Source organism: Chelonus insularis, unplaced genomic scaffold, assembly GCF_013357705.1.
Source record: "Chelonus insularis isolate UGA/USDA-ARS -01 unplaced genomic scaffold, ASM1335770v1 scaffold_277_pilon, whole genome shotgun sequence".
Lineage (NCBI taxonomy): Eukaryota > Metazoa > Arthropoda > Insecta > Hymenoptera > Braconidae > Chelonus > Chelonus insularis.
This window is the reverse complement of record NW_023276791.1, coordinates 1,189,239-1,261,327: the sequence shown is the minus strand read 5'-3', so window position 1 is coordinate 1,261,327 and position 72,089 is coordinate 1,189,239. Positions and strand designations below refer to the sequence as shown.

General features: G+C 29.6%; 4 protein-coding genes across 4 annotated transcripts in view; 2 read left to right on the top strand and 2 right to left on the bottom strand.

Moving 5' to 3' along the window:
- Positions 1 to 27,444: 27,444 nt before the first annotated feature.
- Positions 27,445 to 30,095, top strand: LOC118073304 (homeobox protein Hox-D3-like). Its single transcript, XM_035093720.1, has 2 exons — positions 27,445 to 28,039; positions 29,125 to 30,095. The coding sequence occupies exons 1-2, from the start codon at positions 27,445 to 27,447 to the stop codon at positions 30,093 to 30,095; spliced, it is 1,566 nt and encodes a 521-aa protein (XP_034949611.1).
- A 10,954-nt stretch (positions 30,096 to 41,049) lies between these two features.
- LOC118073331 (uncharacterized) lies at positions 41,050 to 42,831 on the bottom strand. Its single transcript, XM_035093761.1, has 5 exons — positions 42,760 to 42,831; positions 42,578 to 42,662; positions 42,417 to 42,505; positions 41,235 to 41,358; positions 41,050 to 41,156 (listed from the first exon to the last, which is right to left on the bottom strand). Exons 1-5 carry the CDS (start codon positions 42,814 to 42,816, stop codon positions 41,077 to 41,079), a joined length of 435 nt encoding a protein of 144 aa, XP_034949652.1. The 5' UTR covers positions 42,817 to 42,831; the 3' UTR covers positions 41,050 to 41,076.
- A 12,362-nt stretch (positions 42,832 to 55,193) lies between these two features.
- On the bottom strand, positions 55,194 to 56,110 carry LOC118073303 (homeobox protein Hox-B3-like). The gene is made up of 2 exons (XM_035093719.1): positions 55,610 to 56,110; positions 55,194 to 55,223 (listed from the first exon to the last, which is right to left on the bottom strand). The coding sequence occupies exons 1-2, from the start codon at positions 56,108 to 56,110 to the stop codon at positions 55,194 to 55,196; spliced, it is 531 nt and encodes a 176-aa protein (XP_034949610.1).
- Positions 56,111 to 69,986: 13,876 nt separating this feature from the next.
- pb (proboscipedia) overlaps positions 69,987 to 72,089 on the top strand; it is an 11,217-nt gene continuing 9,114 nt past the window's right edge. Inside the window, exon 1 of the mRNA XM_035093611.1 lies at positions 69,987 to 70,629. Coding sequence (XP_034949502.1) covers positions 70,362 to 70,629 — 268 coding nt within the window. The 5' untranslated portion in view covers positions 69,987 to 70,361. The remainder of the gene's footprint in view (positions 70,630 to 72,089) is intronic.

Sequence of the window (72,089 nt, the reverse complement as noted above, 5' to 3'; positions counted from 1 at the left end):
ATTTTTAAAAAAATCTGCCTAACGTTTTAGTGATTAAGATCACTATCTCAAGTAAAATTGTACTCGTGACATTTTTAATATTTTAATTATCAAAATAACTAGTTAGTAATCAGTCGAGATCTTTAGTCACTCTCATGATAATTTGTAATGAAATAAATCTAACAAATTTTATATGATTTGCAGAGGTCATACCAGAAATTAAATGAAAACTTAAATTTCAAAGTCACAATACTGTAAATTTTAGTATTTTATTTTAAAACACTTAAAAACATTTTAAAATCGAGACAATGTTAGTCAAATGGGTGACGTCATATTAAAACACTTTTAATGTTTTAAAATAAAACACTCAAATTTACAGTGAGCCTAGTAAAATAATGACTATAAATTTAATTTAGATAATTATTGTTTTTGTAAATTATTCAAATTACTTGAATTAACAGATTTTTATACAATATATATTCCATTATTGATAGTATTTATTTTATTATTATCAAACAAATGCAATAGTTAAATTTAATTTATTAATTAGGTAAAGAAAAACTCTTTTGTGCTGTATAATTCTTATTAATAATAATTATCATCATTGTATATGATTATGTCAATATTATTGAAGAAAAAATATTTTTGCAATAAAAACATTATCAATAATAACGAGTCATTTAATTATGCAAATGTTTATTTACTTCATCATACACATGTTCTTGATATAAATAGCCATGAGTATGTATTTATATAATAAAAAGTATTGGAAAAAAATCTGATTGATGTAAATAATAGCAAATATATATATAATTAGTATGATTTTTTATCCATTTTATGATTAATGTATTTTATAATTTTATCATTATGTTTAAAAATAGAATATCATATCATTCATCAATGAAAAAAAATGTGTCCTTAAATAAATACTAAGAATAATTATTAGTATTTATTTGTGATTATTCAAAGGATATTTTTTCTCGGAGTTTTCAGTTTGACGTTTTTGTTCTGAGCCGCTTAATAAATTAAAAAATATGTAGTAACGGTATTAATATTGATACGATACCTACACCATCTGATTTTTTGGAAATTTGATTTCGAAAAATGATCACCGCACTAGATTTTATCATTTTAACAGCTTGACGCTTCGACTTCCATTCAAAGAGATATTTTTTAAAAAACATAAATCAATCTTGTATAACGTGTAGTAATCATTTAACTTTTGTTAATCTTTACTATCTAATTACAAGTTTCAATAAAATTCAATCATTGATTATAGTTTTATTCTAAAAGAAGAAAAGTGACTGCAATAAATAACAGATACTCCTTTTATTACATCCCACATAAGAAGTGAACTCATATATTTAAGAAAAACTAAAAAATAAATCTTCATCAATTATAAAATAAATACAAGAAACGGAGATAAATTTTAATGATTTTCAAGTAGCAACAATACATGAAATATCATTAATAAGATAAGAAAATATAAATAATACTCAGTAATAATAATCACCTTGAATTTCAATTTAGATTTGTACATTAGACTTGTACACTTGTTATTGATTATTATCTTAACATATATAGATAATTTTCGAAAAATAATACAATGTATACTGATAATAATATTTTTATTATCATTTGATTTGTTGAGTTTTAAAAAACTCTTAATTGCTTACATTTTTTTGTCTGATGTCTGAAACTCAAAACCTCAATCAAACAGCATTACAGCAATTTCGATATGTAAAGAGTAGTTTTGTTAAAAAAAATCTCGATAGTCTGAGAAAAAAATTGCTTATAAATATAAATAATTTTCTAACCAAACCTAAAGCAGTTCAATTATTTATCAATTCTTAAAATATTTAAACTATGTTTTACTCAATGTTCGAAAATGCTCACTCCACCATTCTATTTAATGTGATAATTGGTTGAATATGTTTTAAATATTTAAATAAATGTATGTTTAATCTAAATTCAACAAAGGTTTAATTTATTACAAAAAAAATTTATTATATTAGCATGTAAGCTACATATGATGTTCAATATATGGAGTAGCTTTCTATGTTGGAACTTTTGCAGTGCATATTGTTGTAACAAGATAATTAATAGTCGTTGAGGAATACTGTGTGTGATATTAATTCCCGTGGTATTAGAAATGCTCTCAGAAGGACTTAGAGGACAAGTACCAGAAGGAAAGTATGAGAGATCATGGTATCAAGAAAAATAGACCACATGCGGATATAAGACAGAAATAGTGTTGCATTCAATCACAATTGACAGAGGAAATTGTTTATATAATTCAAGATAATAAATGATATAGAATATCAGATGGGAAAAAATACAAATAAAGGAAGATTGATCAAGGAATATTTTTTTAAAGGTCAAAGATTTGTCAAATAAGATTTTGATATAAAATGTTGATGTATTTTGATATAGAATTGATTAATTGTGAATTATAAATGTTGCTAATTAAAACAGATGTGGAAGAAAATGTATGATGTTAATATGGAGTGTGAGATAAAACAATAAGATAACACACCCCTAAAAAAGTTCATAAGAAAAGATGACCTATTTAAATATTAATTCCTTTACGCATCTTTTTTATTTATAGATTTTTAAAAATTTTATACCATTTATTGATTCAAATGGGCGTTCTAATATTCTTCAACAATTTTATTCTTATACTGTCAGTTCATTGGTCAGCAGTTATACTCCCCTCTAAATTTATTTTCAATTTTTTTGATGATCCACTCTTGATATTTTAATCAATAAATTCTTTTAATAAATTCCATAAAGCATACTTTTTTTTTGTATCAGAGAAATGAAAAAAACAATGCATTGACCAGTAGCTGACCTAGTATACTTTTTATAAAGTGTGTTTATTAGAGATAAAGTTTTGATATATTTGTTGCATGTTTGATTTGATAAAAACATTCAGTCATGAAAATATGGCAATTTCTTTCTGACACTACTTTACCACTCGTAGATGGTTCTACTTTCTTTCCTTACTCCATTCATATTAACTGTAATTTACTATAAAATGAAAATAATTTTTTTGCATTCAATTTCATAAATAAAAAAGTTTTACTATAATATATTTACAGTTAGATAAAATTATTAATAAATAAGTATTTAAAAAAAATATATCTTGGTCATGTTATTTGGTACTAGCATTTTCAATGAGAACCTCTGCTGCTCTCCGAAGAGAAGCTTCCCCTAAAATTCTCATACCCTTAACAGAGGGAGCAACTTGATGTGCCAAAAATCATTCATAAACATAACATGAATTATTGTTAACTTGAAACCCGTTTCTAATAATTCATTTTTATTTGCAATAATCATTCAATATCAATCAATTAGATCTAATATAAATTAATATGTTAGTTATAATTATTTTTTAAATAAAGAAAAATTGATTGTAAATTTAATTGAACTAAGTTTTAGTAAAATATAATAATTAGTATCAAAAGGATAGAAACAAAAAATATTTAATTGGATTTAGAAAAAATGTGAATTTAAGTATATTGTTGTGAATTAGTACGTTGCTAATTTATTTATTTATAAAATAAATCACAATGTTTGAATTCTTTATAGAGAACTACATTATCTACACATCATAATTTCTACACAATATGATCCTTTGAGTAGCAAAATGAAAGGTTCCTAAATCTTTCTCTACCTACCCACTGGTTCCTACACAAACGATGAATGTTTTGTGTCGGTCGAAGTAGGAATAGATTGTATCGTTTCGGTATTCCTACGTTTACCGACAGAGCTAAGTAGTTTAATTTTTGAATAAAACCCATTTATGTATTGATTTGCAATTCCATAATTTTTTGCATCATAAATTCTAAGATACAGCAAAAAAATAACGGAAGAAATATCCTTAATTCTACTTCCAACTCAAGGAAAAATAAAACTAATAAAGACAAGAAAACTTGTAAAAACTTCTTCATATTTATTATTTAATTAAAACAAAAAGGTCTGGTTCTTTTTTTTCTTTTTATGAATAAATTTATACTGAACAATACAACTAAATCAGTTCTGGTAACATAACATAAAGAAGTTGCAATAAATCAAGTTACATAAATCATTTATTTCTTTATTTTTAATTTGTTAAAAAGAATCAAAACATTTTCTAACTATGTGTACTTCTCATGAAATATCTCTAACTTTATCCTAGGTGTATATACATACATTATTAAACACAGAAGCTCCCAGAACTATTAAACTTAAGTAAAGTTAACGTTGATAGCTGACAATTTATTACTACATTAAATTTTACAAAGATTTACATCAAAAGTTTAATTTAAATATTATTCTGTTTCAAGGTATATGTCATTATTATATCCTCAAGTACTAAAATGTGAATTATATTTAGCTTAATACACCACACTGCACAAATAATTTAACAATCTTTAAATATATGTTTTCTAATTACATAATTCATTACAATGTACATAAACTACATACACTAACATTCAAATTTTTTTTAATTAAAATATTTCAGTATTCCATTAATGTCAGGATATTTTTATCATTAACATAAATCTAAATATTTTTTAATCACATTTATATCTAAATTTATGCCACTTTTTATGATACATTTTTACTCTATTATTTATATGCCTTACACAATATTTTTTTCAAATATTTATCACAGTTGTTAATACATATAAATACCAAAGTAACTGTGACAATCATTATTATGCCTAGAGTAACTAATATACTATAAAAAATCCAGAGATTTTAATCTGATCATTTTTCATTAAATATGCTTTGCGTGTATATGGATTCAAAGAACTGACCATTATTGGCGGATTCACAGTTGCGTGGCATATCATCCGTAAGATACCTGTAGAGACGAGCTTCTGATATCTCCATATCGACAAAAGCCCGGATCTACAGGGTAGATCACGAATGTGCCTATTCTAAGCATTGTCCTTTAGAATCTTCACATCTCTAAAAAATGATCATTTACACAAAACCATACATTTTTTTCATTATTTTTTATCACACGTTCAATCACATCAATTGAAACAGACTAGTAAAATACAAAATAACACAGCTTACATACAATACAATTTTACAATATTGTTCAAAATAAATCATTAAAAAAACTAATAAGTTTAATTTACAAAATTGATAAAAAAGATTATGAGTTAATTAAACAGTAAAAAATATGATTTGAAATCAAATGCTGTAGATAAGTGTTTTATACATAGCAGTAAAGTGGCTTTTACACTGCCAATATAGTTTATGTGGGCATGACTGTCAATAAAGTAATAGATTTAGTACTACAGCAAGTATATCACATAAAATTTGATCGAATAAATTTTGTAATCACATTGAAGTACTAAAGTCCTGCAGTAAGTCAGTTCCGGATATAAAAGCTACGTGACCGTGAGAGTATTCATCGATGGATAAACGTGACCTAGCATCAACATATGGTGAAAGGAAGTCGGGTTCTTAACGTATGGAATCTGACGTGACTACAATTGAAGAAATATAAAAGAGTAAATGCTCATCTATATTTGGTATTACCTGAAAAAATTAACAGTAATATTAAAACTGTAAATTAAATTGATTGAATATTAATTTAGTTTTTATTTATATACAAAGCTTTTGATTTTCAGCCTTTGCGTGTTTTTATTCATTTTAATTCATCTTCAGAGGACCAAAAGTATTTGTATCCACTGTTTATGGTATTATTAATGTAGCTAGAACTATATGATGCAATCTTTTAATTGTAGGTTTTTTTTTTAAGCAGTGCTTTCAGTATTAGTTGAATTTAATTTCAAGCTTTATGAAAAACTTTTCAAATAAAAGTCATAATTATTATACGCTCTATAAACTTTGCACAAAATAAAAAAACAATTCATGTCAACATATATTAGCACGAATAAAAGTTATGATCGAAAAGTTTTAATGAAATTGTTGTTTTAAAATTAGCTTTCTCATTTATTTCAAGTGTGTGACTAAAAAAATTGACGTTATTATTTTTAACATAAACTACTTTCATTAATTAACAACTTTTGAAAATGATTAAAAATATTTTCCAACAATGAAAAAACAAGTGAACAATTTTTTTTTAACTATTTAAATAGCTCGTGCAAAAATTTTTGCTGATTATTTTGTCAATTGCTCTGTTTATAAATAATCATGCTCACATAAAGCAAGTGTAAATATGTTGTTAAATACACAAATAACTAATTTAAACAAAATATGAAAAAAAAAAAATAATTAAAAATAACTTGTTAACATTTAAAGCAATAATTTTGATACAATACGTCTGGAGAAGCAGCAGGTACTCTGAATGATGGCTGTCGGTGATTTGCGATGTAGCGACCTTGATGTGGTGACAAAGTAAACAGTGATCGTAGCTGCCAATTTCCATTATCTCAATGAAGAAGTGAAGATTTATTTAATTTAAAGTGCCACATCATGGATGTTGGTTTTAGCACGCCGACGTCGGCCAACGCCCTTAAACACACGATGTCGCGACTATCCTTTTCACCATGAAAGAGAAGGTGTCCCGACGAACGAGTCGTCGAGGCGCGGGGCGTCTCCACACCAAAGCTGCCCGGGCGAAAGCAGGAGGTTCCCGGATTTTGTGATGATTGGACCACGCGCACCCTCCAACGCCACGCAAACGAAACTTCCACAGGTCCGTGCGTCGTTTCACTGTAAAAGGATGCAAACAAAATTTCATCTTGCATTCTATTATCTTCAATTATCTCATATCAAACATTAATATTAATTATCAAACCCTTCAAATCATCTCTCTTATAATCACCATCTACTTTTTCTTCCAAAATCAACCCTAACATAATATTTGTCTATTTTACCAGCAGAAAACCATTTTAAAATCTACAGAATTTTATTAATTAAATTTTTTTTACAGCTCTAGAATTTAATTTCACATTCCAGGATATCAAATTTACGATAAAAAACCAGAGCATTGTTATTTATTATTCTATTAAATTTTAAAATGCCAAAGAGTTGAAAAATGTAAGAAAAGGGTTGAGAATGATAACAATAGTTTGTTAAAATAATTTTTTTAAATAACTTTTGATGGGAAAAAATGAATTTTCGCGTGTTATTGATATCCAATTAATTAGAATACCAAAGGGTTGAAGTATTTTGGCAAATAATGAGGTGGATGAGGGCACTAGATTCATTTAATACACTACTGTACTCGTTTTGACTCGGAACTAGTCGCATGTCTTCGACAATATTCCAGTTAACCCCCTAAAACGAGAGCTCAGCTACCCTCTCTCTTGACAGTATCATCATCTTTTCGCTTTCAGACGCTGAATATCCGCACTCTTGTATCTACCCTTAAGCGACTTTAGAGGAATATTGGTTCAAGCTATCCTACCTTTCCTCCTAACATAGAGTATTCTAAAAGTGGTTTGGAATCCTCTACGCTCTCACTTGCTCTTGTACTTCATCTTCAAATACACTTGTACGATGTTCTCTGAGGTATTGATCGTACCTAGTCTCAAACTGGAAGCTGAAGAACTCGAGAAATATATACATAGAGGGGCTGATGGCAATAGAACTCTGTTTAAATGAGGGGAATTCGCATCCTGACCATAAAATAAAAATAAACTATGTAGTTTAATTAGAAAACGTATTTTAAATGTTCCTTTCTTTTTTTTTCTTTTTTTAGACTTGATAATTAAATACCAGCTTTGCTTTAAAGTCCAATGAATTAACTTCTCAACACATTATCAATCAAAATGAATTTCATTTAGGACAGCCGGTGGTCATATCATTGATCAAAAGTTTAATGTTCTGTGTCTACATATATGTATGTACGTTGTACCTTTATCAGACTCAATTATTATGATAATACTCTCAACTTTGTCGTGGAATAAAAAATAGAAAAAAGAATTTGAATATTTAAAGTTGTTGAATAAATTTTTTTCCAAGAGATTAACAGAAAAAAACTCATGAATTGGAAGATTAAAAATATAAAGATATCTTGTGTATCTGAGAGATTGAAGCAGCTGTTTTGGAAGTTTTTGAATTATTTCTCAAATATATTTCAAAGCATATTTGTAAGTTTAACTCAAGCTTGAAAAATCTTTCTCACTTTGTAGCTTTGAATGATATAGTAGAGATATGAGTATCAGAAGTTATAGATGATCACATATCAGTTGAGAGAACATATTTTTTAGATTTTATTTATTCTCACCGATTTTTCAATTTGTTATTCTATATTTTTAAAAAATAATTATTTTAATTGAAACACTCGTGTTTGTTTTTTTTTTTCGCATTGAGATACTAGTATTCCGAGCAATCGATAACTTTATTCGAGAGACGAATTTGCAATTTGTGCGAACGGATTAAAGTCCATAAGCCAACAAAATACTTCAACGGAATGACTTTTTTCCGTAACGTTTGCTATTTTCTCCAATTCAATCTTAATGAAATTTTTTTATTAAAATTTTATTCAATTTCTTTCCTCAAGTGAACGAATTTCTGTGGAGAATATGAATTAATAATAAATTTTAAAATGAAAAGAAAAAAAAAATAAAAACTGAAACTCACTTTAAAAGTTAATCTTCATTAATCACCATAAATCAGATTTAATATTATGAGTATTTATATATGTAATAGAAAGAACAAGTGCAAATTAAATGAAACACAATTACCTGCAGTGAAGTGATAATGTTGCACAGACTTCGGCTGTTTATATGCGACTGAAAAGGATCGCTGACACCAGTTGAGCTGTGTGTCCATTATGCGATAGAATGTTTCTGGAGGAAGAAACGTCCAAATGGTGTGACTTGAATAAATAATGATCCTTTAGTCATCAATTCCTTTTGTCACAGTTATGTAGTTGTGGACGATTGCAACTTTAGGTGAATTACTAAAATTGGCGAATAATCGTGGCATTGTGATTGAATCTCTGTACAAATAATAACACAGTTGTTAAAAAACAATTAATAACAGTAAACCAAGTGACAATGGTTTAATGCATGCTCAGAAAAAATATTTCTAAATTCAAATTTTTTTATTTTCATAAAATAAAAAGTACTAAAATCATCTGATATTTCTTTTTTATTTCATTACAATAAAAACACAAAATAATAAAAAATAATGAGCCCATGGAATTAATTGTTTCAATCAAAAGAGTGTCATATTCTTTAATAATTTCTTTAAAAATAGTTTCCAGCAGTCAAATAAAATTTTTTAAACTTCCAAACGGACTAATTAATAGAGGAGAAGGTAGGATTTATGGTTCAGTCTTTAGTATGGTCCATTTGTTTATTATGCGAGCACCGTGTGTCTTCCATCAGCTAACCCACAAATATATTGAAAAATAACTTCTTGGAAATAGACAGAAACTTCGAAAAGTAACAATTGATGATAATTTAACAGAGCAAAATGTAATTAAATAAAAACAAACAGGGACCTATAATCCTACCTTCTTCTCTAATTAAAGATCTTTCGTTAAAGCTTATTGTTGTGTTGGACAGCGTTAAAATTTTTTTGAGTAAAAAATGATTTTTTTTATCACTTCAAAGGACTGTTAAACAATAGAGTATCGTTGAAATGTGTTGGACTTATAAAACTTTGAGTGGTTTGAAGGGAAACACGTTTCGAGTTTGATTTTATTTGATGATTGTGTTGTCAGAGTACAGAAAGTGGAAACAAATTTAATATAAAACTTAAACTTAAAAAATATCGAGATTGAAAATGTAGATATACAGCTGCATAGGCGGAGACAGAGGGCTGGCCGACAGCTAAAGCGTTGATGGGGGTTGGGTCGTGAAAGGCATGAGAAGGAGGGAATGAAATTCGCGCAATTTCACAACTGCCAGTCTGTCATTTCAATACGTACGATGGTGGCTCTTGCTCTGATCGATCGATACAATTGAAATACAAATTCACCATAGTCATAACTGCTATCATCAGGATGTGCATTATGGAGCATCATTTTTTTTTTTGTTTACAAATCGAATTTTTTATTATCATTTTTTTTTTAATCTCCTAAAACTTGATTGCTTCTATTATTTATTGTTTATGATATTCGTTAACTTATACACGAAAATAGAAATATTACTGTTTTAGAAATTCGACAAAATAATACCTGAGCAAAATAAAAATAAAAATTTTTTGGTCAATTTAGAGGAAAGGTTTTTTTAAGAGAGAAAGAAAATTACACTGTCCTAGAATTATAAACGCATTATCTATTAAATATACTCATTTTGCTGCAATTTCTTTAATAAGTTTCGTGCTCTTTAAATAATATTTTACAAAACACTTCTATTTTTAATTCGTTTTAGCTGCATGTGTATTTTAGATTTCCACGAACTGTTTATGCACAAAAAAAAAAATAAATAAAAAAATTAAACACAGCACAGCGTATACTTTTATTTTTAGTGAAATATTTTTAATTTAATTTGTAAAAAATAGATCGCAGTGATTCAATATAATTTCATAACAATATTTAAACCAATCAACAATGCATTTATTGTTATTGAGTGCATTTTATTCTTGGTCTTAAGTTATTTAATGATTTGATATAAAAAGAAATTTAATTAAAAATTAATTATGCAAAACAACTATGTTTTTGCAAACCGCAGTGTTCTTTGGTTTTACAAAAAATAAATATAAATATCTCCATGTATTGCAAGTAAAAATAAAAAAAGTATCAGAAAACTACTTTAAGGTACAGAGTGCCATCTTCTTGCTCCAAGGAGAACTCTCTCCTTGTGCAAGTTCATCCTTGCTAACCATGATGGCATTGCTGTCACTTCCAGTTTTTTTCGCATTATACGCATAAACATAATTAGCTGTTATTGATTTAAAACAATTCATTACTTACTCTTTTGTCTATTTATTTACATTAATATCAAGATATTTCGTAAAATTATCAACAATATTAATTTAGCACTAAAAATATTGAATATTTATTATTATTATTATTATTTTTTAAATAATAAAAAACAAATATTTGGAACAATCACGTAAAAACGTGCATTAAAAAATAAATGATCAAACAGTTCGACAATAAAGAAGAAAAAAATATTTGGCCCTGAAAGTTTAATTTCTGTTTCTCACCAATGTTTTGATGAATTTTTGGTAAATGGACAGTTACATAAATAAATAAATAAATTATTAATATTTATATAGAAATAATTAGTGACAATAAATAATTCGGATTCTTTTTTACTTTAAATAACTGAAAAGAGTAAGAACAATAATAAAAATGAAAAGAGAATATAATGAAAATTGTACTCACATGTAGCATGGTGATGTGAAGCTCGTAGGTCTGACTTTTGAGTGAGAAACGGGTGGCAGTGAACCCATAGATGATGCTGGTCGCTTGCTGGCCGAACAGGGTAGTGATACACGAAAAGGCCGGAGGGTAGTAATGCGAGGAAATGATTTATGATCACGAGGGAGTTCAGGTAGGGCGCCATTTACGATCGTGTAAAGTTCTACCACACACTGTTCTTCATCTGGTGCTGTTTTCTTTACAGTTCACTTGCAGCATCTTTCACATCATTTTGGTCCATAAAATGATACACCACTCAAACCACGTACTGTGATGGAATTTTTTTATTTTTTATTCAACAAATTAATACGTTAAAATACTTTCATGTTGTATCAACTAGTGAAGTAATGTTGGTGCTTTGAAAGAGAAAATTATTTTTATTTAATATGTCTGTCAGTATGGAGAAACAAATTAATATTACTGACATTTGGCAATATAAAAAGTCGACATTGGATTAAATTTATTAAAAAATTTCGTAGAATTATTATTGCTTGTGATGTGAAATATTTTATTGGTGCAGTGAATGTGGTGATTTTATTATTGTTATTATGAGAAGCACAGTTGTGTCATGCATTTAAGAAAAGAAAAATTTTATTATACTAAAAATAATAAAATATATTGCATTTTATAAATGACGTTTATTAGATTAAATTCATGAAGAATAATAATAGAAAATGTTGTTCTTAGAAAAAAATTATACTGACCAATCATAATCAACGAAAATAAAGGTAATACATTAAAATAATTACTGCACCTTTAAATTTTTTCTGTCCATAAAATAAAATTAATGCTCACATACCTCCTACACTATAATTATCTACTTAATTTTTATTACAAAAAATCATCTATTAATTTAAAATTCCTTCTTTACCAATATATCCGATTAATTTCAAGCATTCAAAAATTTCCATTAGAAGTAACTACGTTGCATGTTTCTTAAGCTGCACATTTCGGTTGTTTTACACCCAACAGAAAATTTTCGTGTTGAGATTTTCAATCAAAGTTTTCTTTTATTCAACTGAACCGGGACGTTGCCTATAAAGAATAGAAAAGTACAAAAAGAAACGAGGAAAAGGCGTACATTTGCTAAAGAAAGATAGCAAGAATGAAGTTAAATGAGAAACGTGGTGCAATGAAGGCAGAGCAGCGGCAGCCTCAAACGATCATCAATCATCAAGGGCGAGACAATCGAATATCGTACCCAACCGGCGAACAGCTGTCGCTTCGTTGCGCTCTGACTGATCCGCGTTACACGATGCCACGAGACACATGAGAGTTATGATGAAACTATTTGAAACCATTTTTTCCAGATGAAAATTTTTGAAGGGCTGATATGTATTCTCGACGAAAAATAACAGTTGTTTGGTTGAAAAAGAGAGAAAAAAAAAACGTTCGGGATAATTATGTAATCAAGTGATTAAATTTTTCTTTATGATTGTCAGGTTTTCTTTTTAAACTTTGACTTAACGATTCTTCTTCTTTGATGAATACTTTTATTAACTGACTGGAAATAATTATTCTTAGTCTTGGAAGCTTGTTAATTATCGACATGAAAAAATGACAGAAGTAATTAATGATGATTTTTTTTTCTTGTTGATCCTACGAAGCTTTGAAGATGAGTAATTATTTTTTAAATAATTGGAAAAATTTTGAATGTCCAGTCGGTACAAAAGATTTCATGAATTTCTTAAACCCCTCTGATAAGAAATGCTAAGATGTTACCTACAGTTTTATTGCAACATTTTCTAATTTATTTTCTATTAAAATTATAGATTGACTTTATGAATTACTAAACGGATAATATGATTGGTAACAGAAAAATAAAATAATTTTATATTGTTTATTTTTTATAGTCATTCATGACTATATTTTTTATTTCAAGAATTTTATAATTAATTTTGGTATTAAATTTTTTTTTTTTTTTATTATTAAAATGGATGTTTCAGATTCTAGTACAATTCATTGTTTGAATAGTTAGTAATTTAAAAAATGTCTGAGATCAGTTGTTGGTAACAAAAATTTCTTTTCTCATTATTCCGTCAAAAGATCAAGTATCGAAAGAAGAAACGTGTTGATTTCATTTCCCCATCAACAGATGTCGCTTTTCTTTTAAAGAAAGAGTTGCGTGAAATAATTTCAAATTGCAAAATTTATCTCCTGATATTTTTAATTATAATTTGATGCATTACCATATTACCAATCAAAAAAAATCATTAAATAAATTAATTTAATTCCCCAAAAAATTTTCCTCAGCTTCAAAATACTGTGTTTCTTCACTTATTTTATTAGAAGTAGTTTTATTTAATCTTATTCCTCATTTTTTTTTTTTTTTTACACATTCTTTAAACATACAAAATCATTAATTAAAAATATTTTGTAAGTCAATATATTAATTTCTGAAGATTATATCCATACATAAAGCAACGTTGTTTTTTTACATATCAAAGATGAAATTTTTACATTTTAAAGTATTGTGATAATTTTACCGTCACTTTACCACACAAAAATGTCCTGTGTCTGATTTGACTCGTGTCAAAGTATAGATCCAGAGCAGAGTCGATCCATTTCAAGCAACCAACTTTCTGACGTCAAAGATAATTTATTCAAAATCCTTGTAATTCTACCTGAGGCGACCTTGTCTTTCATTTCTCAATAATATCCAATAATGTTTTCTTTTTTAATTTACTAATTAGATCTTATGAACACATTTCTTTCAAGTAGTTTTTGGATTGTATTATTTAATCAACTAATAAGTAAATTGCTTAAATCCAACGAAGATGTTTAATAAAAAATCAACTCAAGGGGTGAGTGAGACAGCCAGGGTTAAAAAGAGAATCAAAGCGAACATGTCAAATGAAGAAAAAAAATCTATATTAAATACAGCATCCACCATTATTTCTTGGCTTTTCGAAACAAAAATCTTCTTTACAATGATTTATCTCCAAAAATTCAACTTTTCTATATATAGTTATTTCAATTTATTTTTATTAATATTTTGTTTTAAACTTGTGAAAAATCGCAATCTATGCGTTTGTTTTAATTTAAAAAATTAAGTGGTTTAATTATTGCATCTTAATGAATGGTATTGAATATTTATTACGCATCAACTCCAATTCTTTGATTTTTAAATATAACTCAAGCTGTGACTAGAATACTAATTCCTTAAATTGTTTTATTTGCATTTTCTTCCAACTACTAAATAATTCTTAAAATATTTATTGATGTTTATTCCAAATATTTTCTCTAAAATCTTATTTTTAAAAATATTACCACATAATACATCGTTTCTAAAACACTAAAAGAGACATACAAAGTGTCAAGTTTGATCATAAAATCAGACAAATATATTTTAATGCTTCTGAAAAATAATTCAACTTCAAACAAATGAATTTCACATCCTCTTGAATTAATCAGTGAAAATAAAATTGATAACGATAAAAATCTATTGAAATCTTATCAATCAAATTGGAATTGAATTTCATAGAAGCAAAAATGGAACTCAGATTCCCCAATGATGGTAGGAAAATAAAGTCAAGAAAATGTTTCAATATGTCAAATAATGAATGACAAAAAATATCAATAATAATTGAGTTGAATCAGTGTTAAATAGGAGTGTTGATAGAGTAGTTACTGAGAAAGAAGATTCAAAATTTATTCGTCATTGAAGGGATTATCAATAGAGACATAAAAACGTCGAATCAAAAGTAGCGAGAATCGATATGTGCTCTAAAGGGGATTGAGGGCGGGTTGTCACCCTTGTCTTTCCCAAGCAGCGTGAGAAGCCAGCCATCTTGAATGATGTATGGCGTCGGTTACGAGGTCGGCTGAGCGGCCATCACTCAACGGCGGGCTTCACTGCTTTTGGAGTGGCGCGTCGGAGACTCTCACTGTCTGTTCCTCTGTCTTCTATCACTGTCCTTTTCTTCCTTCCTTTTTCTTTGGTCGAGACAATCCCTTCACCGTGCAACAAGCAACTCGAAACTCCTCAAATTACTTTTACTTTGAGTGGTGACTAACTTAATGACGGATTACGGAGAGATTAGATGGTAAACACGCATGAGACTCATTGGTCTTTTTTGCTAAAATTTAATTAGAAAAATTGCGAATTATATTTAAAATAAGAATAATACCCCTTTATTAATCTTTTTAAGAACTTTGTTTAATTTTTTTCTTACACTTTTGGGCTGTTATTCAATTTTGTTGTTGCAACAGATGTTTAGCAACTGAGATTAAATATTAGAATGGATTTGTTTGTATGGAAGATGAAAATTAATACTTATTAACTCATGATGTAGGGATTAAAATCCTTTACAAAGATAAAATACACTCGGCTTACACGTGCCGTCCATTTGAAAAGGTTAACTTTAGGACTTTAGAGTTCTGTGAATTTCAGTTTACGAAAGATTTTGACGATTACTTTATTTTAAAGTAATATTCATGTATTTTTCACTACGAAAAATCATTCAACTTATTCATTTATTAATAGAATAATTTTTTTTTATTCATCAATAATTTAATACAAAATTAAAATTAATACTTTCTAAATAATCTATTGTTTCTTGAGACATTTTTGGAGTAAAATAATTCAAACTTTTGTTTATTATATTATTAAAAAATAATTCTAATTAATATTCCCGATAAAAAATAATTTAGCTACTAGATTAATGAATGACATATTTATAATTATAATAAAATTTTTCAATTAAAATTCAAATTAACTCTTTGTAGATAATTAATATTCTTTTCAATTATTTTTCAAAGACTTCTATACAATAAAATATAATATAAAAATTCACCTTTTCCATAACAAAAATTTTTTCTATTTGTTATATTAATATTGAAGAATTATTATTATTTTACAATAACTAAAATTATTTTTCTAATTTTTTTTTTTGGCGATAATTACGTAGTAAACTCTGGAACAAATAAAATCACAATGCTACTTGACAAATTCTCAGAAATACAACCAAATATTCGAGTCAATGACCTCATCAAAACATTGTATTACATTGTTAACATGTCACAATACAAAAGAGACATAAAAAGTAACATATCTACTAAATTAATTTGATTTCTATATCAACCTATATTCAATGATACTCTACATATAGCAACAAAATGTCAACTAATTGAAGCAGTAAAGTTGAAAGACGTTAAGAATTCTTGACATTTCATAAATTAACATTTTAAAAGCATTTAAAACAATAAACTAAGGAACAGTCAATATATCTAAACTAATCACCAAGATCTTTAAGGGTCCAGATTGCCAATATTGTCATCTTCTCAAATAGGATTCTGTGTAGCCGTCATAAAGTACGTAGACAGAATGTCTGGCCCATGGGCCTAATATAAAGAAATTTCAAAAGTCAGAGCACAATCGGCAGACATCAGTTGACTGCAAAAAGACGAGAAAATTAGCATCGGCGCCAGAATTCTGACGCGACAGTTTATACCTCCTTGTAACTTAATGTGTATATTTCTATGGAGCACGTGCGCTTATTTCCTGTGCTAAAAGAACTTTTGATCCCCAGATGAAGATTGCAATAAGCTCCAACTTAGGTAGGTAAGACCTCAATGCTTCTTATTCTATTTGTTGACTTTAATATTGCTGCTATTGACTCTTCACCCCTAATCCTCTCTAACCTTGAGAAAATCTTATTACCTGGGTTATAGCGTCAATTGCAATGTTAGAAGAGCCCTAAAGATATTCATCATTAGGAAACCTACAGAATAGATGAAAATCAGTAGTTCTGTTTTGGTGAAGACATAATGTTTTAATGCAGATTAGGCATTTTTAATAAATATTTTACTTTGAATTAAAGTAATTGCCATTTATATTCAATAGAACCACCTTGAAAATGAAAATGACTACTTTATGGTGGATAATTTGTTTTAATAATTCTGATATTAAGTAAGTCACTCACATTTATAATTGAGGTAAGTCTTTTCAGTAAAGTCAAGCAAGTTACTGTTTTATTATTTGGTAGATTATGCTGCTTTTGGTGATTGTAAGAAATTCTATTAGATATTGAATCCTGAATTTTTAAGAAGTAGAGTAAGATCTGGATGAACTTGATGAACAGACTGGAAATTCAAATAATTTTTTCTAGTACAATGTACAATAAATCATCAGTAATTTTGGTGATGATTAGCTTGATACTTCCATTTTCATAGTGTTTGAATACAAAAAAATACAGAAAAAGATCTGTTGTTTCAGTTTAAATGTAATCTTCAATGATTCTTTACTAATAAAATAATAACTTGTAAAAAAAATATCATCAATTACACAGAAAGAAATGAAACAAGGGAATGTCTGTGTGTGAGTATAAACGTATGAGCGTTTGGAATTATTTTTCGTCTTGATTATCTGGAGAATAGAAAATGATTTTGATGTAGGACCACTTGCATCAAGAAACTTCACTTCACAGTACTGAGTATAAATGATAGTAAATTCAACTATTTTTTTTACAAGTTATTATTTTATTAGTAAAGAATCATTGAAGATTACATTTAAACTGAAACATCAGATCTTTTTCTGTATTTTTTTGTATTCAAACACTATGAAAATGGAAGTATCAAGCTAATCATCACCAAAATTACTGATGATTTATTGTACATTGTACTAGAAAAAATTATTTGAATTTCCAGTCTGTTCATCAAGTTCATCCAGATCTTACTCTACTTCTTCAAAATTCTAAATACAGTAGTTTCCCCTCAATTATAGCGATATGCATCTGTTAAACTCTACGATTCAGGTCGAAGTATTTATTATAATATTTTAATCTCTGTGTACTTAGTCCTACAAAGGGCCCGCATGCTTTTCACTCATCTTCGACAACATTTTGAAAACCAATAATTCGTAGCAGCAGGAAACGAAGCTTCATAGAAGTTCCCATAGTAAGTAATCATAAATAGATCAACACGGCGTCTATTTAATTCAAGTTTAATCAATCATAAACATCTTCCTCTAAATTTTTTCATATAGTGCAGGTGTTCTGGAAAAAATTCACAATCTCTTCTATTTTTAGTTATCGTCAATTCCTGGTTGCATTTGATGCCTTCATGCCCTTGAAATTCCTAAAACTAGCGTGAATATATTAATGATTTACTATTATATACCTCAGTAATATTAGCTTAGGACTTGAAGTTTGTATGACATCATAATAAAGATAACTGAAATTATTCCGTTCACTTGCACATCAAGTCAAAAATATGTACATATAACTTCTAAATCCTGTCGACTCACGCTCTTAAGTCAGCTGATGATGTATATGTGGATGCATTCTTGCTAGAGGTATGAAAATAATTTCCGCAGAATTGGTTTATCATAGCTTATTGGGCGATATAAGCAAAGACACATTATTTAGGTGTACATAAAAACATAGTGAAGAGGTCATAAACTCCGGTGTTGTTATATACAGCGAATCGGATTACGAAACCAAGTGGAAGTTAAGGGGTAAGAAATGTGGGTCGTAGAGCAGATCCACGGGGTATTCAATGGAGTAAATGGTCTATTGCAAATTAAATGCGTCAGAGTGGTTTCGAAAGTAGGATGCGAATAAAAAATATAGGATCGCATCGGTATCTATGAAAACTTTATACACAATAATATCAAAAAAAATTTCACTAGTGTGCGTAGTGAAGCAATATGTATGCAAACTCAATGCGGTTATTGATTGCACCCTTCTGTCATTGACGGGTCGTCACATGTGAGGATTGACGGTTTTTCGTAACATACCCGTCTCATATCCGTATCAAAACTTTTACTATTATAACGATCGACGCTTCATTTCATCGTATATAAATAAATGAGAAAAACTCATATCGACAATTATCAGGAATAATATTTTGAAGATTTGAAATTGATGGGAATTGACCTATTTGAGAGTTTTTGCTTATGTGTGAATTAGATTCTCTGCGTTATTAAGCAGTAATGAGAATTATTCAGTTAGAAATAATCTATTGCATATATTTCAAATAATAATTAAATGTCTTTATTAATTATTTTTTCTATATAATTTTTTATGTTTTGAATTTAATAATTTTAATTGTGTATAAATAAATTAATGACAGTAAATAACATTGTTTAATTTTCCAAGTTAGAATCTATGATATTGCTGATAAAAAAATTATCCATACTTTTTTTTATTTCATTGTCAAGTAACATGGAATTATAATTAATGATTGTTTATGGATGCAGTATGATAGGAAGCATTTGTAGTGTTTTCATCAACCTCGATTTATTCATAGGTGATAAAAAAAGAATGAATCAATCATAGCAAGAATCAGTGTTGATGATTGTTATCACTGGTTAATTTCTCTGAAAAAAAATTTTCTAATTTTTTCTCCTTGAATCACTTTCATTCTATTCATTATATTATTTTTCTTTACTTTTATTTTGTTCACCATCAATTTATTCATTAAAAATATTTGCAGACCAACTTGAAAAATTTACTTCCAGACAAAAACTTTTTGGAGCATAAAAAATTCCAAAGTCAATCTTTAAAATAAAACATAATCCTTTATTTGTAAATAGCTGTCCGTTGAATTGATAAGAAGAAAGAAATTAAAGCTTCTTTCAAGAAAAGAGAGAGTCTGAACGCGTCGGTGATGTAGAAGAAAAGAGAATCATGAGAAATGCTCAGGATGAGGGTGAGAAAAAGTAAAGAAAGGAAAAGATGGAGAAAAAGACGAAAAGAGAAGGACAAGGGTGATGCCGCAAACTCCGGACGTCTCGTAGGGTCGTCGACGAGAGAAGGTTTTTGAGAGGGTAGAGAGACTGAGGTGGATGAGAGGATTCAAGAGGGTCAGGGGTTGGAACTCGAGGCTGGCATGCGGATCTACGCGTTTCGGCCGCCATGGCAATCCCGAGGGCCGCTTTAAATGACTCAGCGTTTTTATGCTTCGCGATGTTGTCAAAGTGCAAACAGCGCCCGATAATATATCATCCATTTCGCGAAACCTTACCCCTGTGTCTACTCTTAAGAACGCGCAGAGATTCTTTCTATTTCAATCGCTCACTCATTCTTTCTCCCTTTCGTTTTCTTACCCCATTCTTTCTGCTGCTGTTTTCCACCTTTTTTTTGTTTACTTTCCTATGTATAGTTATATACTCATCTATTGTTTTTTTCATATTAACACGCTGATGACGATAACTTTTTTTTCAAGGAATAATTTATGGCTTTGGAATGATAATGGATTAATTATTAGTTTTAAAATGTTATTACTTACTAAAAATTTCTATTTATAATCATTTGCATAATAATGAAGAGGATCATTTATTTGTTGAATAATATTTATTATTTATTAAACAAGAAAAATATTAGAAAAGGAGAGAAAAAAATTCAAATAAATTAAATTCAAAAATTTTTCAAGTAAAGTTTTAGAGTTTTTTCAACTGAAACAAAATTTTTCGCAAGTACTTTTTTGTTGTTCCAAACTTAATACTTTACAAATAACTTCAGAAGTTGTTTAAATGTATGCTGGGAGATCAAATAAATATTAAAAAATTTTCAAGAACTGATATGAAAATTATTTATAAGAAAAATCGAGAATGTCAAGTTAACTGACTGTTTAATAAAAATATTGATTTATTAATCTATAGATATAATTAAAAAAAAAAGATTTTTAAATTAATCTTAGAAGTATTGATGTAAGATCCGGTACAAATTAAAAAATTAAGTCTCACTTAATAGACTTTATATTCAGCAAACTTCTATTATAAGATTAAAAACTTTTTTGTTGGGCTCAATAAGAAGCACCAAAAAACAGGGTGGGAAAACGAGAGATAGAGGGAAGTAGGTGGGTAAAGAACGGCTAGAAAAAGAGGTAAAAAAGATAGATAAAAGACGTCATGAGGGTAACTATGTCGAACGACGTCAAACCTGCTGACGGTATAGGCGATGAAAAAAAAACAAAAAACGACAGCTCCCTTTTAACTTCAACTCCTTCTACGTCTTCTTATCCATACAAAGTCCAAGTTAAAATAACTTGGTAAACTTTAACATGCTGTGTATATGAAAGTCTATCCCTTTTCTATCTACTTGTGCCAATCTTGACATACGTCTCGTCGTGAATCTTCGCAACCTTCTTCATAGAACAACGTTGATAGATCCAATTTACAACGGTGGAGTATTTAATCACTCCTCTTATCATAACAAGTTGATAAATACTTATAAATATTTACATTTTTTCTATTAATAACAACAATTAAGATTTTTTTCTTCTGATAAATTTATTACATTTTTTTTTTCTTTAATTTATTTAGTTTATGAACAGTATAATAAAGGTTTTATTATGATAAAGGTAATTGAAGTATTTAACAATAAAAGTCTACTTTAATTAATTCAATATTTTATTAAATACAATGTTTGGTTAGTTCAGTAATATGAAAAATAATTTTTCAAAATACTCTTTTCTCTTAAATAAAACAAATTACATCGATAATTTATTTTTTAAGTCCATTCAATAATTCATTCTGGTAATTGAATGTATACACACATAAAGTGTGTTCAATAATAAATTTACAAGAGCAAATTGTAGAATTCAAAACACTTTAAAGAGAGTAAAAAGTGACTATAAAATACAATAGTTTGTATACGTAGTTTTAACATTGAACACATTTAATATGTATTATTTTAATTTACATGGATTCGGAGTGTAGTTAACTGATTCTTGAGAATTTAACAAAATATTAATTAATACAAAAAACCATGTCAACCTTCAATTTAAGGAAATTTTTCAAATAATTTAATGCTGAAAAAATTCTCTTATCTCTCGTACATGTTGTTATACGTTTGAAATGTAATCAATCTTCAGGTCCAACCTAAAGCTCTATATTTCAGTATAATTGAAAACAGATTATGTTATATTTACGAAGTTAAATTGGAATTAAGTTGTACGAGGGATACTGCATATAAATGTCCTTGAAATCCACACTCAACATATTGCAGTCAATTTGTTATCATCACCGCATGAATTCATAACCAATTTATTTATTATCCACGTGTGTTCATTGGCAATGTGAACAAATGCTTTTATAAAACTGAATTTGATTAAAAATAACAAAAGAAAAGCAAGGAGTAAAAGCTTGAAAGATATAAAGAAACAGTTTTATTATTTCCGAAGTGATTTTATTCACTCCAAGTCAACATTCAGAAATGCTGGGTGGTGAAGCTTCGCTCTCTAGGGTGCTTTCTTTTCGTGGTCACAAAGCGTGTAACATATGCTTTTATCTAAATTAAACAGTGTCGGTGCGATTTTCATTTCCTGTCGCTGAAGCTGCCGATGTTATCAGTGACAGGATAACGCGAAATGCTAAGGGCTGGAGAAGGTTTTCCCTCCGACGTTTTCCCTAACCACTTGCACCCCTTTTTCGTCGTGTGCTCATGACTCCCACTAAAATCTCGTTGCTATCTCCATCTTCTTTTCTCTTTTTCATCCTTGCGTTCCACCCACTGACTATTCATTCTTCGTGCTCACAATCTCTCCATTTTCCCTTTGCAATTCCTTTCCTTTCTTGGTCCTTGAGCCTCAAGCTACAACATGTTCTTAATGGCTGTACCTCGAACCCTGTGTATGTTCATTTTTTTTTTAACTTCAAGATTATGCTAGCTTTACCGCACGCGTATGACGCGTAAGCTGCTTTATGTATGTATAATTTTGCATAAGATGAAGGTGAGGTTCTCAGTGACTATGGTATTATTTTATCATTAGTAAATTATTTTTATCGGAGCTTGTCATTTATTGCAGTTAATCATTTCGAAAAATTATTGTTATTCATAAGAAAAAAAGATAATTAATATTCATACTCAACAACTCGACACACCATTGAATCTTTTTGTAAAATACATTTATCAGAAAATTCTTTTATTCTTAACTTAAAGTGTTATTATTTATATTTATACAAACATGAATAGAATAGAAAAAATTTTATGACTATAGTACTGTTATTTATTATTACTTAAATAAAAAAATCTGATTTAACAATAATGTTTTAAATTGTAAATCTAATTATAAGATCTTACAAATGTTTGACTTTGAAGGTAATTTATTATCTATTGATTATATTTTCTTATCTATAAATTATATGTTTTTTGAAAATTATTTGTTATTTATTTTTTATGTCAAATTATTACTTATATTTATAAAGACATAAATAAAGTAAGAAAGAGAAAAAAGAATGTCTATTGGAAAATAAATGTTCTATCAGTTATGATTTTTTTGTAAACTATTGATTGCCACTTTTAGTGCATTGATCATGAATCAGAGCTTTTTGCGGCTTCTATAGCTATATAGCTGTCTAGACAACCCTTGCATATCATTTGATATTATAGTGAAAGAAAGCAAAAACTCTCAAAGATGGAACAGCTCACAGCTCGTCGTATTCAATGTGTGAATGGAGAAAAAGTCTTTCAAAAAATTTCATAACTGAGCCTACAAAAATGCGTCGGAATTCACACAAAATATTTCACATAATATCAACATATAGTTTCTCATTTTCAAAATATTTCATTCATTGATTAACAATTTTTTGTACTCAACTATTTATCGGCTAATTTGATTTATCATTGAATCAAACTTAACATTAATGATGTGCAACTTGAGAATACTTTTTTCTATTTGACAATTGATCTCGTCTTAAAGTGTTCACTTAAACTCCAACCATCACTCATATTTCTCACTTCGATTCGTTTTTCAAGTAAAAATAATGTAGATGTACATATTGAATATTGCAAAGCATTATATTGATTTGTAGAATTTTAATTTCAAAATGAGTCGACTTACACCAATATTTTTTTCATTCGTATTGTAAATATATTAAAAACATTTCAATTGTCTATGTATACAATTTAACATTAATTTTTTAGTAATAAAAAAAAAATTCCTCAATTGAGTTTATATTCTTTAAACTTTTCAGTTACTCAACTTTTCAACATAAGTCATCCGAAAATACACGAGGAAAAATTCTACAATAAAATTTGAAAAAATTACCAATAAAAAACAGTTATTTTTGAATAAATCGTCAAATAAACAACGAAAATAAAATTTCGACTGTTTTAGTATAATTATAATATATTTTGTTTACAAATAATCATTATTGATACCTGTTACATGACTGCTCATTAACAAGAATTATTCAACAATTAACAGGTAAATGATGACAAAATATCATAGTAACATTAGTTTTTATAGGTATATCAGTTACATATAATTAAATATTCATAATGAAGTAAATTAAATTAAATGATTCTTGAAAATACATCATTGGTACCGGTCAGTAATTAGGCTTGAGTCTCTATGTGTATACAAGTGATTAGGGAAGTTAGAGATTATGCGCATTGATCTTTTAATGACATTCTTCTAAAATACATGACCATTGTTGAGGATTTTCAAAGCCAAAAGTAGAGTGGCATCAACAAACTAATTCCGAAAGCCATATACTATATACAGTGATACAATCAGTAACGTATAAAGATATTGCCATTAAGTTAAATTGCTCATTACTACAACTATAGCTAAATTGATATTTGAATGACTAAGAAGGTAAAATGCATTTCTATCCTCTTCTTTTTCTCTATCTTCGGTATATCTTGTTTTACTATGAAGGAAATTTACAATTACATTAAGGACATATTCATAATGTCGTTGAGTCGCAGTGTCGATGGCATCTCCTTAGCAATTTGCAGGATTTTTACTTTCTAAGTACTTAAAAATGAGCCGTACAAATAATGCATACATCAACTCCACGATTGACTCCCGATTACCACTAATTATACACAAAGACTTACGTTCATTATTGTGAACTTTTTTTATTGCTTTTTCCTCATTATCATGCATCTTTTGACAATACTTGAAATATATGATCAAGCCAACTTATCGTCAAATTATCAATAGGTGTTTCACTGACTGTCATTTAAAAAGTTAAATTGAAAGTAACGTTACACAATCTTGCGATTGAAAGATAAAAGTTCAAGTAAGAAACTCAAAAATGATATGAATAACAGACATTATGTAAATGTTTAATTACAAAAGTTCCGTAAAGTCATGTTATATACTGTACAACAACAATATTTCGTGCTCATATCAATGAATAGAATAAAATTTTATTTTGACGATAAAGAGATGTAGATATGAGGAAGTAGAATTTTTTAAAAATGTTTTTGTATCGATTTATTGAGGAATAACTAAAAATAAAATTTAATTGAATATTGTTGCATTGAAATATGTTGTTTTTATATAAAATTTAATTTTTAAAAAATTGATTCTGGGAAATCAATCAAAAAACAATTATTTTTTATCAAATTTAATTTATTAACTCTTTAAAGAATTTACAGAAAAATTTTTTAATGATGTAAATATTTGTTTTTGAACAAACCTAATTCTAATATTCGACTTTGTTGTTGATAATTCATTTCTAAATTAATTTTTTTTTTTTCTAAGAATTCGATGAATTAGTTCTAAAAAAAAAGTTCATTCATAAATCGATTTGATTGAATGAACATTGGATGACGTCATTGTTGAAATACATGAACAAAATATCTATTTAACTAAAGTTAAGTTTGTAAATGATCTTGTCAAAAATTTTATTGCCCCTCAACAAAAATATTAGTTACGTAAGATTCTATCATTACTACTACAACAATGTAGTGCTATCTAAAATATCTAGACTTATTTTCAACCTTATTTGGAGCAATAAAAAGAAGGTTACTGAATTTTTGCATAAGATTTATTGCTCTAGAAATACCTCATTTATTACTCACTCATTAATACCTTTGCTCTAATTTGGGAGCATGCGAAATGAGAGCGTCAGAAGAAGTCATCACCTTTTATCTAAACAAAATATCTAATTTTCCGGCAAATAAGATATACGATGATCCATTACCGAAGGATACAGATGCAGAAAAAATATCCCTAGAAGGAATTACGAAATCTTAAGTCTAGAAATAGTGGAGTAGATACAGAGGAAAATAGCGGATGTGCAGGGAAGACAGTGGAGAGTGACGTGGTAAGAAAAGCAGAGGGGTACGGATCTGCAGACAGTTCTCACGTGGGTGGAGAATAGCTGATTTCGTGAGGAAGAAGTTTCTACTGCAGCAAGGGAATAGATGACGGGAAAAGAGAGAACGATAGAGAGTAAAAGAATGAGAGGAAAACGAGAAAGTGGGTGGACGGAAAGGCAGATTTGCTCGAGCCGCGAGAAATAATCGAAAAAAGAGGACATGGTACGAGATATTGAGCTGAGCATAGAAAGAGTAAGACAGAAAACATGAAGAAGAAAAGCGACCGGGAGAGGGAGGAGTGAGAAAAGGCGAACATGAAAGCAAGACAAAGACGCTAAGGTTGGAGTCTAGAGGAAGAAAAGACGACACGTACTTTCTGTAGAGAAGACAAAAAGAAAGAGATGAAGAAAAAACGTCGACATGAAGGGTCGTAGCAAGAAGAGCAGTAGGGAAACGGTTGGACAGGATGACGCTGATCAATCTTTTGGTTTCGAATTTCGCTCACTGGACTAAGAACCGGTTCATTTCATTTCTATATATTTTTTTTGCCAATTTTTTAATCGCTATTTCCTTTTTTTGTCACTTAACTCTCATAATTGAAGTAGAAAAAATGTTCTACTGTTGGACAAGGATGAAAAATATTGATTGCCATGAAGAATTTCATGACTTACATGCCTCCGGCTATTTTCGATACTCATATAAACACTTGTACATGAATTTTGAAAAGCTTTTGAGCATTTGTTATCAAGCATTTTTCATTTAGTGTCATATCTTCGTTGAAGGTAGAACGAACGTGATTTTTGACTCGAGTTGGACATTCATTTTTATTTACTTTTTCTGCATATTTCTCGAAAAATATATCTATCGATTTGTTCATCTGATCGATCATATTAAAAAGTTTTTGGAGGAATTTTTTCTGGCCCACGAAGAAATTTTAGCAAATTCAGAAAGTGGGGGATGCGTCAGGTGATCACAAAGTGAGTCCTTTTTGCACAGTGTCATTGGACGATCTATAGGGATGCGGGTCGAAGTATTGAAAAAATATATCCAATACTAATACAAGCCCTCCTCTAAGGGGCGGTCTTAGGTATTTGTCACTTACAGCAACTACCCCACCTGTACTCATCTGCAAAGGTAGCTCTGCAGATATAAAGGGCATGTACCCCCGCAATGTCTTCAAACAGTGATCTATCATTCACCTGTGCATCGCTTCCTCCAGTGTCAAGTGAAAATTCAGTTCCTGAACAAGTATCCGGACAACAAGTGGACAGTGAACCATCGTGTGTAGACATCAAATCATCTTCAAGTCCAATCAACGAAGAAAAGATGACTTTCACGAACTACGGCAACGTCGACTACGTCGCTCCAAAACGCTCATCCTGTATGTACTCTCCAACAAGCGTCGACTCTAATGGATCAGGATCAAGCTGGAATTATTCTCAACAGAGCAATCCTTCTGCCTTCCAATCTCCAATAGAGCCGAAGTTCAACAATCAGTTCGTTGTGGATCCCATTGAAAATTTGAATCTGCCTGCGTCTGAAATTTTGGATTATCCATGCTACCAAATGCAACTTCAACAACAGCAGCAGTACCTACAGCAACAACAGGGCGCTTGTCAGCAACCAAAACTCGAGAAGATGAAGGGACATAAGAAGTCAGCGATGAAGCAGAAGCTTCAGAAGCATCAAGCCAGCTCTAAGGTTACCACCAATAATAAGAAGATGACAGGAAATATTAAAGCGGAAGTTCGTTACGATGAACATGGTAAATATCTTTTTTTTTTTAATTTTTAATAATCAATAATTTTTTTTTTTTCACTCAACTATTCAAAATGATAGAAATATTTTTATTATAGAAAAAGTCAGTTGTTTTTTTCTGTTTATTGATTGATTATTTGTTTAGAAAAAATATAGTATATTATTAATTTTTTTTTTATTACATTTAACATCTTACAAATAAAATATAAAAATATTACATTTAAAATCTTAAAAATAAAATATCACATTAATTTCTAATCATTATTGTTTATGTTGTTAAAAGGTGTTAATAAAATCAAATACAGACTTTTTCTATAAAGAATGTATTGCTATTATTTTAAATGATCATTTTTTTTTCTGATGCACGGCTTTGTAAAATTGAAATGTGTCTTTAGTATTGAATTTTTTTTCGTAAAAGGACTTAAGATCCTTATTTCGACTGGACTATGAATATAATATTATTAGATTTATCATAATACATCTGAGAATATATTTTTCTTATAAGTCTAAAGATGTAGATTGAAAATAATAATTGTCATTGTCCTTATTGAAAATTTCCTCACTTCACCTAGATAATAACCGGATAAAGTATACATGAATCGCCTAAAGCTAAATTTACCGATAAGTTTGACGGACACGTGGATTTATCGATTTTTGCCTCGGGAAATGATAGTGGAATGTATTTGTATATGTATATTAGATTTTTTTTATCAGTATATGATAGTCTAAATGTATGTCGCAAGATCGATGTATTATTGTTACTAAGCCGTCCATCAATCTGGTTTGTTCAAAGTCCACTAAAATTCTAGCACTAAAATATTTTTGTATCCAATTCTATGTATGTCAATGTTATTATTTCTTTACTATTTTTATGGTTTCGCGGAAAAATAATTTTTTTTTAGTATCACATACAATACAAAATGAGTTTTAGATTTTTTTTTCTCTTAATCAATATTATATCTAGGAAAATTCAAAAATAATTTTTAAATAGCAAAAAAATTACAATTTATTTTCCATGGGGATTTTTCAATTATGATAAATAATTTTTTTAAAATAATAAAACATCTAATAAATTACGTCTATTTATTTTAGGAAATCCTATGGTTTCTGATGTCGTCCAAAAACGGACGCGTACGGCGTACACGAGTGATCAACTCTTCCAGTTGGAGAATGAATTCAATACATCTAGGTATTTAGCCAGACCGAAGCGTATTGAAATGGCACACCTTCTGGGTCTGACAGAACGTCAGATCAAAATATGGTTCCAGAATCGCCGAATGAAATGGAAGAAGGAAGAAGAGGCACGAAAATTGACTAGCGAAAAATCAACAACGGACAAAGTCTCCCAAGAAACTCCAGTCCAAACTCTAGGTGCAGGAGTATCTCCAGCCAACATGAATGGTCAACCGATGCTCCAGCCAGCAGTACAAATGAACAACCAGCACAACGGATATCCTGCTACGTCAGCCAATTCTGCGTACGTTGTAGCACCAAATTACACAGTACCTGCAACGTCTAGGATCTATCAGACTCCAATGCAGCCTGACCCATCTTATCAGGTTTCTTATGGCGTGGGAATTCAAAAACAAGTTGCTCCTCAACAAACCGCTTCCCCGCAAATTAGCCCATCAATAGAGCAACAACAAAAATGGAATTCCTGCTGTTACAGCCCGCCTAACATCACCATTGGACCACATTTCGGCAACCAAAGAAGTGTTCAGTACCCACAACATCAGGTATGGCAGCAATACCCACAAGGACAACAATATCAGTCAGGGGAGCAGCTCAATGCCAATATTTACACAAGCTACGCCAATAACAGTAATTATAATTACTCAAATAACTTAAAAAATGACATCAACAGTAATAATGTTACTAATAATATTAATAATAGTTATGTAAATCAGGCGAATTTTGAAAATACAACTGGAGGTCAAGACTGGACTCTTCCAGTATTAAAAGATGTCGGTGAATGGTTCCAAAATAATATTGAAAACGCCGAAAAATGCGAGGAGCGCATTGATATTAGCGATGTATTGTTAGAAAATTATACAACTTTGTAAATTTTTAAAGTTAATGTTTCATTTGTATAGTAGTTGTTAAATTGCATGAAATTAAGTAAAATAATTTTTTTTTTAAATTATATTCTTTTAACTGTATTTAAAATAACTTATGTATATTTTGTAGAATAATCTAATGTTTGAAAAAAAGTATGTACATATATATTATAAGTATTGTTTATTATTAATTAAAAGAAATTAATTTTAATTTGGTACTTGACTTAGTTTAAATATATTTTTTCAATTTTATAATTAAAAATGCATGCATATCAATCATATTTTCTAAAAATTTATTTTAAATTGAATAAATTTTCTAGAAAAAAAACCAAAACTATGTATTTACAAGTTTGTTTTAAAAAACTATCTATTTTTATATTAATGTATAATTATAGATAGACCAAAGACTTTTGTATATTTTTTAATAATAGGGTATGAAATAAGTAAGATAGCATTAAGTGTAAAATAAAACAGTTTAATATGTTAATAAATTGCAATTATTTCATACAAAATATGAAGTTATCATTCAGAATAAACTCTTCCATGTCATTTAAATGTTAAAAAAAATTCCAACAATTATTAAATTCAATTCAAAACGTGATTTTAAAAAATTTTTAAACTTTTTAGCAATTCTTGCATGCTTCAAAATTTTAAATTCGATTACAATCCAACTTGAATAAATTTCAAAAAATATATTGTTTATATTTTTTAATACAAATATTTTTCAAAATTCTGACAAAAAAGTCTAGAATTTGATGTAAGAAAAACTTCATATTATTTTCTAAATATTTGTGGTTAATCTTTATTAAAAATACTTGCTAATAATTTTTCATTTTAGAAACTAACAATTACAACTTCAAAAGAGTGAATATTTCAAATAAGGCCTTTGTTTATAAATGAATGCCTTTTGGATCGATACACATCCAAAGCAGCGTGGAAATAAAAAACAGGGAGCTGAAAACTTGAGACTTTAAACAGGTAAATAAGCATATTGAATACAGCTCACAAATGCGATACTGGAGTAGGCGGCACGGTATGACGTATACACAAGATTGGGGACTGGATCACGCGAAGAGAGAAGTATAAAATAATCCCTGCTTACTGGTGAAGCAATGCTGAAGGGTGACCTAGGCATCACAGCATTCAGAAGGGCTGCGGGAAAGAACGGAGAAGGGTGGGACAGGTTTCAACCATGATTTCCATTCGCCAGCCATCCATCTTGTTTGAGACTGGAAACTGACAGATAGACGTGGATCCAAGTGGCGGTGATGTGGCAAGTCTTGAGCGTGGATGTAATACGTGCGTGTGGATATAGGTGCACACATATACAACTTCACGCATAAATACAGACACACATCTGTGTATTTTTCGTATGACATGTATGGCGATTTTTTTATACACATTAAAAATTCCTTATTCGACATTGGTTCATTAACTAAATGACATATTTCGATAAAAATACCATCGACATATTGTCTTGTTTTATGATAAAAGTAATTTTAGGGGTAAATATAGATATCTTTTTAATTTTTAGCTTTACATATCAGTTCAAAATGTAGGAGTTAATTATTAAGATCAATATTAGCACTTGTATTTTTTTGATATTGATGGAATTATTATTAAATTCATTATCAAAAATTAGTGTCAACTGGAAAAATATTGCAACTGATCCCTGATAAGGATTTTAATCATCTCCTTTTAATACGATTTTATATTACAGAATGAAACATTTGTTGGAATTAAATTAAAAGTCCTGATAATCGTTATGATTGAATTAATTAATTAGTAATTTTCTCTGTAAATAAATTGAAAAACTTTTTTGTTTACTTTAGCACAGGTACCTACATGGAAAAACAAATAAATATAAAGCTTTTTTTTTCAGGGGAAGAAATACATAACGTTTTAAAAATTACTTTTCTCACAGTTAAAACGCAGAAAAATTGAAATGGTAGGTAAAGAATGAATAAAGATCAAGCAAAACAGCCCCTCGAGGGTTGCACACAACGTGGAAAGTTTTAGAAGTTGCTTTCAAGACTTCAGAATGGTGTGTGGACGGGATGCATGTGAGTAATATTAGGTAGAAACGCATGAACTTTGATATGTTCGAGGACCCACGAACGGTACCATACTGCGGCAAGTATCCAAACTATACGTGACCTGCAACTTTTCAGTTTTTTTCACCCAAGATCTGTGTTTCTTCTCTCACTATTTTTCATCCTTTCTTTACTCCAAAAACTTGAAAATTATCATTTTTCAAAAACTTCTCATCACGACTGCATTCTTTATGATCATATCTAAAAATAAAAAGGTGACTCTATAAAATAATTTTTTACTGTTGCAGAAATAGCTACAGACAACAATCATAGTATTTACTATCTCTCAACATGCGACAAGTAGTAGGTTCTGCCACTGTAAATCCAAGTGCATTCTTATTACACATCTAAACATTTTAAATATGACGTCACCCATTCAATAAACATTGTAGTCACTTTTGATGTGTCTCTAAGTGTGTAAAAAGTGACTACAATATTAATCAAATGGGTGACGTCAAATTTAAAACGTTCAGATGTGTAACAAGAATGCACCTGGATTTACAGTGTGGTTAAGAAGTTCATTTATTTTTTAAATAATTTTCAAAATTGTACTAAATAGAAATTATTAATTGTAAAAAAAAAAATCCAATAAAATTATAAAAATTTTATATTATTAAATCATCTTGCTATTTTGCTTAAAAAAAATTTATGCACCGCATCATATTCTTTCCACCCTTTTCAGATTAAAACCAAAAAAAAAAAAAATGGAAATAACAAAAATTTCCCTCGAAGAATTTTAAAAATACTGATGATATGAACTGCAGCCAAAAGGGTAAGTATATAGTCTTATCGTGGAAGACAGTACGACGAATAAGATGAAAATAAAATAGCGAAGAATCGTTGCTTGGAAAAGAATGAGGGCGCTGTCAGCTGGTAGAAATTATTCTGATTATGCTAATTCCAGTTTTGTTCCACTCCTTTACTCAGTCGTTCCCCTGCTCCATCGTTTCCCTGGTGCTGTCTACGCCATCTTTCATGGGTGATATTTATAATATAGGGGCGACCGAGCAGTTTCAAACTCTTTGTAACCCCCTCTTCACCCACAATCGGTCTGCGACACCCTCACCAAATACTCTGTGTGAGCTCGAGTTTCCTATCGAAAATACTTGATATCGCAACGATGCCGATGAATTTATTCATATTCACTCTGAAAGTCTTCAACATATAGCTCATGTCACTTACATAAACTTTTTCTTTATTCAAACAAATAAAGAATCTACATTATGAGCTCGCATTTACTTTTGAAAAATTTTCATTTTAAAATCATCCGATGAATTTTTCATCTCTAATTTTATTATTATTCAATACTTGTGTCTATCTTCTATTTGTTATTTATTTTATTTTATTCAGCTGATGGTAAAGGATTATTATTTCAATATCACTATCACTGAAAACTCAAGTGTTTGAAGATTAAACATTTAAAGTATTTAATAATTACAAATTAAACATTTAGCCCCAAGTTTCAGCCGATTCGGAGGTGACACCTAAACGAAACTCTACCCCATTTTATTTCTAAATACTGAAATTTTCCTGGATTTGCAATGTACATAGTTGACTAATTAATTAAAATAAATATTAAGCATCAAATATTTGACACTTTGTGAATTTTTTTGACTCATTTTTGTTATAAAACAATAAAGGAAAAATATTAACTTGTTCTGAATATTTTTACGAGTTTTGACAATGTATTTTTCTTACTAAATGATGTAAAAAATAGACAATTATTTTTTTTTAAAAAACAAAACTTGTTCTTTATTAATACATAGTGTTAGAATTTTCTTTTATACTGTTATAAATATTTTCATCGAGAATGTACATTTTACATTGTCGATTTGTGCAGATTTATATGCTTATTTAGTGCTTCACATAATCAATATCATAGTGGTTTACATAGACTTGATACCGTGTAATACCATAAACACTCTGTTCGCGGTCGTGTCAGAGTTACTAATTTACCGATAAGAAACCCTCAGTGGTCTTCTCTCTCCACTTTGCCTTCTCGATACTTATTGACTTCAGTTATCTCAGCAGTAAATGAGGTGTCTTATCGAAAATACGAATAGAAAATTCAGCAATATACCCAAGCTGCTGACTAAATTCCATTTGTTCAGTAGCCAAAATGTTTTTTCACCATATCGACATTATAAAAAATTTACTTCTTACTAAACTACTAATATTCCTCCCTAATATTGATAACATCTTTTTTGCATCAATTATTCTCAATTTTTGTTATCTTTAATTAATTAGAAAGTTTAAAAAAATATATTGAAGTAGTGTTGAAATGTATTTTTAACTTTTGTTTCTTTTTTATTTTGTATATTTAGAGTATTATCTATAATTAATTGATTACAAAATAGTCGTTAAAAATAATATTTACTGTATAACGAATGACGTCAGTAAAAGGGGACATAGTTGACAGGTAGTCATCACAGATAAAGTGACATATGGGTTTAGATATTTTTTATTTTCCAACTAAATGGTTTTTAAATTTTAATCATGATCAGAACTCATTTTTTTTTTTATTAAAAAAAAACAATCATTATTTAACATTCTATATATTTTTAATACTTGATGGAAACTCCAATCCTTCCAATTTCTTTATACCAAACGGCTTACAAATACCACACAAATTTAGAAACATTTTTATTCCTATAAGTCTATCTCCTATGAAATTTTTCAACAGAGTTTTCTGTACTTTTCCCTATCTATGAAATAATAAATTCAAGATTGTTTTTCGATAGGATGAATTTAGTTGAAGTGGTCTTAAGACTATATAGGGTTCCACCGCGTAAAGGGATCTAGAGTAATATTCCAGTAAAATCATCAATTGATCTATCGACTGTGCAGTAGGAGAAAAATGTAGAAGTTGGGGTAGAAAAAAACGACACGGAAACGAATTCAGGCGAACATTAGCGAAATCTGGTAATGGGAAAGATAACAGGTGAATAAATAGCTTGGTGTAAGGATAAAGAATTTCAGACGAAGGAACTTGATGTTTAAAAAATAAAAAAGAAACATAAATATTTATTCTTTATTTTTCAATAACTCTACTTTAATGTTGCTAATATCATTTTGGCAATAAAAAAAATTATTTTGATAGTAAAAATTTTATTATTATTTATTTCAACAGTAATGAAATTATTTTTTCTATTTTTTCCTACATTTAATTTTTTTTTTAAACTCTACTGAATTGGGAATATTAATTTTTTAATTAATGAAAATGAGTTTGAAAAGTTTATTAAAAAAACAGAGTGATGTTGCAAGTGAATTATTAGAAATCAAACCTTTAGAATCGAAGAAAGTATGCGTAAAAAAGACATCTAGAAAGAGTGGATATAAGTCATTAGTTCTTGAATTGTTACTTTAAAGCATGTTTGGTAAACCAAGGTCCACAGTGAGAGTAGATTCACAGTCGCCTCCGTAGGGAGAGAAGTAACTACGATAAGGCGCTGTGAGTAATGAGGAATGTCGCGAATGATATCGTAGACGAGACCGTGATATTTCTCCCCAGTACAGCAGGAAGGAAAGGAAAAAAGGCCGATTTCAAATGGTACGAAGAAGACAGAGATGTCGCTACAAATCAACTTTTATACTGAAAGAAGTTCATTATTCGATCGTCGTAAAAAAAAGCAGTTTAGGGATTCTACGACCAAGAACGAGATAGAGGAGGCTTAATTTTAACATTATTTTACATGTAAATAAACATTAAAAAATTATGGAAAATCACATAGAGAAATTTTTCATTTGCATTGGAAAGTAAATTTACTTGAAAAAAAAAAAATGATAATGTTTGTAATTGTGAAAGTTAATTTTATGGTTGAAGATTGAAAAAAAAAAGGTTTTATGAGTTTTATCAGGAAGAATCAAAAATTGCTAAAAGAAATAACACACTTCACGTAGTTGTATTATCTCATTATTTGACCATAAATTTCCTTAATGAATTCCCAACGAATGTTGAATTTTCAAAAGTTAGTATTATCAACTTATTTGAAATTTTCCAACAGTTTCTAACATGTTTCACTCATCAAACAAATTCTGATAAGATTTTGGGTGAAGCAGATAATAGATAAATTGATAGAAAAAATTTTTCAACATTAATTAGCAGAGTGTATGATAAATCTTTCTTCATGGAATGTTGTCTTATCACTAAAATCAATCATAAAAATAATTCATCACCAATAAAAAAAAGTAGTTTAACTGAATTAATTAAATGTTGGTCGGATGATAATAAAAATAAGTGATTATGATAATGAAAAAGTAGTTTCTTTAGTGATCTTCTACATGTGCATCTATAAATCTGAGTAGTGTCGTTCTCACATCCTGTTTCAATGTTTTTCACTAAATAATTTCAGCTTCATTCTTCATTTAGTTTGGCACAAACTGCCGCAAACAACCCACCGAATGGCGAGCGTTGCCTCGCTAGAAGTCGAGGTCCCTGCCAGAGCCGCATTTATATTAAAATACTAAGAAAAACTTTGGGCTTCCCATTACCGCCCTTCTTGGCTTTTCTACGACGACTGAGAATCGTTAATTTTCTACCTCCATTCATTTCTCGTAAATTTTTCGCTAGTTTACATTGTTGCTACGAAAAATAATTCGTACAAGGCGGAAATGTTCACCATTATTTTCGTTCACACACAATATTATTGAGATTTTTTTCAAGAGAGTACCGCTATCCGCTGAAAAATATTAAGCGTTTTCTTTCATCGTTTCTAGATACCCACCAGTATTTTTAATTTATGGCAAAGTCATACTTCTTCATAATTTACATCAATTGGTAATCTATTGATTAATTGTTGTTTATTCAATTTATGTTTTATTCCCCAAATATTCCTTTATCTGACAATGCATTTCATCTATCTTTCCTTTTTCTATGCTAAATAAATAAGTAATCAAGTAAGTATGATATCGTAAACTATGATGGAAGAAAAAATCGGAAAATTATTTTTAAAAAATTATTAAAACGTTTATTAAAAATAACAGAGAAAAAAATCTGTGGTAGAAAGCATTGATTGTAATGAAAAATCACTGTGATGATGAAAATCACTTTTTAATTAGCTTACTGTTTACAAATCAATTGTACATTGCTATAAACAAATCCATCGACTGTCAGCATGAACATCATCCACATAATTACATATTTTATAACATTTCTAATTAATTATTTATAATTAAAGTACAGTTAAGTATAAATTATATTTGTAGAATCCTTAACAATTTAATATTTTTCTATAAAGAATAATAATTTTATTAATAAAAAAAAATTAAAATTGATTGGATTGAATTATTTATTTTTATTGAATATTATTAATAAAATGTTTAATTAATTATAACGATTAAAGTTAATAGAAAAAAATTGGAACACTTTTTTTTCTTTATGTGCAATAATAAATCATTATTAAATAATTATACGTCTGGAAAGTTTAAAAATATTAATTATCTCTAGATAACATCTGACGCAATATTAACAATTTATTTATTTTTTATTTATTAAGATTTTAATGATGATGAAATACATCATTTAAATTAGAGTAAAATACAAGTTTTACTGTTCTGTTCTCACTGAGATAAAGTGAGTAAAAATATCTTAAAGATTTCATTAAAAATCATTCATAGAAACTTTGTGTAATATACCAGCTTCTGTTGTAATTCTCAAAATCTGCAAAATCATGATTTCAAAGATTAAATTTGCTAACTTGCATTAGAAAAGAAGAATTTCTAAGATGAGTTGCATAAATTTTGAGTTCAGTACAAATTGAAGTTTCGTAAAAGCACACATATGATGGCTTGAAGGTTTTTTTTTTAATGAAAAATTTTGTATGATGAATCATATGTTATATAGAATAAAAAATTAATCGTATCTTTTCTTAAAGATGATATTCATTCTGTCTTTTCGGTGGCCGAACATGGATTTCGGTACTTTTATCTCAAAAGGCTGAATTCAAAGCATCTTCACACAATCATAATGGCCAAAATATATAGGTATACAGGTGAGTATGTATCCGAAGACAGTCTTATACTTTCACATTCGCAAATAATTGTACAACCATATAATATATACCTGGTTACCTACCGCCGCGATAAACGTTATTATAAAAACCGGAAGATGACAAAAGAAACGCGTCTCTTTTAAGCACAATAAATGATAAATGGTCTTTAAGCCATGAAGTAGTTCCATTTATAGTTGCTGGAACACTACATTTCTGAATTGTAAAGATAGATAACGTAAATATATATTTTTATACTCTGTGTACATTTTTAGCTCGTATCAACAATTGATTTTTTTTTATACCTTCGAAGAGTTTTTACTTTTTAGCTTTAAAAATTTTTTTTAAATGTCTGCACTACATATAAACAATTACCAATATCATACCATAAAAACATTTTATTATAAATAATCGTAATTATTTATTTTATAATTTCGAGCAAACGTAAATTATAAATAGTTATTTTATAATTTTATTAATGTAATTAAATAACTAATTGTAATTATTTGATAGAATATTTTGTTGATACGAATCATTTTGTTTGTCATCAAAGACAATCTCTGAAATATTATATTAAATAATAAATGTTTACTAATTTATTTCTAGACAGTAGTTCAGAGTAACGTACATTTCATTAGTGCTCAAGATAAATTCAACTCTGTAAATCATTTTTTAAAAATTATTTTTTAATTTTTAACTCATCAAAATATAAATAATCAATCATCTGCAGGTTTGTTGCTGTTTTTTTTTTCAATCCTTTTCTTTCATTTTGAAGGAATTAATTATTAATATAAAAAACTAGCTCTGTAGAAATAAACAAAAGGAGACTGAAATTGGCAAAAAGTGTGTCAAGCCTTGTCAAGATAAACATACTACCCTGATAGAAAAAATAAAAAGTCAATATTCGTTGAGTACTACGTGAGATTGACTAAGAGTGACCCAGTATCGAGCTAACCTTGATCCATTTGTTCTACGATATACATCTAAGACTCAGGTCATTTTGAAGAACTCAAACCCTTAAGAAAGCTTTACAGCAGACTGTGAGCAAACTCGGTTCTTGAGAGCCAGGACTACTTCCATGGTTTCTGTAAGAGTAAAAGAAAGAAACTCTAAGTCTTCGTCCAAAACCTACATAAATACCTACCTCTCAGTTTTCAAGGAGTCAGAGTTTGACTACCTCTGCTCTGCAGCCTTGTAAATAATTAAAACTTAATTTTTTTATTTCACTCTGTAAATTCAAAGCTACTTCATGGAAAAGTTTTGTTGTTTAATGTTTTTTTCATCAATTACAGCAATCCGAAAATATTGTTTTCATTTTTTAGCTTATAATTACTGCACTAAAGTAATTACTAAGACGTTTTATACACCTCTGTTTATCGAGAACCTTCAATAAATTACTGTATCTCTGATAATTACTCCAACTGATTTTTATAATTCCTTTACTATAATAATTCATTGCCAATTTAATGAATTACTCGTCAAATGTATCCAATTAAAATAATAAATGACTTTAATTAGAGATCACTCGTCACTCACAAATTAAAAAATGGCATTATTTATAGGTACCTTAACTGTTAAAGGAATTATTTATAAAACCTCTAGTCAATTTATTGTTATTGGATTTTGAAAAATAGAATACTCGGAAGAAGGTATAAAAAAAATTTATAAGTATAAGATCGAGTGTGCGACCGTCTGTAAAAAATATACGAAAAAACGAGCATAAGATAAAAAGAGTAATGAAAAATATGAAGGCGGAAATGAGGTCGAGAAGCCAAGGATGGGAAATGGGCTGGCAATCGGCGGTTGCTTATTAGCGTTTGACAGTCAATCAGTCAAGCGCATAGAAGATCCTCGACTTCAAGTTAGATAGAAGCGCACCTCTCCATTATAAGAATCTAGTCTCTAAAACCTCAGGCACTTCTTACTAGATGTCTGTTTATAATACAGATGGGGGAAAGCGGGGTCAATTATTGTGGGTACTCGAGTAAGATGTGATGTCTATGCGGTAAATAAAAATTAATTTGTTTAAATTCTTACTGCAGATGCATTCGTATTAATTATGTTGGAAGGAAAAATAACTTAATTCATTAATTTATTGAGAGGTTTACAAACTTATGAACATCAATGATTCTTAACATTTAAATAAAAAAGTACTCTCTTAAACTGAATCAATGAAACCTACTGCGAATCAGTGAATAGTTACTGATTTTCAGTGCCAATCCAATTACCGAGTCACTCTGTTAATATTCACTGATTTGCTTGAGAGAGTATTTTAATTATAAAGGCAAATGCTACAGAGTTTTTTTTTTAATATATATACTTCAATAACGTGCAGGTGATATTTATTATAACATTTTCACTAACTTTTCACAGATACATTTTAAAATAATGAATCATTTTTTATCCAAATATTTTTGAAAATTAGAATTGCCAAGTTTTGGAGTTTATTTTACGTTTTACATATCTGTTCGAACTCGATTAATTGTAAAAGTAGTGAAACGCATCAATATTTTCAATTGAAGATCATCGTCTTCAGTTGTTTTGAGATAAAAATTTATTATCACATAATTAATTTAATCTGTTTAATCTTCCATTTTGATACAACTAATAAAATACTTACTGGCTGTACTGTAAATACGAACATCATTTTGTCAAATATATTTTTCAGCCGAAATGACTTTGTACTCATAATAAAATTTTCAAATCTGTTACTATCCATGCGTCACAAGGAAAGACAATAAAGAGTTGTTTTCTCAAATGTACACTTTAATAATATGCATATAATATATATTTATTAAAACATTAATAAACTTTTACCAAGAAGAGTTATTTACTGGTTTTTAATACAAATGTTTTTAAAATATCATAAAATTAAAATTGCCTCGTTCTGAAGTTCATTGGACCCTTCTACATATCATTTTGGATTCGATCAACCGCACAATCAAGGAAACGACCCACCCTTGGTACATCAGTTTCTTGTAATTCAGCTGTTTTGAAAAAAAAAATTATTGTCGCATAACTAAGTAAACAATGCTAGTTTAATGAAAATAATAATAAACGCAAACCTTCTCTTTTACATAAATTACAAATCATCGTTAATGCAGCTGATTCATGAAGGGTAAATTTTCTCTCAAGAATCTCCTGTATATCTCTTATTATTTTTTCAGCATTTATCTCCGAATTTACCATCTACAAAATTGAAACATATTTTTATTTGTTGTATCTTTCGAACTCAGCAGAATATCATGACTTTTATTTATTAATTATTTTTCATTACTCATGCGGGATAACTACTACTATACCGCACGCATTTCCGGGCGCAAACTTTCCGATTGTCCACTGTAGGCCTGGGAGCAATAAAACCCCGGGTTTTATGAAATAACCGCACAGAGACTTAAGAATAACGCACGAATACTTAAAATGAAAGTAAACTTTAAGGATTATTTTGTCTAAATCAATCCTTTTATTTTTCTTTTTATGATATGTCACGTGTTCAACATCTGTCTAATAGTTTTCAAGTAAGCAAGAATATTTTTTAAGCTAGATGCGTATAAATAAAGAGCCAAACAGTCGTTACGATAGTTTAAGATTATTTAAATGATTTTCTTTCGTCCAATTTGTTCATAGACGATCATAAACATTTTCCCTTACCACTCATCTTGAAGCGTGCGTTATTTAATTTTATCACTTTTCATATTTTTAATTTATGTAAAAATGACACTTGGATGTGCTGGGTATGTATGTCAGGTTCTTTTTGTTTTCGATATCTCGAGAACCACTGAAGATGTCGACACTTGAAAAATTTCATCTGAACTGTAATATTGTAAAATATATGTGTGTCCATCTATAGATAGATTGACTAACGACAGTTTGTTAGTTGATGACGATTGGATTGTTTATAACAACGAGGGGAGAGTTTGTTTATCTCCAGTTTAGGACTGAGATTAGCTAACTTTTGACGTCTTGTCTTTGATTCTGTATTTAAATCTGTCATTTGTAATAAACTTACTTTTAATATTAGTTGTTCTCATTCTAGTATTTTACAATATAAATATGAAAAATATCCGAAAGGCGTTAAAACAAATTCGATTAAGCTGTTTTTCTTAAATAAATAATTTCTTCATAACTATAGGAATTTTTTTTAAACAGAAAAAGTGAAGAAAACCAAAATTACGAATTCCAATAAATAGAAAATTCATCATCAGAGCACAAAGTGCTCCCTGAGCCACTTTCAGGATAATACTTACCCATTCCCAAGCTTTGAAAACACAGACAATATAATATCGGGTTTCGTCATTTCTGATATATATTCCATCTAGTAACATCTCGTAGTTCTCTAGATAAATAAAGATAGTTTGTTAATTCTAGTATTAACAAGTAGAGTTTAGATAATTGAATAGAAATTTACCTTCAGATATTAGATGTTTACATTCTTCATAGTGGGTAACGAAAAATTTCATACGACCGTTCTCCTTTTCTTCATTAGATATTTCCTTTAATTTTTAGCAAAAATTATCAATACATGATATCGAAGATTTCAAATCATCAATCTTCCATTCTAATACAACTGATTAAATTATTTTGACTTACTCTTGAAAGTGTTGGTGCCAAGTACAGGAGTACTGCTAAAAAAACGGAAAATGTCATTTTGACGAATATAGTTTCCAGCAGAAATGACTGTGTGCTCTATCAAATATCACTGTCGTACTTATATTCGTCTAATTCAATTGATTGTGCTCATGATTAGATTTTTAAATTTGTTACTATCATTTTTTTAAAATCATAACCGGAATATAGATAAAAATGTATTGTTTCCGATTAGTTTTTCTTAGAATTACAACAGAAAAAATTTGAAATTATAGTTTTATTGTTCTTAAAAAAAAATAAATGATAAAGTATATAATTTCCTGCTGGCGAGTTAACAATAGACTAATTATGAATTGTTGTTGATGTGTATATGCGAGTTAAATATAGCTCAAAAATTATGTTGTGTAGAAGTCGTAATTTCTCCAGCTGTTGGTGCTTCCGAATCTTATCTCCTCAATATAAAGTAATTTTAGGACCCAGAAGGATAAATATTGTTATTGAACGAGATTTTCGACGTCAAGTTCAACAGAAGCGCACCTCTTCGTTGTAAGAATCTACATTGCAAATCCAGGATGGTTCAGGCATGTGTAAAATTTTTTCATTCAAATAGAATAACAATCTAAGAATAAAACTGTTGATATTTTGTTTAGTTTTTGAGAAATTGATATTTTTTTAATGGAAAAGTCCATTAAAAGCGATGGAAACTTTAAAAGTATTTATCAATAGAATGCTATAAAGAAACTGTAGTATTAAGCCTGTCTGCATGTGGAAAATTTTCTCTCCTTAATGAAATGTAAATTTTAAGAAACATTTATAAATATATTACTTTTTCTGAAGGAGGTAAAAATATAGTGAACAGCTGATGCAGAAAGCTAAATTATATTGGAATAAAACAAAGCATCAAAATAAGAAGTTTGCGTACACTTAACTGAAGAAATATGCATGAAATAAAAAATAACGAACATATATCTATTTTTATGGTTGACGCGATTAAGCTTCGTTTGCAGTAAATTTTACACGAAAAAAACCTTAAAAATGTACGAAAATATTTCTCTACGATCTATAGTGTAGAAATCACAAAAACATTTTTCCCTCTATTTGTAAATGTAGCTTCGACTAGAAACAGTTTGCACAGATCCAACCATTTTCCCAGGTTTTTTCTACAGAACATTAATGATCAGTCGACGTTCTTGAACATTTCCAAGATATGTAGTACTATATATAATTCAAGAATCATGTAATAGCATACTACGATTTTTTATTAAATTACTTCTGCTTTTTTTTTAAGTAAAATTATCTTTTTTTTTCATGATTTCTTTACACCACCAGTTTTTAAGACCTTCATAGACAATTTAATAAATATTTTTATTTATCAAGGTTAGTTATGAGAAGCAGAACAAGTTGTGATTTATTTAAAGAAAATAAATTAAGAAAAAATAGGTTTCACTTGTACTTGTGAGCAAATTAGCTGATATTTTAAAAGTGTGTGATAATGATTAATGATAATTTCTCTGTGGACACTTTAACATGCTTCAGCATTTAACATAATGTGAATTACTATTATATCAATTCCAACATCAGCATAATTATGTTTGTGTAATATTTACCCTCCTGCTGTTTATAATAAATTGTTTGAAGAAGGAATAGTCTTTATTAAAATTTTCAAAATAATTTTTTCCAAATACTCATTTACTAACCATAAAATGTAAAAAACTACAATTAAAAATATTTTCTATCATAAACAAACATCAATTTTCTTTGTATTTTAACAAAATATACGAAGTTTTTTAATCCTTTTTTTTAGACTATTAATTTTTTTTATAAATATTAATTAAATTATGATTAGTTAAATTTTTTTTATTAAAGCAAAAAGAATATATTCAATAAAATATTAAAAAAAGATGTTAAAGATTGCTTGGAATTTTTTATCTTCTTCTTCCTATCGATCACAGGAAAGTTGGTGTTGAAAAATATTCAGTTTCAAATATATTCAGAAACAGGTGAAGTAAAGAAGGAAAAAACAAAGGTCTCTGGAGCATGCACCGGCTGCATCTGCATGTATGTAGATCATTACATTAACTGTACATTTCCTTTTAGTGGTAATGCAAAATAACCAAGTTTTATGTTTGACATTTGACAAATAAGAAACAGGATTCAAGCATGTTATTATCCATCCTTCGCGGAGCGTCGGAAACTGGTACCTGTATGGTTGCCGGGCATCCTCAAAAACTTCTTTGGTCGATCTAATAACGTCGAGAACGCGCCGCCTCATTAGTCAAGTCTGGCAGGGTTTTCTGGTGAGTCCAACTTATTACATGCTGTCGCTACAACAAACGGTCGACTTCTTTCAGTCTTTTTTTGATGAAACCTATTATGGATGATGCTTTTCGCCACGCGCCCAACCGTCCAGGATGTCTGACAATTTATTTTTAATAGTTGCAACCATTCCTTAAGATTGAGTTGATAGTTTATGATAAAATTTACATTTCAGTGATGGAACGAAATGATTAGAAATAAAAATGTACAACTTCTCACTTGAAAAATTCTAATTCTCATCTATTTAATAAATTATCTTTCGTATCTTGGTGAAAACTTTGACATTAGAATATTTTTTATCTTGATTCTGAACATATGATACTAAGACAACAGTTTTTTAATATTTCACCAGCTTTTCGTGTTCAATCTATTCTCATTTCAAACTCACTGTTTTCAATTTTTTATAAATTCATCAAAACCTGTTCTAGTAGTTTCCATTTAACTCATCCAATTAATAATGTAGCTATTGATAAAATTTTCGTCAACAAAATTGACAACTAAAATAGCTACTCATTGGAGTTCTGAAATGTATACATATATAGAGTGAAGCAATTATTTCGTGTCCATTAGCTGTCACCGTTGATGTTAACAGTCCAATAAAAGCTAATCAACGTATGTCAGGCTGATATGGTCTACGTTGTTTCACTGTTGAATCTTCTTCTAATATACATTCACCAACTCACTACTCTCTTACCCTTTCATTCCATGGAATTACTTTAACTGTCTTTACAGGGTACGAGAAACTTTCAAGGTGATGGATGGCTTCTGCACGACCACGTCTCTACGTGCTTTATTCCGTTTCCCCAATTAAACAATTGCATTCACATCGATCCATCCCAATTGGCCAAAAGATCGCGAAGACTGATATATACCCATCTGAATACTTTTCCCTTCGCAATTTTTTCCTTTTACCCTTTTGTTACTGTCTATCTACCCTTCTTTGTCTTCTCAACATCACCCTTTTTATTTTCATTCTTTTATCCATCCTCCATTCGATATTTTTTCTTCTCATTTCGTCGATGAGCAAACGAGAAAGTAGCTTTACATCAATTTATGGCTGACTCATTCGATGTTGCCGCAAAAATTGTACCACAATATTATGCAAAATGTTGTCGTTTCATCGTTACGACGTGACCACGACCAAGAATTAGTAAAACGACGCAGCTTTTCGATCATCGATATCTGATAGATTGGAGAAATTGCTTTGATTAATCAATTACACATACCACTATTTCAATAACACCTTTCAATAGCAAGTATTAGATTTATTCTTTCCGGTCACGTGGCCTTTGTATCATTATGTAAAAAATCTTTCTAAAAGCGGATATCAACGACGTAATTTGTATATGACACAAGTTTTTCAACATAAATAATTTCGGTAATAAAATTTGTGATCAATTTTTCATCATTATGATATTATTTCAATTTCATACAATACTAATAAAATTGCTATTTGTTTCTATAATCAATAATTGATTATATTTGATTGATTAAACTTTATTAAGCATATCTGTAATCTTCATGATTGTTTACAAAGCAAAACTATCATCCTTCTCTACACTTTAATTTCATCTTTTATTTATAACTAAGCATTTTTTTATTTCATTTAGTCATTATATAATTTAATATAAATATTGACGCTTACAATGGTGATAAATATTTAAAAAATCTAAAAAAAAAATGATACAATTATTGACTGATATCTGGGTCATCATTCTCGAATAATAATACATACCATTACAATTTTTTATGGTTCTATGTTTTATAACGAAAGGTAAATTTAAAAATAATTGAGATGTTAATTCAGTACCACAGATAAAAGTATTCTAGTCAGAAGCAAGACTGATCTATTTCTCGTCTAATATTGAGCTTAGGTTCACAGAGATAATTTTTTTACTAAATGTAAGGGGAAAAAATAATAAGTAGACGTTTTGAAGTTTAGAAGTCATTTAGTATTCCTATTGAGCAGTCTTTGTAAAATGATTACTTGCGATAACTAAAAATTCACTGTTGAACAGAAATATGTGTACTTCTATTATTCAAAAAGTGCACTGACATTGTGTTTATTTAAGGTCAGTGCAAATATTCTTACTGTGAACTTTAGCCCAATGTTTGACAGGAGATAATCCAGTCTTAATCTCTACTCGAGTAAGTGACTATACAAAATTCAATGGCATGAAGATCACTTTTATTTGTATAAGATAAATTTTTGTTGAGTTTATTGTTATCAATAGAAACGTACTTTATTGATATTTTATATTAGGTAACTTAATTTTTCCACTAAATCTAAGTACAAAAAGTGACAAGCCCACGTTTCGAAATTTATAAGTGAAAATATTTCTGTTCAACAGTAAATTTTAGGTTGTCGTAAGTAATTCTTTTACTAAGACACCTTTTAAGTCACAAATTTACTTACAAGAACTCAAAATTTACTATCAAACAGAAATATTTTCACTTTTGCACTTAGATTTAGTGAAAAAATTCTCTCTGTAGATTTTTAAGATTTCTCTCCTCGCATATTCACTTCAATGCAATGATATGCAGTTAATGTCGTAATTGAATACACAATGAATATTGTAATTAATGCATAGTTAATGTTTTAATAAATGTACGTAAAAATTATTAACATGAAATCATTTGGTATTTTTAAATATTGGCCGTCTGTACATAAAAAAATGTCTCAGCTCCTTTGAATTTCCCATAGTATTAATAATTATTTTTAGAAATAGTTTTTAACAAAAGAACTTGTTTAGAGCCTAGTATTTAGAGTTCTAGACCTACACATTTTGTATGTCCACTTTCGGAAATTAGGACCATCTCAGGGATATGGGTGATATTTTATTTGATATTTGATGTGCCTATTATTTTATGCGGAAAGCATACATCGGTTATGTTTCACAAACGTGCTTTACGTACCAAGACCTTTTATTACTTGTCATAGGTTTATCTTTTATTTTTAGCTGACCACTTTTCTTTAATGTTATAACATAAATTGAACATATTTACATCAATAAAAATATCGTATTAATTATTTTTTTTTTCATAAAATGTTGCTGCTAATTTATCACAATTTGTAATAACAGGAATTCGATGATTTTCCTTATCTGATTGTTTAACGAGAAGGATATTACATGGATAGAATGTCAATTAATTCCAAATGACAGGATAGCTTTTCAAAAGTAGTATAATAATTGAGCGAGTAGAGATCAATTGTCAGAAATTATTTCTATTGCTTTATCAAATCTCTTGCAAAGATTATCATAAACTTGCATAATTGATTTCATTGCAACGATAAATAAAAAAATACTTATGATCAAATATTGAGATATGAAGAATCATTTAATTTAATTCAAATAATAAAGTAATAAATCATTTAATTTAGAACTTTGCAAAGTTAAAGACTGGTATCAGTGTTACCTTGTGAATTTAGGTGCGTATTAAGCTTGTTTTGAGCATTGAAAATATTTTTAAGTGAAGATTGAGCGAGATTTTAGGGCAGCGAGTCTGAGTATAATTATTTATCAATTTTTTTGATTCTCAAAATTAATAACAGATCAAATATTCTATCCATTATGTCATAGATATAATTGTAATTGTATCATTAGAAATTTCAACAATATAAAATGAAAAATGTATTAATAAAATATTACCGAATATTATGTTTAATAATATAATGTATTACTTAGTAAATTTTATAAATGTAAATTTTTTAAAACTTAATAAAATTCACTGAGAAATAAAGTAAATTTTGCTGAAAGATGCACTAAATGTTTACTAATGAATAGAGTGAGTTTACTGGGGGTACAAAAAAAACAATTAATGCGGAAAATTTTTTTTCAGTTTATAAAAGAAAATCTTACATCATCCACAGATCTCTTATTTTTAATTTAAAATGCAATTTATAATTTTAATAAAATAATGTGTAAAAAAAAGAGTGTACACGATATCGAAGAAAATATAAGATAAGTTAAAAAGCAAGTTGACATTTTGAGGGTCAGTCGGTGGCTACCAAAGACTATCGTGACCCTTAAGATGAGATGTACTTCCCCCACAGAGAAGACAAATGAGCTTGAGGTGAGAACTTGTCCGATAAATACCAAGGGCGACATAGTGTTTGAGTAGGGAGCACCGCGTACCACAAGAAATATTGCAGATAGTCTCATCCCCTTTTCTTGTTCGCCTCGACCCGACCCTTACATCCCTGTGCCGCGACTCTTCACGGGCCGGTTGTGGTACGTAGCCACTGACCAGCACACACAAGATTCATTTTTCCTAGTACCTTAACATTCTTTCATTGTTCGTGTTTGCATATCGTATCCCTTTCTTTTAATTCACATAAATATCTTTACGGTGTTAACTTTTCTATTTTAGTGCAAATGACGACCCTATTTTTGTGTATTGTAACATCATTCTGAAAGTCCGGGTAAATTAAAATGATACAAATGAAATGCATTTAACTTTAAAATTACATGTATGAATTACAGAGTTTGGTGGTCACTTTTCATTCACTTCGAAATGTATGGAATTTTATGATTATTTAATGACATTTAAGCATTGAAAATACTTTACGTAAGTTTTTTTAATACATCAAATGAAAAAAAGAATTTTGTCATACTCACGCTCAAAGTTCACTTTTCTGTTAGAGAGGGGTTGAACTTTCCATACAGGTATGGCAAAAAATTATGTTTAACCCTAGAGAGGTACTTCACCTTCGGCTTGGGTTGTAATTATTAATTGTAAGGAACCTATTTCCCTGTAGGAAAAAATCAATTTTTATTGCCCCCGTTTCCGGTTTACCCCATTTTAGGAGAAAATGACTGATTATTCATGTGTTTGATCGGATTCCGTATTTCTAGGGATTGAGACGAAGAGAATGAGTGATCAAACTTGAAAATCGGACAACTTTGATTTTTCGACCCAAAAAAACGGCAAGTTTTCCGGCCTTTCCATTTTTTTAGGCCAAAAAATAAAGGTACTCCGATTTTGATGATTGAGGGCTCATTCTCTTCGTCTTGAAGCGTAGGAATACGGAATTAGGGCACAGCTCAGAAAAATTCACTTTAACACCCTTAAAAACGGGTGAAACTGGATACACATTAAAAATCATCATCCCCTTGTTTTTAAACCCCTATAACTCATGAACGGACAGTTCAATAACTGTTTTTAGGACCGCTTTAAAAATCTAAAAATCTAAACTAAACATGCATATCTATGAAAAGTATTTAAAAAATTTCTTTCACTCTTGAAATCGCTAAAATATAAAAAAAAATCACATTTTTTTAGGAGTTTGCCAACTATTTTGGTAATTTTGAGGGTGAAATAAATTTTTTAAACAATTTTTATGGATTCGTATCTTTTGCTTAAATTCTAAAGTTTCTCAACACCTTTTAAAAATCATCGTCTGATAATTTTTTCACGAGTTATAGAGACCCAAATTCAAAGTAAGGGTCAAAAAATCATCTACTTTTGATTTGATTTAACCTTCCACTTTGAACCAAGGTTATTTTAATGTAAAATTGCACGAGGATTCTGAAAAAACTATTCGCAGGAAAAAATAATGTACACGTCATTGAGTTTTTTTGTTATAAACAATTTTTGCCTGCTCGAGCCCTCACATTTTCATTAATAACTTTGCAGTTATGGAGAAATCAACGATACTTAATAGGACATTTTTTGTTCTTTACCGTCTAACGAAGATTTCTGTCACCTCACTCTTCTTTTTTTCTGCCTATTTTTCGAGATATTCGATTTCAAAAAATAAAAAAGATCGTGCTAACTATTTTACAGTTATCATGCCAATTTGTCGGTATTACAGAATTCTTTCTAATCGATCTCAAAACGATTTCTTAGTATGAGATTAACAAAATCTGAAGAAAAATTTAAATGAAAGTCTTTAATTGACAATAAATAATTTAAGACATATGAAAAGAAGAAAAATGATTAGATTTTTTGATACTCAGAAATCGTTTTGAGATCGATTAGAAAGAATTCTGTAATACCGACAAATTGGCATGATAACTGTAAAATAGTTAGCACGATCTTTTTTATTTTTTGAAATCGAATATCTCGAAAAATAGGCAGAAAAAAAGAAGAGTGAGGTGACAGAAATCTTCGTTAGACGGTAAAGAACAAAAAATGTCCTATTAAGTATCGTTGATTTCTCCATAACTGCAAAGTTATTAATGAAAATGTGAGGGCTCGAGCAGGCAAAAATTGTTTATAACAAAAAAACTCAATGACGTGTACATTATTTTTTCCTGCGAATAGTTTTTTCAGAATCCTCGTGCAATTTTACATTAAAATAACCTCAGTTTAAAATGAAAGGTCAAATTCGCTAATACCCCTATTTTTAATTGCACCGTTACTGGACTATTATAGATCCTAAGTTTTTAGCAGGAAACTGAGTTATGCTGCAGCAAAGCAGCAATCAAAAACAACGCACTTTTTTTTTTAAATCTTTGCTCCTAGAATATATATCAAAAATTTTTAGTATTATTAAAAAAATTTTTTTTTGCTATACTTTATGTAGGAGGTATATACAAATAAAAGTCAGCTCTTTACGGCTTTACTGTGAGGTAGCCGCGCGTATTTGGAGGATTTCTTTGATCAAAAGATTGATTCGTTATGGCCTTACAACGTGTATCTTGTCTTCTGTCGGCTACTCTCATAATGAACGAGCCTGCGTACATAATTAAGTGTTTGGGTAATGAATTTCATGAGGTAGACTTGTGTCATTAATAACACTGGTCATTCTCAATGTGTACGTATAATAAATTTTATGTACTTTTTTGAATTTTTGTTATTACATTCATAATAAAATTTATACATATATATGTAACTGTAGTCATATAAAGTCTCTAAAAATTTTTTACGAACTTCTTCCGAGTCTCTTGTTGCTTCTTGCGGTCTCGCAACATTCACTAAATCAAACTTTTCTAAATATAATGTCTCCATGGTACGTTATATTCATAATTTGCTAATTGATAAATTAAACATTGAATATGTGTAAAGTGAATTACTTGAACACACTTCGAAAATCTCTGGTAGTGTAAATTGTGCAATACAATCTTTCGATACGACTCATAAAAAAAATAATTAGAAAATATTAGATTTATAACCTGGGAAAAAAATGTCATATAAAACTATAATCAGGCTTACTCCGCTTTTTTCTCATACGAATTTTAATTTACACAAGAAACGAAGATGAAAAAAAAATATTTTCAATGACAGCATATTTTTTATTAACAATAAAAGAATTTTTTTAAAATAATTTTTATTGTTGCGTGGTTATTAAATAATTTAAAAATTAAAAAACTGATAAGAGAAATAATTAAATCTTTTCGTGTCCGGAAGTTATGAAGATTCAATTGTTGAGAATAATATTTTATTCAGAGTTAAAAGTTTTATCACAGAATATTATCATGATTAAAAACAAAATATTTCCGATAAAATAATGATTTTAAAATTTAAATGCTACAAGAATAACAAAAAATAACATGCAAGGATTTTTCCTGTTATAAATAATTATGATTTAAAAAAAAATTTAAAAAGATAATATATATTACCAACGTCTAGACGCTGTTTTCAATACGACAAAATCCTATTGATGTTAAAATTAAAGCAATGATGACAATGGTTGGTAGAAAATGGCGGTAATATTTTGATAAATATGTAAACACGCGAATTCGTACTTAACATCACGAATTGATATGGAACCCTATCAGTCACGTGACCAAGAACATCTACCGAGTATCGTACACAATATTAGGGTGAACTTTCACTGTGAATTGGTTGGTCAGTATTCTCCTCACCGAAGCGTGTCACGTATCACGCCCACGGCTCACGTAAGTTTCGTGACCATAGTTACCAATTTTTACATTTTTTTAAGTCATTTTTATTCTGATATCATGAAAGCATTCATTTTTTTGTTGAATAAAAATTTTTAGAATATTTTAGACTGTAGTTTAATAGTATCAGTTTATCTAGTATTCGAATTAATCATTTAATTCGCAACAAGGTTGAAAAAGATAGGAGGGTCATTAAATTTATTTATATAATAAGTAACATAAATCTACGTAAATGAAATCCAAGTGTTTTTAAAAAAAAAATAAAAATCAATACAAAATGTTTCAACTTATTTTTTAAGTAATAAAAAAAATCTTCTATTTATGATCAACAGTATTTGTAATGAGGAAAAATATTATTATGTAAATACAAAGCGGAAATTCTAGATTTCAAATTCAAGGTGAGAGACGACGGTCAACGAATTGTTAGACTAGTGACACAATTATAAATCCGTTACACCGGAAGCGCACTAACGCAGGTCGAGACGCAGGATCTGTGTCAAATAGACTCTCCACTTTATGCTTTGTTTGAAATCACCGTGAGCTACATATTAAAACAAAAGATACAGATACAAAAAAAAAATTAGTCTGCTGTAGAAATACAACATGAAAGTTGAAATATAGCAAGGGGAGTCATGATGCACTTCATTTTAAAAGCATAAATATTTTTTTCATGTCAACTTCAGTCAAGTAAAGTCAATTTTTCTACTCGAGTTTCCAATATTTTCATGTCTTTAAAATATAGAAATTTTTTATTAAAAAAAATATACTTTTAAATATGAACAAATCATTTTTTGATTTATCAATGATTTTCATCGTCATCAGATAAAATAAATCTTATTGTTTTGTTAATAAATATGCGTTACATTGTTTGTTATCTAATTAAAGATAATTTATCAGTGTTAAGTGAATAATTATTAAAGCTATTTTGTATTTGAAGGATGAGAAAATATCTAGTAGATATAAAAAAAATAAATAATGTACAATACCCAAGTTTGAAAAAGAGATGATAATGATAATAATAACCGATTGCTTCCGTGACATAGGACTATTACACCTTCGGACGATAATAACAGGTATACGTAATTATTATATACAGTCAATTCCCTGACATGCGACGCGATTCTACAGATACTGGCTCCATTGCGTACATAATATGAAAAGATCATGAAAGAATGATAAGTCTGTTCCTCGGTTGTTGCTTAGGTTACACATACACATGTACTCTAACACTTTAATAATAATCATTTCTGATTCTTTGTTTTATTACAGTAATGATAATGATAAAAATAATGCTATAACAGTGGAATAAATTACGCCAATACTTCTCTTTCTTACTTTTTTTTCCCCCTCAATTTGAAGAGACAAATTGTTATTTATTTAAAATATTAAAAATTTTGAATGTTAATTAAATTAATCTAATTTTCGAAAACAGTTAAAATAAATATGAATTACAGGACCGTAACTTTATTGATTAAATATTATCGAAGGAAAGTATTAATTTATTATTAATATGATGGTAAATAATACCTGGTTGTAGAGATGAAAAAATGCAAATAACTATAATTTTCACCACAAAAGATATTTTAACAGTCGTATCTTTATTTTCAAAAGCTTTCAATATAGAAATAAGCTCCAGTATGTCGCACCTTTCGTTTTTTAATATTTTTTAAACTTCTCTTTTTCAGACTGTTTTGTATACCTCTCCACAACAACGAGTTTCATTTGACGGTATTCGAATTGCAAATAACAGAATGTTTGCATGTTGTAGCCATCGCATTGGATAGCTTGAGGGTAGTATAGGGGTGCAGGAGCAAGCGAGCGACGCGGAGGGTGGTCCCTTCAGCAAGGGAGCTGTTGAGAAACTCTTCTCAAGAGGAAATGGAGAGGAACCGACTCGAGTCTCACAGATAAAGGCGAATAAAAATAGGCGAGTGAGCGTACGAGTGAGCGAAGAGATAGAACGTGCGGGATGGAGACAGCATTTCCTGCCTGGGGAACATTAGCGCTCTCGATACTCTCCGCACTTCCCCCCCCCCCCGCAGGAAAAGAGAACTCCTCGTGTAATTCCTCTATGCCCCACTCCTGCTTTTTCATCCGATGATATCAATTACAGCTCAGCTCTCTTACAACGTTTAGTACATTGATCCATATCATTTCACTGGTTTTGTAAAATCATTTTTTTTTAACTTCTTAATATTTTTTTTTAACTGCAGAGTTCAATTTTTTCTTGAAGAGGAAGGAAATGAAAATTGTAAAATGGTAATATAATGTGATTTATAGCGAATAGTTTGCAAAACCAATATCCTAGATAACAGTATGATTATAAAGTAAAATGGTGATATTTAATTTTTTTTTTTAATTTTCATATTTTATTGAAAATAATAATAGTAAGATTGATATTCAATGTAGAAATAAGATCATAACAATGTCTTTAATTTAAAATTAGTTCTATTTATTTTTTTATATAAGTCACATAAGAATTCACTGTAAATCTCAGTTTTCCAAAATGCATTATTTTAATGCGGATAAGTATGTTAAATATGACGTCACCCATTTAATTAACATTGTAGTCACTTTTAATGCATTTCTAAGTGTGTAAAAAGTGACTACAATGTTAATTAAATGGGTGACGTCATATTTAACATACTTATCCGCATTAAAATAATGCAATTTGGAAAACTGAGATTTACAGTGTTGTCCAGCATCCATTCATCAAAATTATTCTGATCACGAAGAGTTGATTCCTGCTGCTTCTCATGGTACTTTTGCCATGTTTGATGATGATGAGATTGAATGACAGCTTCTTGGTTGACGAATTGATGTTCGGCCGCTACATTTGGTGAACTGTAATGACACGATCTCCACTGCCGTTGCTCTAGTGGTAGTAGGATCGAAACGCGTCGAGTGTAGTGTTGCGGTGTTTGCTGATTCTTCTGTTGGTTTGCTTGCTCCAGAATCTTCATTGCAGTGATGTGAGCATTTACATAAGAGTGATTAGCCTGCATCGGAGCCCGGAAGTTCCTTGAAGTTACAGGCACGATGTAATTTGGCGGCGCAACGTGTATGGCAGGTACATTCGATGTTTGTCTCTGTCCAATTTCTTTATCATCGATCTCCTCTTTCCGCTTTATTCGACGATTCTGAAACCAAACTTTGATTTGTTGCTCCTGCAAGTTCAAAATTCGCGCCATTTCAGTCAGTCGGAGTTTGGACAAGTAACGATTAGTCTTAAACTCTTTTTTAAGTACTCGTAACTGATCACTGCTAAAGGCCGTGAGTGTTCGTTTTTTTTGTAAATTCACTTCTGAAACAAAAAAGAGGAATAATTTTATGAATTTTATAGTAATGAAATTTGGAGATGCATTAATTTCATTTTGTCCTTCACGCAGAGAAATGTATAGTAAAAATTACCCTCAGTTTTATGGTACTTTGGTGACACTGCAGGGTGACGATAAAAATTATTATACACATTGTAAAATTTACTGTGCACATTGTTGAATTTACTGAAATGCATAATAATTTTTAGGGTGAAATTAGAGCAAGAATAACTATGCATTTCAGTAAATTCAACAATGTGCACAGTAATTTTTACAATGTGTATAATAATTTTTATCGTCACCCTGCAGTGTCACCAAACTACCATAAAATTTAGGGTAATTTTTACTATACATTTCTCTGCGTGTATCAATTGACTTCCTCAAACTTAAGTCGAATTATTATTTTAACATTTGTAAACATTAACGTTTAGTTAGATTCGAGTTTTGTATGTATTATTATCCACTAAGGAAGCTTATAAATATATTTTGTTCTTATTCAAATTTTTATTTGAATAAATTTACTTCTTCCGACAAATTTATCAACTCGCATACAGAATTTATAACTCCAAAAAATGAGTATTTCGAAATTGATTATTTCTCTAGCATTTGAAATACGCTATAATGAGAATTTTCAATTTTTTTTAACATGATTGAAATTATTCGTTGAATCTTCAATTAAACCTACCAATTCCTCTTCAAAGCTTTGAATCTTGTTCCAACTCTTGAAAAGACACATACTTCAACATTCTCAACTGGTCTTTATCACAAATCTCACACAAATCTCTGATACGTATCCAACAACAACATTCTACAAAGGTCAATTCTGTAGCTTTATTTATGAACTAAGGATGAAGTAAAACCATCGACTACATAGTCCTTTACAATGAATTATCTAAAATAGCTTTTTTCTACAATCCAAAAAACTGATAGAGTTTTTTATCATTTCTTTTCCAATCATGAGGGCAAATTTTTCGAAAGAACGAGAAAATATATATTGTATTGGTTCACAGTTTAATTCGCTAATCACATTTAATACAAGTAAAACTTTTTGCTAAAAAAATGCAAGATGCTTTAAAACTACAAAAAAGCAAACTTTGTAATCAATTTCTTAACAGCTAATTAAAGTAAAATCTACTTAAAGTTTTCTAACAATGTTTACTTGACTTCTATACATAATATACCATCTTTTACAAACATTTTATATGCTTGAACATCAACTATGATTATCTTACACAAAAAATAACTTCAACATAATAAAAACTCCATCATTTCAATGTTGACTTACTCTCCAACCTTGATAAAAAAACAATTTATTTTCCAATCAACATTAATTCTTTCCTTTTTTGTAATATACGTTTTATTGCCTCCTTCAAGTTACTCCAATTCCCAAGCTTGCTCATATATTGTCAGAAAAGACCTGAATAAATCCACACAATTTACCCAAGTATAAAGCCTTATTACTGAAATATTCCTTAATGATAGTATGCTGCTGCACTTCAATATTAATGGCTTTTGACATGCAGTCCACCTAGCATTATTTTTTTTAACTCACACTTGCAACTTATATCCTCCACAGCAAATAAAACAGACCAAAAAAGCATAACTTGCCTAAAGCATAAAAAATAAAAGCATGCAATTTTATTAATACTCTGGACTGTCTGTAAGTTATTCGAAATCTAACTGATACTCTTGTCAGATGATTAAAAAAAAAAGTAATATAATGTCCAGAATGATATTTTGCTGCATATAGAAATTATATAGAATATCCAACAGTTATGAAAGAATCTCATGGCTGTGCGATTTTTTTTATTCCTGCTGTCTTTATCATCATGACACATGTTGGTTGGTCACCGGAACTTGGCTAAGCATGGCGGCTTATTACAATAATACTCTCTAATAATAGTGCGCTGCTGCATATAGCGGCAGGCACCAATGAAACTCGAGTCACGATGATTGGTCGCCTCCGGCACGGTAATAGCGGCCGGAACGATGATTATTGGTGGCGTGTACCTGACTGATCCTGATCAAAACTTCTGCGGTTGTCTGTCGATCAAAATATTCTCTCAGGTTCAACTCTAATTCCATCTTCCTTTTTTTTTCCTCTTTATCGTTTTTAGTTTTATTGCCACTGTTCTCTGCTCTCTTCTGCTTCTTCTTTATTCCACCATTTTTTATCAACTCTTATATGAAGATTAACTTCACTAAACTTCACTCTTCATCCAATTTTCGTATTTACTCACCTTCATTATAAAGCGAAAAATAACATGGCTATTACTTCGAAAATGCAACTTTGATAGGCAGGTGTATTCTTGATCAATGATAGCTATGAAATGTTTGCTGATTTTTCACTATTAAATTGCCCATAAACTTGAAATGGGATATTTTTGATTTTATGCATGTTAAACAGTGATACAGTTTCATCTTTTTCTCTCAAAATCAACAGGTATCATGAGGGCTAAATGCCTAACCATTTGCTTTTTCTTTGTTTCTTCTTTCTCCGTAAATTCGTTTTCAAGTCTACTTCATCCCTAAATTACCCCAAGAAAACTGTTATAGTTCCCCTGTGTGTGTTTTTTAATTCATCGAGCTGTGGGATTTTCTATGGCTGTTGTATTCATGAGCATACTTAGACACCCACTTTTCATTATTACTAATAAAATGCCAATTTAAAGTTTGCAAGTTTTTAATTTTGATAATTTTTTCATTATATTCAAAAAATAAGTTCAACATTTCAAAATAAATTAAAACAATTTGGAAGTTACTTCTGCAAATAAAGTTGAAGATATTTAAAATATTGATTCTTAAAAATTGAACTGTACAGATGGTATATAATGTTTAATTGAGTTGATATCTAGAGGTGGTCTAGAAGTTGAAGATGAATGTAAGCATTACATTTCTATGATACATCCAAAAGTCCACTCACGAAAGTTTAAAGGTCAAGACAGAGTCAAAGTAGCAAGTTTTATAATTTCACCAAGCCTTAATGAGCTCTTGTAAGCATGCATGTGGATAACTGCAAGAAACTTACAATTCATTTCAATTATAATATCGTTGTCTTTTATGATACCAGCAGGTGTACATGGTAAAAGGTCTTTTTTGCTGGTCCACCATGTGTTTACGGTTTTGTGGGTACGTCTGCAAAGCACACATTTTTACAAAGTACACTAGATGTGGATTTTAACGCACTCGTTCTTAAATCAAAAAGATTAATTTGAAAATAAAAAATAATACAGGGTCATACATCTGCTTACATTTATCTCCAACTTTTAGACAACCTTTTCTGATTGTTGAGATTAGAACACATTTCTGTTTAATCAATTTTTATTCTGATACAGGAATCAATATTGAAGCAAAAATCAACGAATTAATCATGAAGTTTTATTCATTTATCAATGTGTGTAAAAACGAATGATACTTCATACACTTTACATGCTTAGTCACTGGATCCAAGTCATTGAGTAATATCAAATGGATGATGCAGGATTATATTACTGAAATGCATTAACTTGGAATTCATATGTGTATTAATAATGATACTCTGCTGAAATATGAATTCATTTATATATAAATCAATCTAAAGCAGGTTACCATCATTCACTGACTACCTACTGCTCCATTATCAATAGCAAAAATCATCATCACTGCTAATATCAATTATGAATATCATTATTTCTCATAATCATCAAATCTATACTCAACTGTTTAAATTTATTGCTCACAATTGAATTAATAGGTACATTTAAAATCATTTTTATTGAAAGCCTCAAGGCGTTGTTGATTTAATTTTACTCAACTTTATAATTTACAATACCTCTGAAATGTAGGAAGCATAATTAGCTTCTTAAGATCATTGTAATTTTTTTATTTGGATTTTATAGTATCTAATAAGGCCAAAACGTCGTTTGTAAAATATAATACCTATGATGATTGATGATCTATGAGGCATAGTAGACATGAAAAAATAATTTAATAAAATACATCCACCTATTATATTATATTGACTGCAATGTATACTTATTAGGATCTCTAAGACAATTTTCGCTATTATCTAAACCTCAAACAACCGATTCAACTCGATTACGGAAAATTACATAAGCAACTTACGACGTCATTATATAGTAATTTGGATGATTATTGTGAAGTGGGAGGACATGATAAATCTTTCAAGATTCTTGGAAATTACTACTAGAGATATTCTGTCGATGTTGAAGTGTGAATAAAATAGTAAATAAGATGAACAATTGCGAGTGGTAATCTTAATATTAAAGAAATGTTGCAATAGGTCAATATTATCTATATTCATTTTATAATGGGCTTCATGTTATTGTTTTTAATGAGTTATAGAATGGTGTTCAATTTATTCTCACATCAGTAATACTGATAATTGATGATCTGAATGCATTATTTGTAATAATCAAATTGGAATAATTTTTTCAAATATTCTATCAGCAAATAATTTTTATTCTGATTAATAATTGATGAATAAAAAAAAAATTAAATAATAAAAATTAAAAAATAATTTCAATTTAATGAATTGTATTTTTCCAACAAAAAATTATTATTTTATGAGAAATATTAGAGCTTATTATCATGGTGTGGACAAGTTTGTTTTGTATAAATAATTTTTTATTAATGAATAAAAGAAACATTGTAAAAAAATAAAAAAGAAAAGCTATAGCTTTAAAGGCCTTTTTTCCGAACATTCGAAACAATCTCTCAATTCATTGAGCCTGAGGTGAATGTTATTGATGATGTCTGGCCTATTACCAGAACATCTTGTGATTTTAATCATTATCAAATAGAAATTTATTATCTTTTCCAAACCTAACCTCATTTCTCCCTTTAGAGAAAAAACTCAGACAGTAATTTAAGTAACTTATAATGAATTTATTCCACCGATTTAAGGAGACAAACTTTAAAATGGTCATACATTTGAGAGCATATGGTATTCACATTATCGCTGAAGTGGCTAGTGCATGGTTAACCAAAGAGTCACAGAAAGAGGATTAAGGATAAAGGTGATTTGAACTGTGTACGCAAATGCGTGAGATCCCACAGGAAATTCAAAGTACTTTGGAACGCGAGAATAGGAAAAGGTGAGAAGGTCGTAGCTGTTACATATAGTAGTAGAAATGAGAAAGGGAAAGACCAAGGCATGTTGTACGAGAAACGCGGCCGCAACACACGCGGCGGCTGGGCCATACCAACCAAACCAAAGATTAATGTACTGCACTTACTAGGGCAATTTGCACCAAGTGTCAGAGAGCCGAGGGGCTTCTCCGCATGTACCCCTCAAGTAGCGTAAATTTGTTCTTGATGTTCTTGCATTGGACATCCACTTCTTTGGTGTCTGGTGAGAAAAGACATGGAAAAATACGGAAAAAAGATAAAAACAATCTTTTTTTTAAAAAAAAAAAAATGTTGAAAAATGGAAATAATAAAAAAAGAAAAATTTTTTTGATTTATTTTTTGAGGGATGTATGAAAAATGATGGTATTAAAATAATTTTATTATCATAACTTCTTAGTTATCTTAGAAAACTAGAAGTTGTATAAAGTTAATGGAAGTCTATATCTAAAAGATGACTAACATAATGAAGCTGTCGTAGGAGGGAATAACACTAGAATATGAGCAAATTAAACATGCATAATTAAAGGTTGCTTGTAATGCAAATTTCTGCGTGTGTGTAAATACAGGAATAAGGGAATTCGTACTGGTTTGTGTGAATATTTCCCATCTTGAGATACCACAACAGTAAACTCCAACAGTTAGTTGTTATGAAGGTTTAAAGACACACCATTGCTTTAATTATGCATTATTAAAAAAGCTCTACTAAATTAAATAATTTTTCTCCAATTTATCAACGATATTTTATAACTTCTTTTGCAGAGTGTTTTAATTTTATGCGATCGATAAAATAAAATTTTCGTTCTTATTTAATTTTGGATGAGAGTAAAAAGAAAGCAATTTAATAATTAGAAAATATATGAAATTGACCACCTGCTACAATGCATTAAAATAAGGTGAATGCATTAGAATAAGTAAAAAAAAAATATCAGATATTTAAAATTTTTTAAGATATTAAAAATAATTTCGATTTAGAGATATATTTCACGTAGATAAAATTTTTAATAAAAACATTGTTTTTCTATTTAACATAACATTAAAAATAATAAATAAATCGGAAATTCGATATATCATGTTTCATAATTCACTAAAGCGAAAATCATAGACGGCTGGAATCGTCAATATAAATGCAAACGTCGATATAACGACCGTATGGCACGTAAATATATAACGTGAGATATAAATAGAGGAAAAGAATCTGCGAAACTGAATCGAAGTAAATCGAGAAGGGCAAAGTAGAAAGGTCGTGACAAAAGTTTAAAAATTTTTCACGCCAATTATTGCCATTATAAAACTTGAATAATATTCTTTTTTTAATTATTACTATGTAGAATATAAAAAAAAAAAAAAAAACGCAAATTATTTCAAACCTCATTACTAGGGCTATAATATCATTATTCAAGTGGTGATTTTTTTTCAATTTCATTACCCTTAATAATTCGTTTCCGCTGAGTATCCAGCATTCTGACCATTTTTTATTCACAAGTTCATTGAGGACTCAAGTATAGAACTTAAAATTCCTTTTTTTCTTACTCGTTTTTGATGATTTTGTTTTATAAAAAATTTAGACAACAACTACTTTTAAGGGAACGAATTTTTTTAAAACTATAGAGAAGTGATTTATAAGTCTATGGAAGCCAGAGTAGATCGGCCTATCATTTTCACACTAGACGGGCTATTCTGGTGCTCATGACCCTATATTACTCATAAAAAGTAAAACGAGTAATCTTATATAATTATAAAAATTGACTGAAGTCATATGAATCAAATTAATGCAAGAAAAAATCAAAGTTCATTTTTATTTTGTGATTTTACAGTAATAATGAAAAAATATATTCATGAGCCACAGTATGTGAGATAAATCTCTCGAAAAATTTTTCAAATTTACTTAATATTTTTCCTGGTATATATTTTTTCGACATATACATAAAATTCTAGTGATCTTGATACCATCAAGATTTTTTGGGGCGCATCGAGAGCAGAAACGACTCAACATACGATGAAACTTTTAATAAATGGTGGAGTCGATATGAAGCATAGGACTTTGACATATCGCGTGTCTGTAATGTATAGTTAAATCTGGCAGCAGATGTGACGGGTGCTTTCGCCTCTCTTTTCCGTCAACCCCAAATTCAACGTTGAATCCAGGGATGGTTTGTTAATCCTTGTAGCAATATCTTTGAATTTCATCACACAGAAAAAAACTACACCTATTACAATATTACTCTATTTAAGATAAATATTTTTAATATCCTCGTAAAGCTTATTATTATTTTGATATTAGTATAAGTAAATTTGATAATTACACGGAGAAAAATGCAAAATAAAAATTCTAGTTCAGCATTATAAACTGGACGCATTTTGTCAGTTTAGTGATTTTTATAAAGATTTAAATGAAAAATTATAAGTTTTACTAGGAAAATTGTAGTTTAGCTAATAATTTTTATTGTTCAGCACGGTAATTTTTTTAGACAACGATTAATTGATAGAATTTTAAAGAAAAATTAGAGGATAAAACATACATTTTACTTGTTGTCCTAGAATTTTTCTACTGCAAGACGGTAAAATGTCACTTTCTCTATCACTCTAAGCACACAGGCGATTGAAGGCCCATATTTTACAATTAAAATTAAATTATTAATAATCGGCAGAGAGTTCCGTGAGTCGAGACTTTTTTCTCGAAATTGATTGGGAAATCTAATTCAATTGTTGAATTTACAATATCTATAAAATTGATAGATATATTACAGAAAATTCGAAAAAATTCTTTAAAATCATCATACAGCTTTGTGATGACAAAGGTTCAACGCATGCGCGCCCACGTTTGTACACGTGCGTCGTAAAAGCGGCTATACTTTACCATTATTTTTTCAATATTATTAATATTACTATTATTATTATTATAAAATTACAGCTGAAATATGAAAGAAAATTTGTAAATACTGTTAATAAAATTTATTGTTGGCAAAATAATTTTTATATTCAAATTAAATAAATATTAGAGTTCAGGTTAGTAAAATTTATCGTGCCAGCACAATAATTTTTCTATTGCTGACCGATAGATTATATAAGAGTGACATTTTGCGTCCAGTTTACCGTGCCGTACGGTAATTTTTCTTGGAGTTTCAAATATTTTCTATTGGAATTTTTTCGCCGCGTATTATTGCAATAAATATAATTATGTCATATTATTACTGGTGATGTAAAATATTAATTTAAATTTATATTGATTGCATATATATACACGAGTAATATTATGAGTTATTTGAATAGCTTTTATAACTATCTATATTTTGAAAATTCGTCGAAACAGGATATACAGTGAGTTATTCTTAGAAAGTAGACAACTGCTCCAACTACATTAACCGTATAAACAATAATCGTATAATTGTATTAACCCTACAAGTCAAGTATTGCTGTAGTAGAAATAATAGAAATTTCAAAGGCTAGATAATCCGAAGGACACGGTAGTCTTTCTATGATTGTGAAAATTTTCCAGTAAAGTTTCAAAGGTACAATGAACATCTGGAACAAAATGCAATAAACCACATAATAAGCGTTCGGACAGGTTTAACCTTTAGCACATATTTGCCGAAAAATAAATTAATGTACTCGTTAATCCTCTAACAATTGATTCTATTGTCAAAATCTGTGAGAGATTATTTTTGTTGGTCGCAACAGTAAGTAAAGGATTGAGCGACGATTCAATGCTAAAGTCGCCATAAAGTTTACCTTTCTTACCTTTAAGTTCCGTTAATCCGCAGGGCTCCCTACTGAGATGATGAGCCCGGTCAGATAGGTGCTATTTTGTCAAGTGTAACACATGACAAAGTTTCAAGACCACCTCTTAGAGGAGGGCTGATTAATATTAGAGATTTTTCGCCAATACTTCGACTCATACACTTGTCAATCGTCCAATGACCTCATCTTGAACGAAAAACTGAGGTCGCGACTACTTGTGCGTCAGCTTCTTGTATGATGTCGTTGGACATTTAACCAATTGACCATCGTCTACTTTTAAATCTGTCTTGTAACTAATTTTATCGCGAAGAACACAGTTTTTATCATCAAATACTTGATCAATATCATTTCGTTCACAGTAACAGAAACGACAAAAGTAAGATGCCTTAAAATTTTCAACTCAGCCAAACATTTGATGCAGACCCAAATCATTACCAACATCGTGTTTTTTCCGTGTTGAGTCAGTTACGTACTCTCTTAAACTCACTCAGTGAAAACTACTGCGAATCAGTAAATATTCACTGATATCCAGTGCTAATCCAATGACTAATTTTTTAAGTGGTATGATTGACACTGGCAATCAGTGAATATTCACTGAGACGCAGTAGTTTTCACTGATTCAGTTTAAGAGAGTATGGAATTATTCTAACTATCCATATGAAAAAAAATTTATTAAAATATGAAAATTCCACAAAATCTCGTATAATTAACCTAAATATATATATATATATATATATATATATATATATATATATATATATATATATATTTTAATATATTTATCTCTTTTTGTTTCAGAAGTGAATTTACAAAAAAAAACGAACACGCACGGCCTTTAGCAGTGATCAGTTACGAGTACTTGAAAAAGAGTTTAAGACTAATCGTTACTTGTCCAAACTCCGACTGACTGAAATGGCGCGAATTTTGAACTTGCAGGAGCAACAAATCAAAGTTTGGTTTCAGAATCGTCGAATAAAGCGGAAAGAGGAGATCGATGATAAAGAAATTGGACAGAGACAAACATCGAATGTACCTGCCATACACGTTGCGCCGCCAAATTACATCGTGCCTGTAACTTCAAGGAACTTCCGGGCTCCGATGCAGGCTAATCACTCTTATGTAAATGCTCACATCACTGCAATGAAGATTCTTGAACAAGCAAACCAACAGAAGAATCAGCGAAAACCGCAACACTACACTCGACGCGTGCCGATCCTATCACCGCTAGAGCAAAGGCAGTGGTGATCGTGTCATTACAGTTCACCAAATGTAGCGGCAGGACATCAATTCGTCAACCAAGAAACTGTCATTCAATCTCATCAACATCAAACACAGCAAAAGTACCATGAGAAGCAGCAGGAATCAACTCATCGTGATCAGAATAATTTTGATGAATGGGTGCTGAACAATTTCGGAAAGATGAATATCGAGTGCCAACAAATCCAAGAATTCGAAGCTGTTTATGAGAACTATGTTAAGTCCTTATCATCCTAGTATTTGTAAATATTAAAGTTTAGTTAGATTTAAGATTTGTAAATATTGTTTTTAAATTGGATTAGAGTAATTAAGATAAATTTAACTATACAGAATTCTAAATCGATAGTCAATAATCATAATGAATATTAAAATATTTTTTGCATATTCTATACAGAGAATTTTTTTAAATACTTTAATTTAGATAAAACTTTACTAAAATTAAATTTTTTTACTCTAAATTAACTTGCAATGACTCCTCAAATGTAGTTTATATATTATTCATTTCAACAAAAGAATATATTTTTTCAATTTATAATTATTAAAATTACATGTACATATGTATTTGTCATTTTTATCAGTAATCTTATCTATTTATTAGCGTTTTATAATTTTAAACTAAATTTAATGTTTCGCGTAGTATATATTTTACTAATTTTACCTAAATTTACTTTCATATGAATGATTATCATAATGTCAATTTTTTATTCTTCTAATGACGTCTATTGTTGTAATCTATCAACTGGAAAGAAAAATAAACAAAATTTAACGGTAAACATTTTAATTCAATCAAAGTACATCCCTCTTTTCGCATGTGTTAAATATATTCCTAACGCGCGACATCCAATTTTTTTCATCGTGAACAAAAAATAGACTGACATAATTGAAAGGACATGATTGTTTTTTATTCCATGTATGCTCCGTAAACTATTCCATCATACGGCCTGTCTTCCTCACAAAGAAGATCAAGGCAATCTGTCATCAAAGCTGTCTTTAATACATCTCTCTGACACCGGTCGACATTCGTGATGGCAGACTGACTACTTTATAGTTTTATATAATGATTAGATATAATTTCGATCTTCTTTCTGACTCTCCATTCGTTATTTACTGGACATCTCTAATCAAAGTAAGGGTTTTGTTCATTTCTCTGATATTTAGAAGAATCGTAAAGCTGTCGAACGATTCTTGGGTTAAAAATACATGCATTCATCAGTTGTATTGCAAAAAAGACCACATGATGAGTCATTATGACCAAACATTTTTTTTCGACGTCAAATCGATATCTGGTTTATGTAATAAATGATAGATTTTCATGAAATTGATGGAAATAGAGCTCTGTGTAGAGGCATCAATTGTATCAATTATATTTATGATTATTTGAACATTAATCTGCATCTAATAAATAAATATATTCAGTGTCATTTGATGAAACATTTAATTTATTACTTTTCGATTGGAACTTCATACCCGAGTCGAAAAATAAAATCCCATTTCAAATTTGAAAAAAGTTCGAAAGCAGATAAAAATGATAAATTTTTTTGACTCAATTTGAGACTACGTAATTGATTGCAATATTTGATTCAAATTAAGTATTATTAATTACTTAAAATTATAACGGTCTTGAATAGTAAAATATTTAATTTGTAAGAACTTATCCCTGACATTCTAAATAATTTAAAAGCTAAAGCCTAACATATGGCTTCTTTTCACCGTTGTTTTCCAGTTGTGAACAAAAAGTAAAAAACCCTCTCAGAAGTGGGTGCAAATCTGTGTTAAATTCATTTGTACAGTGACACATATTTTTTTGTAGTCGAAGCTGATTCTTAATACTATTCCGGTACTTGAATTTTCCCTGAAGGACTTTGTCCGCAATTGAGGTAACTAATGGTCAAGACCCCGTTCGTAACTGGCACATTTTATTACACCATTTTTGGGACTTGTTTGCAGCCCAGTGAAGTGCAGTCTTTTTCACAAAAATTTATTTTGAAGGTCTTTATACGAAAGGAAAATTAAGTAGAAATTGAAGCAGAAGAAAAATTTTATCCTATTCATGCGGGTACAGTAACAAATTTCGAATAATATATAAGTGGATAGTATGGGAAACCTTAACTAAAATCAACAGCTACAAGTACAATCCTCATTGACTGAACATTATATTGTTTCATGTCAAAAACAAATCATAACTACATCAAATACGAAAGAATGCTAGTTTTCTCTAGAATGTTAGTCTTTAAATATGGAAAGAAAAAGGAAGAAAATTCATTTCCAAGAACTTATGAGAAGTAACATCAACTGTCACCAGCAGCTGCAAAGGTATCAACTAATAAACTCATTTAATTAATTATACAACCAAAAAAAAACTACCAGAAGTATCCCAATTTTCTCCAAACCAACCTGCTGTCCAGGTATAGAACAAAGTCAGACTACATTTAATGATGGTCACGATATAATAACCCAAACTCGATGGTATTATTTACAGTGCACGGTGATAGCATATATGCAGACAGGTATGTTATAAAAGATACCGCGTGGTCAGAGCACATGGTCGGTGGATCCCCACCATGATAAGTAACATATACCAGTCGTGACGCGCTCGCGCGTTCCGCCCACAGGCTGGTAAGTTTTGCGGCCGCCCTTGAAGTGTATAGGAACCGCGAGTTCGAAGAGTTGCCTGTCCGCACTCGCACTGTCCGGACCGATGCAGTGAGAGCATTCGCGATAGAAAGCAACCAAGTCGTGGAGTGAAGGCGCTTGAAAGCAAGCACGTACCCTTGGTATTCTCGTGAACAACTCGGGGGCCGAACCCGCCCCCAAGCCGAAGAGAGGGTTGAGCCTCCATAAGTCTGATACCGTCGTTCCATTGGTTTATACAACAGTCACGTGATTTCTTTGCCAACAGTCTTTTGCTCGCTTTGGTGTGTCGGAAGAAAAAGAAATGAGATAGCATAGTAACTAACAAAGACACACAACGGTAAGCGTGGAAGAAACTAAAAAAAAACTTACATCAGGATCCTGCCGTGGCAAACAACGTCCTCTTCCTACTCTTCTGTCTCACTTTTCCACTTGACGTCTCCCCTTTGCTTCGTTTTTTACCGATTCTCTCTTTCTTCATTGCCAGTTGTCTGCTCTTTTCCTACTCCTCCTGTACACCACACACACTCTGTTCTATCAACGTAAATATTACATAGTTTTATCTCTTTCAAGAATCAGTCTTATCCGCTCACACCTTGACTCTACACTTCTCCGCTATCGCTACCACATTTCTGTTTCTTCGGCTCAACACCTCCTATCACTTCATGTTTACCATTGCAGGTGACAGTGTTTGAAAATGGTGCAGTTTGTATTCATTATTGGTGCAATTTTTGTTGCTTTATAAACAGTGTTTTGTTCCACGGATATCTAAATCAGCATAAATATTTTTCATGTATCCTTGATGAGTGATGATTTTTAGAGATGTGTAGCTTTGCCATCAAGTGTATTGGATTAATAATATCACTGTGCGTTTGAGTGAAGATTTTGAATTCAGTGATTGGTGAATGTATCTCTTCACAAGTGATTTTTATCAACTCTTGGTATCATCGATAAACATACCGGTTCCAATACATAGTTTGACTAGTGTGATTTTGTAAAATTGATCAATTAGTTGTATTAACTCGAAGTAAACTGAAAGTTCATGTTGCTTAACTTGTGAAGATATTTAAATCTCGAGTGAAGATAAAACGGTCTGAATCATTTGATGAGTGACAAAGTAAACTTCGACCAAGTGAAGATAGTGTTTGTGTTGATAAAGCATATTTAAGAAAAAATACTTGAATACAAAGATTGGAATAAACTACCAAAAAGTAGAAAAGCCAAATTAAAAACGGGAGCGCCACCAGCAGTCCTGGCGAACGACGGGTGCTCCGCTGCAACGGGAGTTGAAGGCGGCTTTTGGCTGGCCTCGGTAGCCGCAGGGGCGAATGCCGGGGCCAGTCTGCCGTCGCATACAGATCATTCAGCGATGGATCCAACCTGTGGATCAGCTGAGACCGGTTTTATCAATAGTCAGCCTTCAATGGCAGAATTTATGACGGCACTACCACAAATTCCTAGTGATAGATCCATTCAAGAGCCATCCGGTACTGGAAGAACTATAAGCCCCGGTTCTCACCATCCCAACTATCATAATATGATAGATCTTCACAATATTTCCGAGCCCTCGACTGTTAACGTGCCTGAGTATCCGTGGATGAAAGAGAAAAAGACTACGAGGAAAAATAGCCAGCAAGGTAAGGGAGTTTATCATCGATCTCACTTAAATCATGTTTGCACCCCTTTATCTTATTCTTCGCTGACAATATATTGCATTATTTGTTTTTCCGCTGATATATTAGAGATATAGATTATTACAAAGGACTAGTCAGATAAAAACTCTTCATCTTCAAGTTTATCATCATTTGTTTGGTAGTTTGTTGATTTATCGATGTATAATTATTCCGTCAATATTTACTGATAGTTATTTCCAATGAACAATACTTCATTGGTAAAAATATTTAAATTATATTTTTTTCAGTAAATATTCGTAAATGATCTAACTTTTTATTATCCAATCATATCGGAAAATAATAATTTCATTATCTTTCAATATAGAACGTTCTACTATTCTTTAGTATTTTTTTATAAAAATTATTTAACTTTAATAATTATTTGTTATTAGAATAACAACTTGGTTTATTACTAAAAGCTTTTAGCAAAATGTAGATTTAAAAAAAAGTAATAAACATTGAACAAAAATGATATATTTGGTAGAAAAATATCATAAATTATTAGGAATAATTAAAAATAATATAATTATTCTTTTCTACTAGATTTTTCTTATGTTTGTCATTTAATACTTCATTATTCATTATTGCTATAAATTTCTATCATGTAAAATTTTATTGTATTCTAGACTATTATTTTATTGAGTCCGATATTAATCTTGTTTATTGAAAAAATAACAATTTATTAAATTGCAAGATATAAAATTTTTAATCAAATAAACATTTTTGAAGAAACTCTAAAGAAATTTACAACCAACTAGAAGCATACAATCTTCATACACTTCCTGAGTACACTTCACTTTTGCATATGTATAAAGCTATGTCATCGGAAACGATGATAAATGAAAAACCTTCTAACTCCTTCTATTCTCATCTGCTACTCAGATTTTTCCTCGAGCTCAATCTAACCGCAGGAGGTGAACTAAAAAAAGCCTTTACCACCAATATGGTAACCACTGACCACTCCTTTCTATGTTACATCCGTATCCAATTCACATCTGGAATTTTCACGTCTGTTCAAATACTGATTTAAGGATAGCCGGTTAATGAATAGACCCCCGTGAAAACATGAAAATTGACTCCTACATGTTGGTGTACATATGGAGTACCACATTGAACTAACCCTTTTAACTTTATTCTCATAAATACGAAGAAACTTAATGATGTAAAATTATACATATGGAAGTCCTGGGAAAGATGTATCGTTATTTTTTTAACATGACGACTTCATTGTTTGTCCTTACATCCTTGCTTTAATATAAACCAATCACTCAACTTGACAAAAATCTACATCATTAATATTTCACTCATGTTTCAAACCTCAGTATCCCCATTTTACTCAAATCTTGGTACTTTTTCTTTTATTAATAAATAAACTATTGGTTAGAACTTATTCATTTTCGCGTAACAAATTTGCCCTTATTTAA

Bases quoted from the DNA above. Each gene is read 5' to 3' on its own strand.
- LOC118073331 (XM_035093761.1), bottom strand. From the start codon at position 42,816: ATGACATTTTCCGTTTTTTTAGCAGTACTCCTGTACTTGGCACCAACA. The intron at 41,359-42,416 runs GTAAGTATTATC...TCAATTTTGTAG, and splicing joins TTTTCAAAGCTTGGGAATGG to ATGGTAAATTCGGAGATAAA. The intron at 41,157-41,234 runs GTTTGCGTTTAT...TTTTCAAAACAG, and splicing joins TAATTTATGTAAAAGAGAAG to CTGAATTACAAGAAACTGAT.
- LOC118073303 (XM_035093719.1), bottom strand. From the start codon at position 56,110: ATGGCGCGAATTTTGAACTTGCAGGAGCAACAAATCAAAGTTTGGTTT. The intron at 55,224-55,609 runs GTAAATCTCAGT...ACTGTTATCTAG, and splicing joins AATGGATGCTGGACAACACT to GATATTGGTTTTGCAAACTA.
- LOC118073304 (XM_035093720.1), top strand. From the start codon at position 27,445: ATGTCTTCAAACAGTGATCTATCATTCACCTGTGCATCGCTTCCTCCA. The intron at 28,040-29,124 runs GTAAATATCTTT...TATTTATTTTAG, and splicing joins AGTTCGTTACGATGAACATG to GAAATCCTATGGTTTCTGAT.